General features: G+C 47.7%; 2 protein-coding genes across 4 annotated transcripts; both read left to right on the top strand.

Moving 5' to 3' along the window:
* Window positions 1-13,832: 13,832 nt before the first annotated feature.
* Window positions 13,833-44,682, top strand: Xpnpep2 (X-prolyl aminopeptidase 2). 2 transcript variants are annotated; one of them, XM_006994980.4, is made up of 22 exons: window positions 13,833-14,057; window positions 16,736-16,864; window positions 19,375-19,448; window positions 21,520-21,630; window positions 22,868-22,931; window positions 23,900-24,004; window positions 24,223-24,309; window positions 25,442-25,588; window positions 28,760-28,861; window positions 29,487-29,568; window positions 29,852-30,047; window positions 30,951-31,040; window positions 31,754-31,863; window positions 32,483-32,560; window positions 33,908-33,979; window positions 35,602-35,662; window positions 37,092-37,161; window positions 37,712-37,816; window positions 38,170-38,229; window positions 38,923-38,999; window positions 41,512-41,601; window positions 42,162-44,682. In XM_006994980.4, exons 2-22 carry the CDS (start codon window positions 16,816-16,818, stop codon window positions 42,354-42,356), a joined length of 2,025 nt encoding a protein of 674 aa, XP_006995042.1. In that variant the 5' UTR covers window positions 13,833-14,057; window positions 16,736-16,815; the 3' UTR covers window positions 42,357-44,682. The 2 variants fall into 2 exon arrangements, with proteins under 2 accessions (XP_006995042.1, XP_076418978.1); XM_076562863.1 differs by lacking the exon at window positions 16,736-16,864 and having other exon boundaries at window positions 13,834-14,057.
* Window positions 44,683-53,117: 8,435 nt separating this feature from the next.
* On the top strand, window positions 53,118-68,113 carry Sash3 (SAM and SH3 domain containing 3). Of its 2 annotated transcripts, none has more exons than XM_015988557.3 (8): window positions 53,118-53,385; window positions 60,757-60,852; window positions 61,206-61,352; window positions 64,061-64,202; window positions 65,355-65,503; window positions 65,647-65,856; window positions 66,011-66,161; window positions 66,658-68,113. In XM_015988557.3, exons 1-8 carry the CDS (start codon window positions 53,329-53,331, stop codon window positions 66,846-66,848), a joined length of 1,143 nt encoding a protein of 380 aa, XP_015844043.1. In that variant the 5' UTR covers window positions 53,118-53,328; the 3' UTR covers window positions 66,849-68,113. The 2 variants fall into 2 exon arrangements, with proteins under 2 accessions (XP_015844043.1, XP_006995041.1); XM_006994979.4 differs by having other exon boundaries at window positions 53,191-53,385; window positions 66,661-68,113.
* The last annotated feature ends 2,501 nt before the right edge of the window (window positions 68,114-70,614 follow it).

Genomic DNA, 70,614 nt, shown 5'->3' with positions numbered 1-70,614 from the left:
AAATCAATAAATTGTTATTGAATGCAGTCCAACTTCATTTACTCAAGCTAATTGGAGGTAGCCTTTCAAATTAGTGAGCCATCTGTACTATAGGTTTATTTATAAAGGAATGAAGCTTGGCCAGCAAAATGGCTCAGCAGGTAAAGGTGCTTGCTGCCAAGCCTGATGACCCGAGTTCAATACTGAGGACCCACAAAGCGGAAGACTAGAACTGACTTCTGTAAACTGACCTTTGTGCTCAATATGTGGGCCATGTCACATGCATATCACTCCTCATAAATAAATGTGTGCAATAAAAAAGGAAATGAAGCTTTACTGCTTCGAGTAATTCACAGGAACTCTAAGGCGGCTAACAAATTGTGGCCTATTCCAAGTCTTAAGAGATTTGCCTTAATGAAATGAAAAGAATCTCCAGCATCAATCACTTGAAGGAAAATGGTCATGCCCAAGCAATGACATTTGTTTCCTAGAAGTCTGGAGGCTCGAGGCTCACAGCTCATTTCTTCAATCCATTTAGTTGCTGAGAGCAGGCAGAGCAAGGCCTGGTAGCCCAGGCCATTCCCAGTTGGTAATCATGGAGTTCCTCTTAACGAGGTTTTACTGTAAAAGGAAACGACTGGAGGGTGGGCTGAGAGGTAACAGGTGCAATCCAGCCAGGAATGGAATAAAAGATGGTTTTGGAATACTGTCACTTCCTTTCATTTTTTTTCCCCGTGGGGATATGGGAGGGAAAAAGCTACTAACACAAGTCATGTACCTCAGTGCTTTGTCAAAACCCGGAACAAACATTAAGCAGAAAAAAATCTGAAGGTCGAGGAAAGGAAATAAACAAGAAACATAAGTAAAGCATGAATCATCCCTTACCACCTGATGGCTCCCGAAAAATACAAATTAAACCCGTGGAAGGAAACAGAGTCCACGCCACGGTTTGGCATTTTGATAGAGGACCCGACATAGACTCTGTGCCCTTTTCTTTAGCAGGAGGAACTGGCCTTTGGCTTCTGGTTTGTATTGCCTTTTCCTCAAGGCCTTTCGCTGCATGAAGTTGATGAGGCTCACCCAGCCTGGGCATCCACCTCCCTGCTGAGCACTGAGAGTGCAGACAGGAGAAGCATATTTTATTTGCCTAGGCTTAATAGTTCTTACCTTGTCTCCCTAAGATCTTTGAGGTGGTTTATACCAATGACAAAGTAGAAACAGGGATTCAGAACCAGGGTAAATAGCAATACATTAAAAAAAAATCAGCTGTTTAGCTAACAAGGAGGACCCTGAGGGGGACGAATGGATTGCCCTGAAAAAGGGAGATAGATGAGATTTCCATGAGTAGACTGGGATGAGAGGGGGGCAATGGAGGGTAGGGGATGGGGATGAGAACATAAGGGAACAGGATAGTCAAACTGGAACAGGGACGGAGTGGGAGAGCAATGAAAGAGATACCATGACAGAAGGAGACATCATGGGGATAGGGAGAAACCGGGTGCTAGAGCAGTTCCCAGGAATCCCCAAGGATGACCCCAGCTTAGACTACTAGCAATAGTGGAGAGGATGCCTGAGCTGGCTTACCCCAGTAATAAGATCGATTAATACCCTAAGTGTCATCATAGAGCCTTTCTCCAGTAACTGATGGAAGCAGATGCAGAGATCCACAGCCAAACATCAGACTGAACTCCAGGAGTCCAGTTGAAGAGAGGGAAGAGGGATTCTATGAGCAAGGGGCATGATGGGGAAACCTACAGAGAAATCAAACCAAACTAGTGGGAACTCATGAAATTTAGACCAACAGCTGTGGAGCCTCCACGGGCCTGGATTAGGCCCTCTGCATAAGCCGGACAGTTGTGTAACTTGGTCTGCTTAAGGCTCCCCTAGCAGCAGGATCGCGATCTATCCCTGGTGTATGAGCTGGCTATTTGGAGCCCACTACCTATGGTGGGACACCTTGCACAGCCTTGATGCAGGGGAGAGGACTTGGATCTACCTCAACTGAATGTACCAGATTCTGCTGACTCCCCATGGGAGGCCTTGCCTTTTCGGAGGAGGGATTGAGGGGTGGGTTGGGGGAGAACGCTGGGGGGCAGGAGGAGGGTAGAGAGGGGGATCTGTGGTTGGTATGTAAAATAAATAAAAAAAATTTCTTAATAAAAAAAGAAAAAAAAACAGCTGTTAAAGTGTTTAAAGAAGACCGTGTAGAGCAATACCTACATGGTCTTGGTTGCTGGAAAGAGGCAAAGCTGGTGTCATGGCCTACCTCTAGGATAAGGGACTAACCACCTCTCGAGAGAACACAAGTTTCCTAGGCAGGCCTCTCTGGAAGTTTGACCTTACGCCAAATACCCAACTTTCCCAAGAATTGAGAGCCTAATACAGAGAGATACACTTCAGAGAGCATTATGGTCATTTAGTGGCATGATGTCCTCTAACACATTGAGCCACGATCTCTGGTAGAGAAGACAGGCCTTTGAAAATGGCAGCCACAGGACAGAGGTGAAGGGAGACTCTCATTGTGCAATACAAAGCATTTGCCCAGGACAACTGATCCTTGCATCAGCTAGAGCTTGGACCTAAGATCATAGAGAAGGGAGAACAAAAGAGAGGGAAGTCCTGGTAGTACCCAAGCTGGAGCTTCGCGCCACCAGGGAAGATTTTGCGGGCTGGAACTAAAGGTGAGAAGAAGGAGGTATGGTGGCATGTGCTGTCATCCCAGAATGCAAGAAGACAGCAAGCTGGTGGCCAGCCTAGGCTATACAGCAAGTCCCCGTCAGACAGATGATTGATAGATAGAAGATAGATACATAGAGAGAGGAGGAAGGTTCTGGCAGCATATGACACCAAGTAGACCTGTGCTGGAGCAGAGGGACATGTAGAAAATAGGTATACAGCGGGCAGGGCAGAATCAGCTCATACAGCTCCTTGAATCTGGCCAGGAGGTGAAGGCATGTGGAGACAACTTGACAGGAAGTGGGGAGTCATGGAAGAATTTTGAGCAGGTTGAGTAGGGGAAGGATGTGACATGTTGAAAGGGATGTTTTCAAAGGCAGAGCCTGTCTGCTGCCTTCTGCTAAGTGCAGGCTGGCGTGGGGGTGGGGGGATGGGAGGAGGAAGCTGGCAGACCAGCTGCAGCTCTCCAAGGCAGAGGCAAACGAGGAGAGCTCGAGCTAAGGCAAAGGTGATGGAGAAGATGGGAGATTCCAAGTTCTACCCGAGGGGTAGTCATTTAAGGGGCAAAATTTCCTCAGGGCACAGACCATGCATGCCTGGTTTATTTCTGTACCCCTAGAACCTAGCACCATGTTTGGCACATGGCAGGCACTCTGTATTTTATAAATGGCTGACTGAATGCCTCCGTGAAGACTGACACTGAGCAGAGCACCTGTTTAATAAACAGGAAGCAGCAGTAAGTGAAAAACAACAGACTAGAGGCTTGGCTGTTCGATGACTTGGATTCCATTCACTCTCTTTCACTGTCCCCGAACCTACACTGACAAGGCGGTATAGGAAGGCAGCCCAGGAGAGGCAGGACTGGCTGGGAAAGAAGCCACCTGAAGTCGAACACATGTCAGCAGTAGTTCTCCACAGGAAGCATCCACTGGGCAGTTCATACATGTAGGAATGCCACACCGCAGGTAAGTTATGCATGGGAGAAGAAAAATTATAGCATCGACCTCACAAAAGGACCAACTGAAAATCCACTTCAAGTAGCAACTGTCTTTCTGTTTTATCTACTTAGAGGCCAGAATTTGAGTTCCTAAAAATTGAATTCCCTTCAAGACAATAGAGAAGAATGGGGAAAAAAAATCTTGAGAATCTAGACTCCTCACCTTGGCCTAAACTTCAGCTCTGTTTTGTTGTTTTCAATTTTCTTTAAACATTCATTTATTTGCGTGTGTGTGAGTGTGTGCCGCAGCATGCACGTGGACACCAGAGGACAACTTGTCCTTTGAACCATGTGGGTTCTGGATATCGAACTCAGGTTATCAGGTTTGTACAGCAAGCACCTTTAGCCATGGAGTCAGTCCATTGGCCCACGTTGTTCATCTTTTTTTTTTAATTTTATTTTATTTTATTTTACAATATAATTTAATTCTACATATCAGCCACGGATTCCCTTGTTCTCCCCCCTCCCACCCCCTCCCCTTACCCCCAGCCCATCCCCCATTCCCACCTCCTCCAGGGCAAAGCCTTCCCCGGAGGACTGAGATCAACCTGGTAGACTCAGTCCAGGCAGGTCCAGTCCCCTCCTCCCAGACTGAGCCAAGCGTCCCTGCATAAGCCCCAGGTTTCAAACAGCCACCTCATGCAATGAGCACAGGACCCGGTCCCACTGCCTGGATGCCTCCCAAACAGATCAAGCTAATCAACTGTCTCACCTATTCAGAGGGCCTGATCCAGTTGGGGGTCCCTCGGCCATTGGTTCATGGTTCATGTGTTTCCATTTGTTTGGCTATTTGTCCCTGTGCTTTATCCAACCTTGGTCTCAACAATTCTCACTCATAAAATCCCTCCTCTTTCTTAACAATTGGACTCCTGGAGCTCCACCTGGGGCCTGGCCGTGGATCTCTGCATCCAGTTCCCTCAGTCATTGGATGGGGTTTCTAGCATGACAATTAGGGTGTTTGGCCATCCTATCACCAGAGTAGGTCAGTTTGGGCTGCCTCTCGACCATTGCCAGCAGTCTATTGTGGGGGCATCTTTCTCCCCCAAGATCCAGCTATACCACTCTTGGGCATATACCCAAGGAATGCTCAATCATACCACAAGGGCACTTGCTCAGCTATGTTCATATCAGCATTGTTTCTAATAGCCAAAACCTGAAAACAACCTAGATGCCCTTCAACTGAAGAATGGATAAATAAAATGTGGTACATATACATAATAGAATACTACTCAGCAGAGAAAAACAATGACATCCTGAGGTTTGCAGGCAAATGGATGGATCTAGAAAAAAATCATCCTGAGTGAGGTAACCCAGACTCCGAAAGACAAACATGGTATGTACTCACTCATAGGAGGATACTAGATGTGGAACAAGAATGAATGGACTGCTATTCACATCACCAGAGAGGCTACCTAGAAAACAGGACCCCAAAAAAGACACGGGGATGTCCCATTGACAGAGAAATGGATGAGATCTACATGAACAGCCTGGACATGAGTGGGGGTAATGAAGGGTGAGGGTCGAGGGAAAGAGAGCTTGGGGGAGCGGGAGATCCCAGCTGAATCAAGAACAGAGAGGGAGAACAAGGAATAGGAGACCATGGTAAATGAAGATCGCATGAGAATAGGAAGAAGCAAAGGGCTAGAGAGGCCCACAGAAATCCACGTTGTTCATCTTTAACAAACGGTAAAAATGTAAGTACAGCTGGGCAGTGGTGGCACATGCCTTTAATCCCAGCACTCGGGAGGCAGAGCCAGGTGGATCTCTGTGAGTTCAAGGCCAGCCTGGTCTACAGAGCAAGATCCAGGACAGACAGGGCTACACAGAGAAACTCTGTCTCAAAAAAATCAAATGTGTATGTGTGTGTGTGTGTGTGTGTGTGTGTGTGTGTGTGTGTGTGTGTGTGTGTATACTGTTTAAAATAAATTTCTTTGTGATTTATTAACAGTAAATATTTGATGTATAAAATAATTTTTAAGATGGGGTCTTACTATGTTGAACTCTATGTAGATCAGGCTGGCCTTGAGCTCACAGAGATCTATCTGATTCCTGAGATTAAGGTATGTGCCACCATGCCCCAGCCTCTTTTTATATACCTCTATAGTCAGTCCGAGAAGATCATATAATTTTCTCAGGTGGAAAAGGCTCATGACCAGAAAACTTTGTCTAGACAAAGAACAGGATGGGGTGGTTAAGAGTTCAGGCCCAAGAATCAGGTTGTTTGGGGTTGATATCCTGGATGCAATACCAACTAACTGTGTGGCCCTGGCAAATGGCTTAGCATTTGGGTTTTGATTTCTTCATCTGTAAAATGTCCAGCATCTCGTTGCGCCTCACATGGTTACTGTGAGGTTATGTGTTTAGTGACAGCCACGTCTCAATTCAAGGCGCTGTTTACACTCAGTTCTAAATACACGCCCTTGGGCATGCCATCCCCCACCCTTCAGCTCTGCTTTCCTCCGGTCTTCTGTAAGCCATACCTTACAAACATCTCCCCACCTGTACTATATGTTCATCATCTCCCTCACACAGAGGTAGATGTCTACCCTTCGAGCTTCCCCTTGGCTAACTCTACACTTAGAAGGTCCATTCATACTTCCAGAAAACGAACACACAAATAGGGAACAGGATCGATGCATTTTAATTACGGTAGCTTGTAAACATTCCAATTCACTCAGCGTGCACCATTTAATTCCAGTCCCCTCCTCTAGTCTCCAAATGCTCTGCTTCCTTGTTTATCATCACCCCAGACCCTAAAGGAAAGTGATTCCAAAGGCACTGCTATCCTCGGACAGTTCTAGCCAAACTCCAATTTGGAATTAAGACTCCCCAAATTCTTTAGATTTCTCATCCCTCACCCTACTCCAACCCAGAGGTCTACAATCACATCAACCTCTGCTGCCCTCTGCTGTGTGGCTCCAGATGTGCTGGCTCCAGTTGGCCCAGTACAACCAGCCTCTGGGGAGTACCTGTCAGCTTCGCCAGCCCTTGCTGAACTCAGAACTCTCAAACATTGTACCTGTCTTCTGTAATATGCATGCTTTCCCCTAATGGTCATACATGCAACCTTTCTTATTTAGACCCAGCGTAGCCCTGGCACAGCTGATGAGGTCCATGAGAACAGAGTTGTCTTCAGGAAAGGTGAGCTACTACAGCCATCCATCCATATTCCCATATAAATCCAGTTTTAAATATTCCACTATCATTTATTGAGCATTTGCTGTGTGCCTGGTGCCATACTACATGCCGCATATATGTTATCTTAATGAATGCTGGCACCAACTTTGCAAATAGGTAAGATTATTGTCCCCATTTTACAGTTGAAGAAAATAAGGCTTGGAAAATTAAATGGACTGCCCAAAGCTAAAAAGGCAGAGATGAGACATAAATGCAGATCTATCTAGTTCCAAAGCTCTATTTTTTTAACCACCGACCATGGTGTAGAGAGTAGTTTGGAGGGGAAGAAAGCAAAGACAGACATGCTCATTAGGGTCCATGGCAACAGTCAATGGAAACACAGGGGACATGTTGAGTTTTATATGTCTTTTGGAGATGGACATGGTATGACATGGTGTTTGACTGAATGTGGAGATAGAGGAGAGGAAGGATCTGAAATTGCCCTCAGGATTTATGCCTCGGGCATCTGAGTAAACAGGAACATGTTGGTAGTTTGGGGACAACAAAGAATGCATTTTGGCTCTGCTGACTATGAGATACATCATTTGTTCCCTGAGTCCAGAGCTCATGAAAGAAGTCTGGGTTGGTGTCGGGTTACAGAGAGTGAGATTATCTAAAAGCAATGTGAGTCATCAGGAAAGAAGAGCCCTGAGGCTGGAACACTATCAGTAATGGAGAAAACGGTGTAGAAGGAGGACAGAGAAGAAGCAACTGTGAATATAGTCTGTTCGGGTTTGCTTTGAGACAGGGTGCTGCAATGCAGCCCAAGAAGGCCTTGAGTTCACATTCCTCCTGCCGCCCCGTCTCGAGTGTTAGGATTATGAATTTGTGTCACCACACCTGGCAAGAATCAGCCATGGACACAAGGAGAAAACTAGGAATAACTGTCAAGGAACTCAAGGGTGGGGGGGAGTTTTGAGGAGGGAATAGTTCTACTAGGTCATCTGCCACAGAGAAGTCAATACTCTAAAAGTGGTCCTTTAAGCTGGGCGGCGGTGGCGCACACCTTTAATCCCAGCACTCGGGAGACAGAGGCAGGCGGATCTCTGTGAGTTCAAGGCCAGCCTGGTCTACAAAGTAAGTTCCAGGACAGCTAGAACTGTTATGTAAAGAAACCCTGTCTCAAAAAACCAAAAACCAAAACCATTAAAAAAATGTGGTCGCTTGGCTATTGTAATTATATTGTAATATTGTAATTACCTTAATCATTGCATTACCCTGATATCTCTGTGTCTGTGGCTTGGGGGTCATCTAACTTGGGGTCTCTCGTATGGTCCAGAAAGTGGCCAGAGCACTGGGTGGTAGAGGATAGCTAATGCAGCCGGGTGCTAACTGAGCATCTCTGCCTCTTCTTCTGTGCTCTCACCATCTCTCCAAGCCACCGTTCTCAAAGGCTGCTTTGAGTTCCCTGGTAGCTTAGAAGTCCCGGGGTAGTTGGAGTACTTGCAAAGCCTCGTGAGGATTCATTCAGTGTGTGAAGGACTCAATGCTGTGTCCCTCAAAATTCACATGTGGAGACTTTAGTCTCCAGTAGTAGGGTGGGATTTAGAGAAGGAACCTTTAGGAAGCAATTCGATGACCCATGCCAGTACTAGTTACTTTCCTCAGTGCTGGGACAAAATAGCTGACAAAGGAAACTTAAGGAAGAACAAGTTTGTTCCGGCCCTCAGTTTGAGGGGACAGTCTGATGGCAGGGAAGGCCTGGTAACAGGAACGGGAGGCAGCTGAGCACATTGCATCTGCCACTGGGAAGCAGAGGCTGAATGCTGATGCTCGGCTTGCTTCCTCCTCTGTATTCAGTCCAGGACCGAATGGAACGGTACTGCCCATATTTAGAGTGTGCTTTCCCACAACAATTAACCCAATCTAAAAGTCTCTCCCAGCGTGAGGAAGATGGAGACTCCTTCACCATCTGCTAGTTTTCAAAGTAGTCATAAAAATCTGCCCCGTCACAAATTAAAGAGTACCATGGGAAGCCACTGGGAACTACAAGAGTACCTTTAGTGGGGTGACGAGGACTAAAAACAGAGGGTTAGGATGGGAAGCTTTACAAAGAAAATCACAAAATAGCCTAAAAAAATAGACATGTTCCCAGATTTTTTTAAGATTGTTTTATAAACATAGATATTCTCCTGAGATTAATCTAAACATCTAAAACCATCTTGAGTCCAATAATAATAGAGATTTTTATAGGACCTGATGAGCTGATTATGTAGAGACTAAAATATGCAACATGACAAAGAAGGATTTGAAAAACAGAGAGCAAGGCTTGTACTGCCAGCTATCAAAACACATCAACTACTGTCAACAAACCTGTGGGATACTAGCACAGGAACAGATCAATGGAACAAGGCAGAGTTCAGTGTGGTCCCACGAGTATGTTAAGTTATACTTCATGCTGAGTCAGGCATTGTAAGTCACAGAGCAAAAGACAAACTAGTCAATAAATAGTTTCGGGACAATTGTCAAAATTGAGGAAAAACCCAAAATATTGTTGGATCTGTACTTCTTATCAAATCTAAAGTCCACATGGATTAATGAGCTAAGCGTGCGCACTTACACACACACACACCTAAAACTCTGTAAGAAAATTTAGGATAGCATTTTTGAAGTAACAGACCATAGAAATTAAAAATGACTATTTTTTTTAAATACCTAAGGCACACATGCACACACATATACACACAAAAAAAAAGTAGATAAGAATTTAAAACATTGATTGATAAGATCCAGTATCGACAACTTTGTGGAAACAGCTATTTTCATACTCTGTTGGGAGAATGTGAACGGGCTCAGGTTTTTTTGGAGGACAATTTGGCAGAATCCATTAAAATGAAAATGTACTTTTTCTATTTCTAGATATGGATCCTAGATAAATCCTTCTGCATGCCCACAGATTTTCACTGTACCTGTTTGTAACCATGCAAAGTCCCAAGCAATCCAAATGGCCATTAGTCATGGAATGCAAGCAGACAAGCGCTTGAAGGATGGGGGTAAGTGTCAGGAATTGCTAACGAAGGCAACAGGAAATGGAGCTGACCCAGGATTAAGGAAAAAGGTTGCCAAGCAGCATGAAGAGGCCCGCCAATGTTGGGCACTGTGAATCTGAAGTGACCTCAATCTCAGAGCTAAAATGTATTCTCCCATGGAGAAGACAGATGGTTCAAATGCCCTGGGATTTACACACTCATTCAATTAATATTTATTATTTCACTGCCTACAAGTGACAGCAGTATTTTAGGCCTTTGGATACAGGATTGGACAAACAAACAAACAAACAAAATACATAATATAATGCCAACTAAATGCTCTGAAGAGTAATTAAAATAGAAGATAAATGATGACAGAAATACTATTGAAGCATGGAGATGAGAGAAGGCCTCTATGTAGAGGTGACATATGAATAGAGTCAGTAAGAAATGAAGGAGGGGTTTCTAGAAGAAGAGTATTCCTGGACAGGAGATAGCTCATTTGGTAAAATGTCTGATATACAAACATGAGGACCTGACTTCAGATCACCAGCACCCACGTAATAACCAGGCGTAGTGGCACACATACATAACCTTAGTCCAGGGAGAGGATGGAGGCAGGCAGATCCCTGGAGCTCATTGACCAGCCTGTCTAGCCAAATTGATGAGTCGAAGATTCAGGGGGAGACCCTGCCCCAAAAAATTAAATTGGGGAATTGGCAAGATGGCTCAGAGGATTAAAGTGTGGTGGCCTGAGTTTGAGCTCACATGGTGGAAGGAAAAAAACAATTCCTAAAAGTTGTCTTCTGACTCCTACCTGAGGACCATGGAACATACATGACTATACTCTTTCTTATACACACTACACAATATAATACTAATATTAAAGTGATGAGTGATCAAAGAGGACACCTGATGTCTACCTCTATCTTCCATATACATGTACACACAGATGTGCTTGCATGTGCATGCAGATGTGCATACACTCACACAAACACATACACACATATACACAAAAGAACATCTTATTTGTAGGAATGGCACATGCAAAGGTCTTGGGGTGGAAGATTGAGAGGATGAATGGACAAAGGAACAGAAGAGTTATATGTAGTGGGATTACATGGTGTCTTAGTTTGGGTTTCTATTGTTGTGAAGAGACACCATGACCACAGCAACTCTTATAAAGGAAAACATTTAATTGCCGGTGGCTTACAGCTTCAGAGATTTAGTCCCTTATCATCATGGAGGGACATGACAGCATGCAGGCAGACATGGTGCTGGAGAATGAGCTGAGAGCCCTACATCTTGATCAGGAGGCAACAGAAAGCAACTGTGTGTTACACTGAGCATAACTTGAGCAACGGAGACCTCAAAGCCCACCCCACAGTGACACACTTCTTCCAACAAGGCCACACCTACTCCAACAAAGCCAAAACTCCTAATAGTGCCACTCCCTTTGGGGGCCATTTTCTTTCTTTTAAACTACCACACATGGGTTGGACTGACAACAAAATGTACTTTGGACAAAATAAGGAAATTGAGACCAGAGGATGCTGATAAGTGGACAGGAAAATCATAGGTAAAACAGAGGAAGATTTGGCATGGTGGAGAGTCGGGTGTGGGAAGAATAAGGACTAAAGGTCTATAAAGGATAGTGAGAAGTGCTCAGAGAATAAAAGGCTGGAGTTCAGAAAGTCAGAGGACAACAAATCCAGCAATGCCTAGGCCTCATATGCTGCTATGGGTTAGGGGCTAAGGATGTGTGTGTGTGTGGAGAAGCAAGGACTGAGAACTGAAGAACTCCAAAGGGTCATTGACAGGAAACTTGGTATCGTCCAGGTGGACATGCTTTAGTAAGAGGCATCCCTAAGCTTGTCGCCATGCTCTTCCTCATGACTGGGGGAATATTGGGGGACAGATGACAGAGGCATAACAGGAAGGGCCGACCTGGCTTCCAGACCAAGCAGCACTTGAAGAGAGACTAGGAGGCCTTGACAAGGCCAAGCCAAGGAGAGAAGAACCTGAAGAAAGGACAAAGGTAGCCTGGCTGGGGTGGAGATGGTAGAAAGATGGCACAAGATGGCTGAGAGATAAAAATATCTGGCTACCAAAGAGGACAGATGGTCAGCAAAGCTCCGAAAGGCCACCAAAGGGAAGTCTGAGGGAAGCGACTAGAATCTTGCCAAGTCCCAGTGGTGTTCTCGCCAAGTATCCTTCCTTATGCAATGTGAGGTCCTTGAAGTAGCAGCACAGGTTTGTGACATGCCTGGCTAAGCACAGAACTCGGCCGGGGCTCGAGAGCTGACTTCCTGTATGCACAGAATGGAACCAAACTAACCGGTGGGCAGAGAACTGGTTCTTAGCCCATAACTACCAATAGTGCAGGAGGAGAGAAGGGAAGGAAGAGTGGAGGAAGAGAGAAGAGAGGAAGGAGGAGGAGCAGGAGGAGGGGAGGAGGAAGAGGAGGAGGAGGAGGAGACAGCTTTGGCAGGCAGCATGGAAGAGCCACGAGCAGTTAGGAGCTGCTAGAGAGGAGCTGCTCACTAAGTCTACCAGGGACGACGACGACGACGACGACGACGGGACAGCCAACATGCGCCCTGTCAGGAGAAGTGACCATCTCTGCTGCCCTACTGTCTGAGTGAACTCTGCCCCTCCCTTTGCCCATACCCTACACGTGCTCACCAGCACTGACATACACACTTAGGCACAAAGAAGCATTTTCTGAGCTTGTTTTTCCCCATACAGGGCTGAGGACATGCTGGGCAAGTATCCTACCACTGAGCTGTATCTCTCTCTCTCTCTCTCTCTCTCTCTCTCTCTCTCTCTCTCTCTCTCTCTCTCTCTCTCTCTCACACACACACACACACACACACACACACACACATTTTCTTAACCATTTTGACACAGAGTCTCACATGTAGCCTGAATCTCACACAATTCCTCTGCCTCAACCTCCGGAGCCCCTAAAATTAAAGACTTGCACCACCAAGTCCAATGCCAGGTAGCTTTTGGTTGCTGTGGGGCAGGTTCAAAAAAAGGAGCACACAACAGCATCCCAGAAACCTTCTGAGGCTAGAAAACCCACCCCATTCAAGACATTCTTTTTGGAAGAGGGATGGGGAGGCTGGCCTATGCATTGCTGGGGTCTAGTGTCAACAAATTCATGTTAATCCTACTCTGCTAGGCTCTGTCCTGAAGACAAAATTCTGTAACAGCAAGCTCCTGCCCTCAGGGATAGGTGATGTGGAAAGCGAAAACTAAGAAAGTAAAGGGTTAGGGCAAAGTTTTTCTTTTTTTAATGCTCAAATAAAATGAGTTTTTGTTTGTTTCTTTCTTGTTTGTTTGTTCTGAGACAGAAAGGACAGGTCCAGGTCAGAATTTGGGATGGTAAGGAAGAAAGCAAAGGAGGCCTGCTGAAGAAAGATCCTGAAAAGCAACTCCTCCAGTCTCCGGACTTGGCCTTTAGTGAGGTCTGAAGTCCAAAGATGCAACAGCAGAAGTGAACTGTCTGTGCAGGCCACGGGGGGACTGGAGTGTGTGACTCATGGGTTTCCAAACAACTTTGATAAAAAGGACCCTTGGCCATTCACCCTGCCCATCCTGAATTATTGCTTTCCACTTCAGGACTGGAGCCAACATTTTAGGTCAAGTCTTCAAAATGATGAAAGCAAAGGCCGTGGTTTCTGGATAAGGAGATAAGAGAGGTTGAGGATACAGTCAGGTGAGGTCATCGCCACCACCAAGGCCAAGGCAAGGTCCCAGGGGATGGAGGTGGAAGGGCTAAGTACTGAGTAGACACATCCCAGGGCAGAGTTCACAAGATGAGGACGGGATGCCTGGGCTGCTGGATTGCTTTTGAGACCTAGATCCCATTGAGTTTTGCTGTTGTAACAATGACTGCCACCTCAGCAATTCTGGTGCCAGGGACAGAGAGGTCTAGGTGTAGTTGAGACCTGCTTTGCTGCTGGTCATGCATGTCCATGAACAAACACAAAGCATTCAGGCTTTGCTCTGGCAGGCAAGCTACAGCCGCTTCCTAGAGACTAACTACCCTGCCCGCCTGCTCTGCTCCTTGTCGAGCCAGAAGACTTTCAGGTTTATGGTAACAGCATGTCACAGGCGAAGAACTGAGGGTTCAAATAGGTGATGTTACTGCCTGAGGCCACGCAGGTGACCACTGACAGGAACTGTCTCTGAAGGCTAGCTCTGCATGAGCCCGTGCTTGCCCTAGGAGGTGGCTGGTACAACCCGAGCAGGTGAGTGCCTTTGAGCAGACATTTCCACATCCTCCTGTTTCTGGGAACTACTACTTCACCAGTCCTGGAAAGGGTGGCAAGGAGGAGATGGGACTGGGGTGGAGGGGGAGACAAGAGCTTTGGCAGTCATGGAATGGCATGGAGTTCTCCTAGTTCTTGGCCCTCAGGTTGGGGACTTCTGCCCTTTGCTTTTCCCCCCTGAAGATAGAGGTCACAGAGCATCCTCACTTATTTTGACTCTGCCTTGTCAGGAAGTCCCAAAACGGAGTCCCTTTCCCTCTACAAAAGGGCCTACTTCATCATTTTTATTGTTTGGTAATTTCATACGTGCAGATAATGTGTTTTGATCAAATCCACCCCCATTATCTCTTCTCCAATTCCTCTACGATCCCACTCCACTGTAGCTTTTTCTTTTAGGCCACCAACCAGCTCCCAAGCCAGGACACCGAGACTTAGTTGTGACTGCTTGGCCTTGTTCAGGCTTGTTTCTTTTAACTTAAATTAACCTGTTTCTCTTTATCTACTCTTGCCCCGGGCCTTTTTACTTTTCTTTACTTCCCTACATCTTACTTTCACTGTTTCTTGTGTCTGGGGCTGGGGGCTGCCTGCTTTCTGGTCCCCAGAGTCTCCCTTGTTCTCTCCTCTTTCTTCTTCCTGTTCCTCCTTCTCTCTGTTCCTAGAGTTCTCCTATGTATTCTCTCTGCCTGCCAGCCCTGCCTATCCTCTCCTGCCTAGCTATTGGCCACTCAGCTTTATGTTAGACCAATCAGGTGCCTTAGGCAGGCAAGGTGGAACAAATGCAACACACCTTTACATCATTAAACACACATCCTTACATCACTAAACAAATGCAGCAGAAACAAAACACATCTTTGCCCAGTTAAATTAATATTCCACAACATCCCACCCCATCACTGTTCTCTCCCAACTTCTTGCACTTAAAAAAAAAATCCACTGAGTCCCGTTGGTGTTGCCTGTATGTGCATGGGTGTGGGACTATCTACTTAAGCGTGGGTAGCCTCTCAAGTGCTACATATCTGGAAAAAAAAAGACTCTCCCTCCCATATAGCAATCAATTACCAATAGCTCCTCAGATAAGGGTGGGACTTCATGAGCTGACTCCCCTCCCACATCCATGCTAGGAACACTTCATCATTCTTTTGTATGTTGTGTTGTGTTGTGTTGTTTGTTTGTTTTGAGACAGGGTTTTACTGGGTAGTCCTGGCTGTTCTGAAACTAGCTCTGTGGACCAGGCTGGCCTCGAACTCACAGAGATCTGCATGCCTCTGCCTCCCGAGTGCTGGGATTAAAGGTGTGCGCCACCGCCGGGCTACACTTCATTCTTAAATGGACTGTTGAAAGCCACCTTAAATTCATTGTGGCTACAAACAGGAGGTTAAATACATTAAAAAATAAAGTCAAAGTCGGACATGATGGCTGAAGCCTGTAAGCCTAGTAGTCAGGAGGCTGAGGCAGGAGGATTATAAATTCAAGGCTAGACTAGGCTAGACTTTTGATACAAAACCTTGTATCAAAACTAATAATAAATTGTCACTTGGAAGAATTTATTTATTTATTTACTTACTTACTTACTTACTTATTTTCAGAGCTGAGGACCGAACCCAGGGCCTTGCACTTGCTAGGCAAGCACTCTACCACTGCGCTAAATCCCCAACCCAAGGAAGAATTTCTATCTGGGCTCACAGGGCCCCAAAAGTTCTCAAAAGCCTTTCCTTGGAGCTGGCTTAGAATTGTTGGGGCATGAAGCTTTCCGATGAAACAGACGGGGTGGGGGGTGGGTCGGGGGGGTGGAGCCTGTCAGCATGTGTGCATATGATCTCTGCTTTTGGTGTGGCATGATAGCTCACGGATGAAACTGACTACTGCTTAATGAGCCACACTGCAGGGTGACCAGATCTCTGTTCTAGAAGCCGTGTCAAGGGGATTTCTTCCCAGAGCCCCCAAATTCCTCCTAGGTCTTCTTCCCACTTCCATGGCAGCCCCTGGTCCCTCCAAATCTTTAGGCCTTCAAAGGTATTCCTCCCAGATATCAAGGTCCCTCAGGACCTTAGCGTTTGCAAAGGCCAGAATATTCAGCTGACTGGGACTGTGGGAGCCCAAGGGAAGGTCCGCTGGTATCTTTTAGGGTGCACTAGTGGAGAGATTCACGCCAGTTGTAAGGAAGTCACCCCCCAGCTAGCCGCAATCGGCCTCCCTGAGGTGGGACCGCAGAGCTTGTGGGGAGAGAGAGAACTCACTGGCTTTTTCTTCCAGAGGAGGGCTCGGAGGAGGAGCAGAAGTAGGAACACATTATCCACCCCGAAGCAAAAGCAGGGCTGTACCCAGCGCCTGATGTGGAGGAGCTAATGGGAAACAGCTTGTTGGAGGGTGGGGAACAGAATTCAGGAACTGCTGGGGTAGCGCTGCTGCAGAGGGGGATGGGACAAACCGGCTAATTGAGACCAGCTGTTGCTCCTCAAGCTCAGAGATCTTTGGACTGTGCCCTGGGGTAGGCTCACACCCTCCTCCAAGCCACAAGAAACCAGCACAGGTTGCCCGGGCAGCCTGAGGCTCCTCTGCCCTCTGTGGCTTCCCAGAGTCCTCTGAAACAAAAGATTAGAGAAGGATCCTCATCCAGCAGCAGGACACAGCGGTCAACCTTGCCTGCTCCTGCCCAGGAAAGGCCGGGAGGAAGAGGCCATAAACTACCCAGTCCTCTCCTCCGTCCCTTCATCTACTCATCGCATCTGGAGACCCAATGGCCCAAGTCCACTGGCGCTGCTACCCCTGGCTTGTTCTCCTCTGTGGTATGTGCACCCCAACCTCTCCTGGCAGGCAGCTCTGGTCTTTCTCCCCAGGCTCAGAAAAGGTTGGAGTGAGGGCTAAGACTCAGGTTATCTCTTTTCTCTTTGTCACCCTGTTTTGAAGAAAAGGGCCCCCTGCAGGGCCTTTATGACTTGGATCAAGTCTAGTTTGGAACCTTCCCACCCCCGTGACAAAATTATTTCAGCACTCATTGGGTTGATGACTTTTTGAATGATGACTGCAGAAAGGGCGTTGCAGAAGGGAGACAGGTGGGGGACACAGCACAGACTGCAAGAGGTTTAGAACCAGTTAGGACTGGAGGACTTCTGCCCAGAAACTTCCGAAGAGGAATCCTTGAAGGTCCGAGGATGGAGAATTCCTGCTAAACTGACTTAACAGCATTCTTGCTGAAGGCAGGCTACGGTAATCAAGTATCAAGGGTAGAGAGATAAGGGATCTGATCCACTCAGATATTGAAGGGTGGAGGTTCTCTCTAAATTGACTTAGCAGAATTCTTACTAAGACAATAAAAGCCCGGGAGGACAGGGCAGGAACAAAAGGTCAGTGTTGAGGTCTCGTCAAGAAAAGAGACCAATGGGAGAATGCCAGATCACATCTATGGTGCTCTGTTTGTTTCCAACCAGGTACCCAGTTCAGCTCCCTACCCCTATCCCCTGTCCTGGGGAAATCTTCCTTTGCTTTCTGTCAGCAGTACCTGCTTATTAATTCAGCCTCCAGTGAATGAGTATCTCCTTGGTACCAGAGAACACAGAGAGAGTGATATATCCTGGCCTTCAGAGGAATGTGGATTGGCTAGGTCCCACTTCCTAGGTTGGCACCTTAGCACTGCCATTTTGCTAGAGAGCTGCTCCTACGGAATTGGGGGTTCATTTTCTTAGATTAATTTCTTAGATTTCCTTTGAGTTTATGAGGCCAAGTCATTCAAGTAGGGCATTCATGAAGCCACTTATAAGGTAGAAGTATAGCACCTCCCTGTACTCAATCCTCATGGTCTCCAGGGAAGTATGTGCCCTAAGTGTCAGGATGGCAAAGAGGTCGTTGGACTTTCAGGTCAGGAAGGATCTCTAATCCTGGCCTCCTTTACACAGTCCCAGAGCTAATGGGGCATAGCTCAGTGCCTGGCACACAGTAGGCACTTAAAAAACATCTGTTAAGTGAATCTCGAGGTGGTTTCTTAGGATCATACCAAATTTGGTACAGAGCCCAAACTGGAAACTAGATCTCAGTATACCGTGACCCTTGTGTGGCACCCCTCCACACACCCACACCCACACCCTTTCCAGGACCGCTTCCTATGCTTGACTAGTGAAAAGATGGAAAGGGAACTCCTATTTCTTTGGTGGTACTGAGAAATAAAACTGGGGACTTATTTTTGAAGTATGCAAACGCTTTACCACTGAGCCACACTGCCAGCGCCATTCTCTGCCCCCTCCTTAGATGGCCTGGCTTCAAATCTCCATCTAACCACTGATTCGCTGTGGCAAAACCTGAACAAATTATGAAACCTACCTGGACCTTGGCTTCTTCCATTATAGAAGATGAATAATCATACATTTCTCATAGGGTTGTCACAAATATCAGAGGAGAGACAGTGGTGGCCAATTGACAATGGGACTGCATTCTCAGAAATATACCATTAGGCATTTTTTTTGTTCCAATGACCACATGGAATATACTTTAAAAAACCCACATGGTTATAATATCATTAGACTGTATAATATGGGGTCATTGTTAAATATGTAGCCCTTGGTTGACCTCAATAGTGTCGTGTGGTACATGACTATGCAGCAGTCTTCTGTATTATCTTTTGAGACAGGTTCTCATGTAGCACAGGCTGCCTCCAAACTTGCAACATAGCCAAAGATAATCTTGAGTTCCTGCCTCTACCTCACCAGCATTGGTGATATGGGCATACAATGCTGTGCTCAGCTGTGGATTACTGAATTCCATATCTGGCACACAGTAGGAGTTTTTTTTTTTTTAAAATGTTTAGTCACCTTTCACCACCTAGTGTTGGACTAGGGTGGATTGCTGTCTTGGATTTAATGGAAGCCTGGAATAGTAAGCAGAGACTTGGACTGTGAGAAAGGGTGTAAGTGACCCTTGTATTTCAAGAAATCATACGCATACACACATGAAAGTGGAAGAGATTATCAAGGTCCTCTAGGGCATTTCAAAGAAAATTTGATTTAAAACTTTAATTTATTCAATTTTCCCACTTTACTAGACACTGAAAAGACACAATTAGATTAGAAGGGGGAAAATGATGTAATGAACACAAACCCATCCAAAAGTGGCAATCACTTGTCAGTGAGCATGACCCAGGGTGCCATCCAGTTCAGACTGATTTCCCAGGAAATGTGATTATTTTTAGTCTCCAGCATGGTGTGTTTCAAAGGATACGGGTCCTACAGGCTAAGGGAAGATGTCCCTTCACTCTGTGAGAGCTCTCTGCCCCCAAATAACCCTAGTTTTGTCTCCTGTTTCCTAGCATGTGCCTGGAGTTACCCGCAACCTGGGTACCATGGAAGAGAAGATGTGAGAAACTGTTCAACTAACCCTCCGGTGAGGCCTTGGCCCCATTCCCACATGCCCCTCCCACCCATCATTCTCTCCATCCCCTATTGGCCCAGTTGCTAGCGTCTCCTACAGGCTTGCTTCTGATTTCTGCACGCTGGGGCCCCTGCTTCTTATTAAAACCAATCAGCAATGGCTCAGGTATCTACCATACCCATTATGGGTCCTCCGCTCCTCAAACTCACTGATTTCCACAGCTTGTTGGCTTCTGCCCTGGCCTGGGGCTGGGAAGCTTCCCCAAGGAGGGAGGTAAAGAGGGGGGATAGTGAGAGAGACTGCTAGCTGGCCTCGAACTGAGACTAGGCAGAGGCAAGGAAGGAAATGGAAGGAATGAAAATAGAACTTCTAGAGTAGTGGTTCTCAAGCTGTGGGTCACAACCATTGGAAAACGTATTTCCGATAGCCTTAGGAACTGAGATACCACTCAGTAGCAAAATTACAGTTATGAAGTAGTGACGAAACTTTATGGTTAGGGGTTCCTGAGACCATTGGAAATATGTGTTTTCCAATGGTCATGACCCACAGGTTGAGAGCTCTGAAGAGGGAAGCGCAAAAGGATGGGGGGAAGAAGCCAGTGAGCTGTAAGATCTATCTGAAAGGCAAAAGGCGGCTGGCAAATGGGAGGCAAAGGGAAGAAGGTGGCCGGCTTCCCAGCTGGCCTCTAAAGTGATTGATCCCACAACTCCAGAGGGTAACGAACTCCAGGCAGGGTTGGGCTCCCAAGTGTGAGGACTTGGACAAGCTCCAGGAGTAGTCTGAGCCACAGGGTAAACACAGATCATTGCATGGGATAGCAGCTTTACAGGACCATGAGAGCCAGCAAGTGAATGAGCAAGCCACAGCATTTTTGTATTCAAACAAATCTAGATTTCTTGTTGAGGAGAAGGCAAGGAAAACAAACAAACAAGAAAAAAAAAACCATGGTTTTCATTTGAAAGATGAAAGGCCCTCTAAAGACATATCTGGCTTGAAGAGGCTCTTTCTGGGATATGTCACAAATACAGGGGTACTCATTCACTCTCTAGTATTATTTGGGGTCAATGGGTAACTACTGGAAAAGTAGGGTTGCTGGATGAGAAACAGGAAACTTGATTACATTTAAATTTCAGGTGATAATATTTTGGTATTAAAGTATGCCCCAAATAGTGCATGGAACATACTTATATTAAGATATGATCCCTTGGCACCGGGTAGTGGTGGCACAGGCCTTTAATCCCAGCACTTGGGAGGCAGAGCTAGGCGGATCTCTGTGAGTTCAAGGCTAGCCTGGTCTGCAGAGTGAGATCCAGGACAGGCATGGAAAAAAAAAAGATATGATCCCTTGCTTAACTGAAAGTCAAATTTAACCAGATAGGTGACCTGTACTTTTGTTCATTATATCTGGCAACTGTACTCTCAAGATATCCCCAAAGGGACTGCCCATAGCCTGGCCTGGGACCAGGGATGAAACCCCTGTCGTTTTCAACCACACATCCAGTGGACATTCAGGTCCCTTAATTGTCACAAAGGGTCTTTCTTCAAGCTCCATCCCTACTTAGCTTAGGTTTCTTAATTTAGACTAACAAATACCATCAGCAGCCAGCTTACTCAACCTTCCCCGTTTTTTAGAGAAAGGGTCTCACTATATAGTTTTGGCTGCCCTTGAACTCTCTATGTAGAGCAGGCTGTCCTTGAACCCACAGAGATCCACCTGCCTCTGCCTCAGCCACTATGCCTGGCTGACCTCATCATTCTCTTTTTGTTTGTTTGTTTTGTCATTGTTGTTGTTGTTTTTGTTTTTCAAGACAGAGTTTCTTTGTGTAGCCCTGGCTGTCTTGGCACTCACTCTGTAGACCAGACTGGCCTCGAACTCACAGAGATTTGGCTGCCTCGGCCTCCCAAGTTCTGGGATTAAAGGCATGTACCACCACTGCTTGGTAACCCCAAGACTCTTAAATATAGCCTAAATACCCCTAAACTCGCCCTCAGGAGAAGCTGGGGGCTCCCCTAGAGGCAAAGTCCTAGATGTCATTTTCTTTAAGCAATCCATATGTTTGGGTGTCTTCCTGTTATCTGTCAGCACCTGCCAGTTACTGCAGTCAATACAACAGTGCAGCTTGCAGCCCTCCGCCAGCAGATGCAGGCCTGGAATCTCACTGCCTACATCATTCCAGACACAGATGCACACATGGTAAGGACCAGCTCTGCTCTTTTTTGTCCTCTCCCTTCTCCCATACTTGGGCTTGTTGGTCTCTAAACAGAAGCCATAAACAAGAGGCTAGCAGGAGTTGGAAGCTGCAGACAGAGAAAGCATTTCACAGTGAAAAGGATGAAAATGGAAAGCTCACACATACTAGTTTAACTGAAAGAACATACCTCTTTACACTGGAGGAAAAACAGGGCCAAAGTTGCTTGACCACCCAGAGCGCTAGACTATACAAGTGTGGGGAGAAAACTGGGGGGGAAAAGCAGACAGAAATCAAGGTGACGATCTGGAGCAGACCTCCTTTCCCCCAAATAGTAGTGCTGCCTACCCAGCCTACCTTTTCCTACCAGTCACTCCGCCTCTACCTCATCTAGTTCCCCACACCAACCCAGTTAGAAGAAAAGGTATGTTCAAAGTCAATGTATCTGCTTCGCTTCATTTCTGACCTGCTGGGGATGCTTAAGAAGTTTGACCAAGCATCTGAGCTTCTTTCAGCAAAAATAACAATGATATATCCTCAAGGATGAGAAGCAACAAAGTCATCTCCCGGTATCTATAGTCTAAAAGAATAGTGTTTCAACTCCCTTATATAAAATGACATAGTGTTTGCATATAATCTATTTATAACCTCCCATATGCTTTAAATCATCTCTAAAAGGCTTATAATACCTAATATAATTCAAATGCTATATAAATGTTACCATACTGTTTTGCTTAGCGAATAATGACAATAAAAACATATACCAAATACTGTCCCAGTTTTTCCAATTTTTTTTTTAACCAAGACCAAGGTTAATAGAAGATGCACATACAGAATTCATGGATATGGATATCTATCTGGCCAATAGTGTATAAAGCCTGGTGCAGAAGTTATTTATGAAGTACCCAATATAGTGTGATAGACTCAGGAGGAAGACATGGTATTTGAAGGGGAATACCAAAAGGCATGGCCCAAGACCATACTGAATTTGCATTATGACCATGGTGGTGAATTTTGCAGAACAATCTGGTGTAACCAAATCCAGTGCTACACTGTGGGTTTGACAACCCAAGAGACAGTTTTTGAAAGGTGAAGAAGATAGTATGCTGAAGGAGTTACAGAGGCTTCTTGGAACAAATGCCAGGTGTGGCAAGACAGGAAAAATCTGAGATGTACCTGGGGCCTTCCACCTGGCATCTGACTCCATGAAGAAAGTTAATGATGGTGTTGTTGATTTCCTAGAGTGAGTATATTGGCAAACACGATGAGAGGCGAGCATGGATTTCCGGCTTCACAGGAACTGCAGGTAACAGCCATTACCCGCTCTGATTGCTTGTGTTGGTAGACCTGAACTGATCTGTAGAGGACCTGGTGTGGCCAGTTCCTCAGCACCCAGGACCAGAGGCTGGTGTTCATTCTTGTTCTCCCCACCCCTGTGAACCCAGCATGCTCCTCAGGTCAACTGTCTCATACCCCTGTGGCCATAGTTCTACACAGGAGCTGGCCCTCCTGGCTTCCTCCCCATGCTTGGCTGTTGCCTCTGCCACAGCCAGGCCCAGCACAGTGCTCCCTGGATCTGGTTTCTGAAGCAATTGCTACTTCCACATCTATTGACAAGAAACCTGCTCTTCCTTTTACATAATAGCTCATTTGGGGATAAAGTTTTACTTTAGGATCTTTTTACAGACAACATCACTCTATGGCCAAACAAGACATAAACATGGAGGCTCTCAATGCCGTCTTGTCTCGGTTTCTGAAGGGCCCTCCCATCTGGATCCTGTTCCCTTAAATAAAGGCAGCTTCCTTTGTTGACAGTTACACATTGCCTCAAGGTGCTCTGCCTCCCTCATTGTGAGCCCTTATTCAATCTCTCACAGTTGTTGTATTCGTCTTCCCCACCAATCCTCAGATGGGCACCTAGTTTGATGTCTTTATCAGCTCTCATCTTTTCCTGAGAACACCAACGAAGACGTGCAGCATTAGCTCCTTTGGACTTGCAGAAGCCAGGCCGATTCTTGGCCTACTCCAAGTCCTAAAGGCCCTCTATAGGGACCTACAACACAAAGCAGAGCTGGGGTGCCAGAGGAGAGCTCTCTGCAGGTTTCCCCTGAAGCGTGCCTTCAACATCTCCCACCTCTCTTCCTTCCAGTGGAGGAGAGGCGCTGATTCGAAAGGTCCCTGTGACAGAGCCAGTACTACATTACACACCCAACAAAGTCGCGCCCCTCACTTTCATCTTCGGCCTCACCCCTAGACTGCTGTGCTCTGCTGCAGGTACTGCCGTGGTGAGCATGGGGAAAGCGGCTGTCTGGACCGATAGTCGTTACTGGACTCAGGCTGAGAGGCAGATGGACTGCAACTGGGAACTCCATAAGGAAGGTAGAAGGCTTTGTCCCCCCAGCCCTGGACCCTAGACTAGCTTTGGGGAGATACAGGTGAGGGGCTGTCTGCACGGCCATGCTGGGCCTCGGTGGGGAAGTTCAGGAACTACAAGGGCATCTCTGATCTGTAAGGCAGGACTGTCGCAGACAGAAGTCTGGCTCTGGGGTCTGAGGCTGGTCTGCGAAGTGACTTTTGTGTTCCCTCCCATCTTTTAGTTAGCGTCTCTTCCATTGTCGCCTGGATCCTTGCCGAAGTCCCTGCTGGAGGGCATGTGGGCTTCGACCCCTTCCTCTTCTCTGTTGGTATGTTTGTCTCTCAGTCTATGGACTTGCGTGAGATGCCAAAGAGGGTGACTCAGCCTCCTGGGAGGTACACGAACATATTTGCTTAGAATGAGAGGCAATATGACCACAGGGTATCTTGAAGTTGTGGCTATAGAAATATTTTACAACAAAGAGATATTCGTGGATTGTATAATTAAAATATGCTAAAAGAATGAATACAAATTTTACAAAAAAAAAAAAGCAGTGAATGCAGAAAGCCATCCTAGAAGACTTGGAGTAATTAAAATCCAGTGGGTAAATAAGTCTGGATGTCCTTGACCCCAGAACCATCCCTGGGTCCTGGGACTCTACCAATTATGATACTTGGGATCTCTTAGAAAACATTTTCTGGAAGGTAGCTTAGAAGGATCAAAAGTGTAGAGAGGGCCTGTAAGCCAAAGACGGTCCCATAGAACACAGTTCTCCAAGTTCTGGGACCCCAGACAGCTGGACAGCCCATACCATCAAAATAGACTTCATGAATATGCATTGAAAGGCTTCTCCTTCCAAACAGACTTCTTTGTTGGCCTATCCAAAGCCCTGAACATCACCCTTCCTCTGAATGGTGACATTAATTCCTAATAAAAATGGTTTGTACCTCAGAGGGACCGTCCCCAATCACTGACACTTTAAAAAGACCAGAGTAGGGGGTTGGGGATTTAGCTCAGTGGTAGAGCGCTTGCCTAGCAAGTGCAAGGCCCTGGGTTCGGTCCTCAGCTCTGGGGGGGGAAAAAAAGACCAGATTAGGGTCAGGGGTATAGTGCAGTGGTCGAGTACTTGCCTGGCTTCGGCAAGGTCCTGGATTCAATCCCTAGTGCTGGGACTGGGGTTGGAGCAGTGAAGGGCAAGTTTAACTCGTTGACAGTGGCCAGCATCGAGGTGGGAGTAGAACTGTTAGGTTTGCAAAACAGAAGGAGACAGATGGAAGACACGCTGGGAAGAAGAAATATGCATTTCAGAGGGCCAGAGCCTAGGGAAGGCTTTGTGGGGCTGGAGCCATAGGAGCGAAGCAAAGTCAAGGCTGTAGGACGGACTTACTTTGCCTAGATCAGTTTTCCTTGAGTTGCAAATGGACCTGGAGCAAGGGGCTCCTTTCTGTCTGTCTCTGCAGATTCCTGGGATGACTATAATGTGGAATTCCATAACTCCAACAGACACCTGGTGTCCGTGACAACCAACCTTGTGGACCTGGTATGGGGGTCGGAGAGGCCCCCCATGCCAAGCCAGCCCATTTATGCCCTGCCAAAAGAATTTACAGGTGATTCCATCAGCCTATTGTCCCTCCCGCTTCCCGGTCTGCACAAACAAGGGTCCCTCCCAGCATGGGTCCCCAGTGCTGCTGCATGTTTTTTTCCCCTGAAAATGTCATTAACCAAGGCAACAAAGTAATGGTTGACAAACTACCTGAGATGCATGGTTAAAATGTAGACTGCTTTTGTCTTCCTCTCTCTCCCGAGTCCAAAGGTGCCCAGACTATATTTAGAAAACACTGGAATGAGCAGTGTTCGCATTTGCAGGAAGAGACAGCAGGGAGGGAGAAAACAGGAGGCTTGAGGAGAGTTCAACAACAGAACCCCCCTTTCCTTGAAAAAAAAATTGTTTCTGGTTTTGTTGTTTGGTTTTGTTTTTTTGCGACATCAGTTGTATTTTATTTTAACGTATGGATGTTTTGCCTGCACGTTGTCTGTGTATCACGTGCATCCAGTGCTCGTGGAGTCCAGAAAAGGGTGTCAGATCCCCTGGGACTGGAGTTACAGATGGTTGTGAGCTGCCATGTAGGTGCTGGGAATCGAACCCACATCCTCTGAAAGAGCAACCAGTACTCTTACTGTTGAGCCCTCTGCCCTCCCCCCCCCCCCCCAAAAAAAAAAGCTTTCTTAAGAGAGAAGTCCTGGGATCTTAGTTGTTTATCTGGAAGTGGAAACTGATTGGTCATTTGGCCCTTTGCTTCTGGTTCTACTCTGAGGAGGAATTTAGATTTAGGACATGAATGACTTGGACAGAGGGAGTAAGTGACTAAGTGTCAGTCTGTGGCATGGAAGAGGGTTCAGGTTTCGGCTGGACCACAAAAGAAGATTAATTAACCCAGAAAATTCTAGCATCTGTAACCCTGACCTCATTGGCACTATCGTAATCTGATATAAAAGATCAGTTTACATTATGGTTCTTGTAAGCAATCACTAAATCCCGACCAGGGTCTTGATCACTATTTTTACCCCCCTGGAAATTCTGAATGGACCAGTGGAGATGCATTTCTTGTCCCATTGAGCAATCTGCGGGCCCCCTTTCCACATACAATTCCACATATGATTTCTGATTTAGAAAGGAGTCATGAGAGCAGGAGGGGAATTTCAAAACTGTGCCTCTGAGGAAACAAGTAGAAACGGCGTCCAGTTTCTTTCTGCACTCCAGTGTGACTTGCAGAATCATCTCTGTGCACGGCCTGACTTAGTTTTTGAAGGGAATGGCTGTCTATGAGTATTTGATCATAAAAACCACTCACCTTTCTCAGCGATCAAAGGCCACCGTGGTGCTGGGGAAACGTGAGGATAAAAGGGTTCTAATAAAAAAAGGTTGCCGGGTATTGGGACAGAATTCACGTGGATTTTGTCACTTCCCATAAGCTAGGAGATGCTGCGGCATCTCTAGTCTTCAAGGAAAAGCCATTTGGAGTCAGAGCTCGGCCCAGAAGCCAAAGAACAGAGTTCAGCTTCAAGACGCCTAGACAAAAATGAATTTTCCTCTCCAGCCATGTTAAGTTTTTTTTTTTTTTTTCTTGTGTAGGTTTTAAAGGTGGAGTTGGGGGTGGAGCAAAGGCAAAGAGTGGCAAGTGAAAAGTTAGCCACTCCCACATCAGACCATTTGCGTGCGCTTTTGTTTTCTCAAAATGGATCCTAGTCACACATCTTTCCTTTTGTGAGTTACAAGTTGCTGGGGTCTCATTCTGTAGCCTAGGTTGACATTAAACTTACTATAATGCCTAAACAGGCCTCCAACTCACGATGTTCCTCCTGTTTCAGCCCCCCAAGTGCTTGGATTAGTCATGAGTCACCATACCAAGTAATACTCATGAATTTTAATCATAATTTTAAGTGAAAGGAGCCATATCTTGTATGATTCCATTTCTATGAAGCACTCAGCATTGGCAAACCCATAGACAGAAAATAGATTAGTGATTTCCTGGGGCTGGAAGGAGAAGAAATGGGGAGTGACTCCTTAATGGGTACAAGGTTTCCTTTGGGGATGTTGAAAATGTTTTAGAATTAGATACTGGCAATGGTTGCACAATACTATGATGTTTTTAAAGCCAGCTGAACTGTGTACTTTATCTAGGCTAAAATGATAAATTTTATATTATGTCTGCTTTATCAGAATAAAATAACCCTAAAAAGTATATCATACCCAAAAGCTTTGGTTCTAGTTAAGTAGTTTTACCCATTTGCATAAAGTTTTTTAATAGCATTGTTATCATTTCTGTATCTGGGCCCAAGCAGGAGTCTTGATGTTCATGACATTCTGCCAAGTTTTTTCCCTAGTGCTGTCTAGAGAGAGACTTTACATGCCTTGGAGGAGGCGGAAATAGGAGCTGAAAACTGAACTCCTGGAGCCTAGATACATGCATTCTAGAAAGGACAGTACTGGACAAAGTTTGAAGACTACTTAGTAGACTGAAAATGTTAAAAGGAGAGCTCAGTATCTGTACAGATGAGGACTGTGGGCCAGGCCCATCACACAGACATGAGTTCAAATCTCAGGTCCACCCCTTCAGCTATGAAACCTCTCTGAAGGCTCACTTTGCTTATCTGTAAAATGGTGCATGTAAGCATTCAAACAATGCCCAAGGAGTGCTTAGTCCGATATCTATGGCTTATTGAGTGCTGGAGGTACTGCAGGGAAAGTTAAACACCATCCCACTCCTTTCTCCCTTTGCCCATTTAAGCAGCTCTTCTGTTCCTTCTTTAGAGTTATTGACAGGTCAAAAAAAGCACAATGAGGCTTAGCGAATGCCTTTCTACAGCTTTATAAATGTCAATGCATTGGATCTTTGCAGCAAACCTATTGAGGTAGATACTGCTGTTACACCCACCCTCATCTAACAGATGTGCCAAATGAGAGACAGAGGTGTCAAGTAATTTGCCCAAGATCACACCCAGTTACTAATGGCGGGATGCTTATTGGAACACCATCTGGGTCCAAGGCCTACATCACTAATGACACAACTGTTTGAAGATAGAATTCTACTGTTTTTGGAAACATAGAAAGCTGGAGTGGTTCAGTCATCGAGCACTTGCCCAGTGTTCAAGGCCATTGGTTCCATCTCCTCCACCAGAAATAAAGGAAAACTCCTACCCTTAGGGAGTTTCGCAGGAGCCCTGTGCCAAAGACAAGGTGCGTCACTCATACTTTCTTTGGGTTCCTTTGCTTCTAGGGAGCACTTGGCAGGAGAAAGTAACCACCGTCCGAAGCTATATGCAGAACCATACCATGGCTCCAACTGGTCTCCTCCTATCAGCACTTGATGAGACAGCTTGTGAGTGGGAATTTATGAATGCAAATGGGTCCTGTAGTCCCAAGCCTCCTGGGCCTTGCAGCATACAGCTCTTCCTGAAATAACAACATATCCACCAGCTGCTGGGAGCTCCATGGTCATGGCCCACGGGAACTTGGCGGGGTTAGTTAAATAGCAGCTGCTTAGGGCTGCAGAAGAAGGAGGCCAGGGAGCTCCAAGCAAGAGGGGCTGGCCCACAGGCCACCCAAGAAACACAGTGATTCTGTCTCCTTAGCAGAAGAAGGCCTGCAAAGCTGCCAGCAGCCCTGGCTGTCATCTGGGCCACTCAATACCCAGAGTAACCCTACTCTGTCCCCACATAGCTGAGGGCTTTCTGCTCAGTTCCCATGGCTAGGCTTCAGACATTTGGAGGCTGAACCAATACTGTGTGCTGAATGTCACCTATCTACATTTTATGAGGGAGAAGACCATAGCTCTCTTCACCATCTCAAAGATCTCTAAGAAGATTGAGAAGGCAAATCAGAGGCAAATGCCACAAGCTGCTGTCGTAATCTTGAGGTCAAAGCAAGCCGTGGACCATAGGTGTCAGAAACGCCTGCCCCCATGCAGAATGGCCTCAAAAAGTCCCATCAATTCTTTTTTCCAGGGCTCTTCAACCTTCGCAGTAGTGACATCCCCTATAATCCCTTCTTCTATTCCTACACGCTGCTCACGGACTCTTCCATCAGGTACAGCGTCTCCTTGGCTTACTGTTGTGAATGTCTTCCAACTTGCACTCTATCCAGTTCCACTGCCCTCACAAGCTTCGGGTGCTCATGAGTTTGGGTGCCTGCCACAGCAGACTTCTCTAGGAGACCTCCCACTCGCTATTCTTAACCCTCTGACTTGGGGCTCTCTATGCTGGCTTCCAGTGACCTTTGGAATCAGAAGAGTGGAATATGCCCCCAGTCCCTTGTGTCGTTCATAGTAGGTAGGCATTCAGGGCCCTCCTGGTCTTCCCTTTCCACCTAGGTTGTTTGTCAACAAGAGCCGCTTTAGTCCTGAGACCCTGCAGTACCTGAATACAAACTGCACGACGCCCATGTGTGTGCAGCTTGAGGACTACAGTCAAATCCGTGAGAGTGTAAAGGCCTATGCCCTAGGCAACGTAACGATCTTGACTGGGCTCAGCTATACCACCTATGGGCTCTATGAAGTGATACCTAAGGTAGGTTTGCCAGTCACTGACTTGGAGTTGTCTGCTCCAGGCATGACAACTGTCCACTTAAAATGGGGTCCCTCTGCCATTGGGCCAGCTAGTGAGTCAGCAGATGTGCAGTGTGTACTCTTGTAGGCCTCAGTGACAGAAGACTGAGCAAGAGCAGGGGGAAGAGGAGGAGGAGGAGGCATCAGGGGTGTCTGTCCACAGAGTCCATATAGCTACAGAAGCTAGACAAAATACAGCCTGATCTAGAAGAAGCTTTCGAGTCAGCTGACCCTGGTACTGACCAGAGCTCTTTTCCTAAATGGCCATGCAGTGACTTTAGCTAAGTGGCTCATTTGGTCTAGATCTCCGTTTCTTTAAAGTAGCAATGAAGCCAGGTGGTGGTGGTGCACGCCTTCCTTTAATCCCAGCACTCGGGAGGCAGAGGCAGGCAGATCTCTGTGAGTTCGAGGCCAGCCTGGATTACAGAGTGAGTTCCAGGACAGGCACAAAGCCACACAGAGAAACCCTGTCTCAAAAAACAAAAACAAAAAATTAAAAATATAAATATAAATAAATAAATAAAGTAGCAATGAAGCTGAGCACTTCCAGGAGCTGCTGGATGAGTTCAAAGAGATAGTACTTGTGAAGTCCAGTGGTTAACACAGTACATGCTTGGGATCTGGTAACTGCTCTGCTACGTACAAGACACTTAATGCTGCTCGAATGGCCTGTAGCCTGCAGCATGCCAGGCCTGACTGCTGGTACCAGGGCAATGTTCATCAAGAGACCTGCATAACCAGAAAGTAGCCAAAGGAGAGACCATGGCCAGGAAAGAGATCAGCCAGTCTCAAGGACTCGCCCCAGCTGGGTCCTCTCTGTCCTTTGTTTACTGTTGATCCATCTTTGGGTCCCTGCTTCCAACAGGAGAAAGTCGTGACAAGCACCTACTCCCCAGTAATGCTAATGAAGGCTGTGAAGAACAGCAAGGAACAGGCCCTCCTGAAGGCCAGCCACGTAAGTCCCCACGGCACGGCCTTTTGGGAAGTCTGTCTGATGGGTTAACCTTCCAGAGAGAAGCCTGAAGAAGACTCTCAGTAAAAGCAAGGAACACACACACATCAAATATCTATATTCTTATCTGCATAGATATGTGACATTAGATGTGGTGATGTGCATTGCTTTGAACACTGCCGATGTTACGTAAGTGTTAGCTGTGGTGATTTCCTGCCTGGCAAGAGGATAGCTCGCTTTTTAGAATAGTCTTAACATTAGGATAAAAGACCTCATTTTGAAAGAATTTTTCTTAAGAAAAAATTTTAACATACACTACAGTAGAGAAAATAGCCCAAGATTCCCCATGTCCACATTACCCAGCTTCAACAATCATCAAGCCATGCCAATGCTGTTTTATCTGTAAACACCCCCCTCCCATGCATGACCCCCTCTCCCCCCCACTTGCTGCTGGATTATTTTAAGACAAATCCCACATATCCTATCATTTTGGCCATCAGCGCTTCAGTAAGTATTTTTAAAGATAAGAACGCTTTTAAAAACATGAGCACACTCTGATTAGATAGAAACATTAACGAGAATCCTTTGCTATCCAGTAGCTAGTAAAATTGTCATGTTTTTAAAGCACTCAATCCCAGGGCAGCTATCTGATCTTCCCCGAGTGAGGAAGCAGCCACTCTGGCCCGCTTTAGTCACTGGTGTGCTTCCTGCTTTAGGTGCGGGATGCTGTGGTTGTGATCCAGTACTTGGTCTGGTTGGAGAAGAACGTGCCCAAAGGCACGGTGGATGAGTTTTCTGGGGCAGAACACATTGATGAGTTACGACGGTACAGGACTTATTATCTTTTGGTGCGCGGCGGTGGGGAAGTGAGGAGTAATTAGTACCCTTAGGAGGAAGAAAGATCCTGCTTGTATTTGGAAGTGAGATTGACAGGTTCGTGGGTGGTCCGGGAGCTGTGCAGGGGGTGTTGGAAGACATTCCCCAGCCCGGCTGAAAGCGGGACAACCCAACAGCACCCCCTAGCGACTGCCTCAGATGCAGCCTGCTCTCCCTGAGAAAGGCTGGCTGGGGAGTGGGGGATGGGAGGGATGGGGGGACACTCTTGGGAGCTTCCAGTAGGGAGAAGGCTTCCCGAGGTAGCTTGTGGTACATCTAGGTTTGAGGTACAAGACATTAACACACGGATAGGATGTTTTTCAGATACAGGGAACTACCTTTCTTCTCTCCCATAAGTAAAATGGAGGCAGAGGGCCAAGAATTGGTCTCCATGATCTCTTCTCTGTACTCGAGTGCTCTCCCTACATGTGACAGGACAGAACTTAAAGAGGCAGATGAAGCCAGGCTTGGGTGAAGGCAGCCGGGCTTTCATTTGCTGTGTAAGATATCCCAGTCACAGCTTAGTCCGTGGACCATTCTCTGATTATTCCTTACATCGTCCTGCCTAGGAATGAAAACTTCTCCTCTGGACCCAGTTTTGAAACCATCTCTGCTAGTGGCCTGAATGCTGCCCTGGCCCATTACAGGTATTTCAGAACAAAGAATGTTTTAGAGTACTTGTGAACAGGGGTCATAGTTATGAGTACAGAGGGACTAGGGTGAGAAGGAAATACTCTGAGCTCTGGGTAACTTTTAGGGTTTGGGGCCTTCAGGATTGTGAGTGGTCAAGGAAGGAACTACTTTGCTGTTTGGAAGCTCATTAAAATTAGAAGGCTGGAGTGTGGCTTTTGTCCCTTTAAGGCTAGGACTCGGGGGGCGGAGGGTGCTTGGGTCCTCTGAGGTCTTTAAAGTTTAAGGAAAGCATAGAATCTATTAGAAGCTTTTTTTCTTGTTGTGAATTATTTCTGTTATTCCTTTGTCTGAGATAGTTTTATTGTTTTTTGTTTTGAGACAAGGTCTCATGTAGCCCAGGCTAGCCTCAAATTCACTATGTAGTTAAGATTGGGTTTTACCTCCTGATCTTTCTGCCTCTGCCTCTGCCTCTTAAATGCCGGGATTACAGGTGTGCACCGCCACACCTAGCTTGAGACAGGGTTTTGCTTTGTAGCTCAGGCTGACAAGGAACTTGTGACCCCCCTTTGTGACTACAGGTATGAATACCAAAAAAGACCCCATAACAAAAGGCCTGTCTACTTAACCTCCACCAACCATAGTGAAGCCAAAATGTTAGTCCACATAGTTGATCCCATAGAAAACAAACCATGGTAGGCCTGCCTGATAAAATTTGGAGGGCCAAGCCGACCAGATGCATCAGGTTAGCCTGGACATGACAGAAAATGTGTCAAATGCCCTCCAGAGAAAGACCTAGCACGTCTGAGAATTCCCTTCCCTGATGCCTCCGCCCAAGTCTTGCTCATGGGATCTAGAGAGTGGCAGAGTATACCTACCTCCGTTCTCTAAAAAATTGTTCTCCAACCCTACCCTTGAAGTCCCCTCTCTTCCTGTGCCCTTGCTCCTTGGAGTCCTCTTAGATACATCAAGGAGTTACCGAGAAAGAGCTCGCGCCCAGCACCTCTCTGCTTTGCCGTGGGCCTTTTGTAAGCTTTTTGCTTCTGTGGGCTTGTTCTTTTGTGAGCAGAGATGGCTGAACCAAGCAGCCTCTGAGACTCTTCGCTCCCCTCCCTGGGGACCAAGGTCTTGGCTTGGCCACATGCAGGATAAACAGAAGTGTGCTGAGGACAGCAGCTGCAGTTGGAGCCCAGTGCTTTCCTGGAGTCCTTTGGGAGACAGTTATTTCCCAGAGCAGAGAGCCTGAAGGCGAGCTCCCAAGTGGGGAAGGAGTCGTGTTCCTCCTCAGCCTGCATCCTCGTGTCCACCCCGTTTGCCCAGTGCAGGGTTCAGATTCTCCCCTCAGTATTCATTGTCTTTCCCAGCCCAACTAAGGAGCTGCACCGCAAGCTGTCCTCAGATGAGATGTACCTGGTGGACTCGGGAGGGCAGTACTGGTATGTACACCCCATCAGGCCTTGGCCTAGATCTCAGCTCAGACACCCCGGGCTGCCAGAGGCTGGCTAAAGCTGCCTGTCCTGGGTCATAGGTCTTTGTCTGATTAAAGCACGGACCTGCATTGAATAAAGCCCTGAGCAGCCTCCTCAGGTTCCCACCGGGGGTGCCTGCACAGTAGAAAATACACAGAGATCAGAATAATGGGGGCACTCATGCAACACCTGTGTGGGAATTAGGAAAAGATTCTACTTGCTTAAGTCATTTTTTTCAAGTCTGCAAATTATTTACATGGATCTGCCTGGCTGCACAAACACCACCACCCATTTTCTCAGCCACTCATGCAAGCCCTAGACTCAGCCCACATCAGAGCCGTCAGACCCGTCTCACTCCCTGTGGCAGGATGACTGACCACGTGCGGTTGGAGATGGAGGCAGACGAAAGAAGTAACCCTTTAGATGTGATTCTCTTGTGCTGTGTCAACCTAAACAGTCCGATGTGCCCATCATGCTGAATAAGCTAACTAGGCATTCCTTCAGAATGTGCGGGCAATCACTCCGTTTCATCCGGTTTCTATCCTGTGGAAAGGGCGAATGCACTAAGAACAGAGACTTCTTCATAGCATACCACTTGGGGAGCCAGCTCGCCATGTGCTCGGTTTAGCAGCCTGTGCTTACCGCTAGTTGGATGCTGTGTGAACTTGAGATGGCCGCAAAGAGGAAGTAAATTTGTGGGGGCGTGTTGGGTTGGTGCATGCTCAGAAGAGGGTAAGGTAGGGAAATAGTCACCTCACTTCCTCTTCTGGCCTGAGGAAGAAGTTCTCTACGCCCCATGACCTACTCTCAAGAAGCCCCAGAGCCCTGGGATGGGTATGTTTAGTGCCAGCCTGGGGGGACCCCTACAACTAGTGATTGTGAGTTGGACCTGCTAGCTCTGGCTTCACCTCAATCGAATTCCAAGCCATGTTCACAGCAAAGAGCATCTTAGGAGGAGTCAGCATTTTCTCCAGCCTGGCTTTACCAAATCTTAGGGAGAGAGATGGCCTCACAGCCTAATGACTTCAGTGGTCTCATCTTTAGTAAGGAGGCCTGCTCTGAGGTCCTCTGGGGAGCCGCAGAAGTGTCCCATGGATTGTGGGACTGTTGGGACAATGTCACTTTCCTGAACCTCAGTCTCCCCATCTGTAATTTATAAAAAAGAGAGATCGACCATGCCCTGAACGTAGCAACTTGTACCTTACGAACTCTGCTGAGTCTCTTTGGTATGTGGATGCTGAGGCATGATTCTGATGGTAGTACCGATCCTCCTTCCCTCCCCCACTCCCTCCTAGCCGGCCATCTTTCCTTCTTTCGAACATGCTCTCCCTGTGTAACCCAGGCTGGCTTTTCCATCCCAGTCTTCCTGTCTTCAACCTCCTGCTTGCTAGGATTGCAAGCGTGCACCCCACAATACCACCACCACCATGCCTGGCTCTCTGTCTTCCTTTTGCTTCCCACCGTGCCCTATTCCAGCCCGGTCACTCAAACCCCAGGAGAAACAAACAGAAAATACACAGGAATCACTGGTCCCGGCCCCTCCTCCCAAGTGCTCAGCAGAGTTGGATGTTAGTTCCCTTTCTCCACAGGGATGGGACCACAGATATCACCAGAACAGTGCATTGGGGCACCCCTACTGCCTTCCAAAAGGTAAGTACCGGGCCCCAATTTCCCTCTTCACTCCCCCCAAGTGATCACTTCATCAAGAGCTCTTTCAAACTGAGGGAGTAAGCTGGAGGCCCAGAGAGGTTGTGTAGTTCCTCCAAGGTCACACAATAAGTGCCAGGAAAGCCGGTGCAAAGTCGGGCCACCAGCAAGACCTCAGGCCATGCATCTCCTCTTGGCATGTCACTCCATGAGTGCACAGACATTGGTCATCTGTGTGTCCAGCCTGTGCTCTACAAAAGGGAGGGAAAGAGATCTCTAATGGAGGAAAAGGGCACAGGGCCTCTCAGAGGAGCTAGAGCTGGTCTGAAAATAGGGACGGCTGCTCAGCTAGAATGGGACCTGGGACACTGACTAGGGTGGGTGGGGAGCTGCTTGCATGCAGCCAGGAACAGAGCCGGGGGGGGTGGGGGTGGGGGGGGAGAGCCCTGTTGTGCAGGCCTCCAGCAACTCATCGTCTAGCACGTTGTGGAGTCTGCTTCCTCAGAACTCCAGATGGCAAGCCAGTGCGGGAGTGTGGGGAAAGGAAGTGACCACATGGCCACCAGTAGCGACCAGAGCAGGTCACCGTTGCCAGTCTCTCTCCCCCAACAGGAAGTCTACCCTGCCACATGATCAGGCCCAACCCACACTTCAGGCCTTAAGAAAACTAAAGGAAGTTGCTAAGGCATGGTAGTACATACTGGGGAGGTAGAGACAGGAAGATTGACTGTTCAAAGCCAACCTTGGCTACATAGAAAATTGAAGGCCTGCCTATGAGGGATACAGGAGTAACCAGGTTAACTTCGCTTGAACATTTGCTCATTGCCTTATACGCTTGTCAGTCTACTTCAGCCTACAACTTTAGGAACCAGGTACCATTCGCATCCTATTAAATATGAGGAAACCAAGGTATAAATAGGTGAGAGAGAGCTGGGTGTGGTGGCGCACGCCTTTAATCCCAGCACTCCAGAGGCAGACGCAGGCAGATTTCTGAGTTCGAGGCCAGCCTGGTCTACAGAGCGAGTACTAGGACAGTGAGGAGAGAGCTCAACAGAGAAGCCCTGTCTCAAAGGGAAAAAAAGAGAGAGGTGGGAGAGACTGTGAGTGGCCGAGCCAGGATTTGAGACTTGAGATGAAAAAGACCTGCCTGCCGCCCACTCCGTCACTACCCTCTACAAGCATATTTTCAGCACATGACAGTGAGCCCTGTACGTCAGCCTAAGAGAAACACATGGAGTTGGCCCCAGCTTTGGGAACACCTTCCTTCCCCACCCTCCTTTGGTCATCTTCCAAAACCTGAATGACTACACATGAGAATGTGTCTCCTGTTCCTGGGCCTCCGTTCCTATCTGTTCCTGGAGCAAGCATCACGGAGCTCCTTGGCTCTTCCTCCTGTCCGCTCCATCACCACTTCCTCCTCTCTCCTTACCAGGAAGCATATACACGTGTGCTGATGGGCAACATCGATCTGTCCAGACTCATCTTTCCTGCTGCAACATCAGGTGGATTTCAAATACCAGACTAGATCCAGTCATCCCCACCCCCCAGGCTCGGATCTTATTGGACTCAGATTGCGATCCTGGGAGGCTATGGAACATCCTATCCCTCTCACATAAATGACAAGATCCAGCCAAGACAGAGGACTTGCCCAGGGTCCTACATAGGGTTAGTGGGAGGATTGGTCCTAGCCACTCAGGTCTCCTGCCTCTTAATCCAGTGCTGTCACTCAGAGGTCCGGGAGGTCAGTGTGCGCTTCAGAAGTCATATACAACTTTTGAAGGAAGTCATTGTCAAAGTCCTAAGGCCTAACTCATGAAGAGACATTTCAGTCAATTTATCAGTCCAATGTATAGAGTACCGGAGACAGTGAGGGGTCAGGCTGGGCTGTGCAGGAGACACTAGCTTCATCCATCAGCCCTTCTCCATCCCACCCCTGTGTCCTCTCAAGAGCTCTTTTTCTGAGGTACCACCCTAGAAGTTGAGTAGGAAAGGCCAAGGTGGACAGTCTAGGGTCCAACCAATGGACCAGGAGCAATCTCTTTTCCCTTTCAGGGAGAAATGTGGATGCTTTTGCTCGAAGAGCCTTGTGGGAAATTGGGCTCAATTATGGTCATGGGACAGGCCATGGCATTGGCAACTTCCTCTGTGTACATGAGTGTAAGTATCTTCTCAGCTACACTTGTTTAACCTCCTATGAGATAGAGCCTTCCACTGCATGTAAATTACCAACCCACAGAGATGCATGACCCATCCAAGATGACTAGATGGTGGAAATGATGCTCCAAGGGCTAAATGAAGAATATTGGCCCTGGGCATTCCAGAGGGAGAGCGAGGGCCTGCTGACTATATAGTATATACCCCAGGGAAATAAGGGCAAAGCCTATCTGGTGAATGCTAGTTCCAGATATGACAAGGGCTTCTAGACCTAGCTAAGGATCCTCCCTCAGAACCTGCTCACTTCAAGCTGGTGACACATGGAGCTGAAACCATGCTTATATCTTCCTTCCCAGGGCCAGTGGGATTCCAGTCTAACAACATTGCCATGGCCAAGGGCATGTTCACTTCCATTGGTACGGTTCTTGAGTCCTTCCACTCTGCTACCCCATCCCAGAAAGAAGCTCTCTGGGGGATGCAGGCATCCGTACCCATCTTTGGGGATCGTGCTGAGCATAGGCTTAGCCCAGCTCTATCACTGCTTTCTTTCCTAAATCTAGACACAAATGGTTATCACACTCTCACTCCAAGCTCCCTCTGCCCATACCCTGTTTTTCTGTTTTGTTTTAGACCATCTCATGTAGCACAAGCTGTCCTTGAACTCATTATACAGCCGAAGCTGGCTTTAAGTTCCTGAACTCCTACTTCCACTTCTCTAGTATTGGGATTACAAGCATACGCCAGCACTCCCGGATTTTCATAACTCTCTTTTTCTCCTTGGAAAATGGTCTCCAGGTGTACACCCAAACTATGGAGTTGTCCATCAAATGCGGGGGTAATAGGACAGTGGTACACATGGAGATTGGAACCCTAAGTGGGATCTTCAGTCTTTCCTGCTAGACTACAAGGGAAAGGAGAGTGAAGCCAAGTTATACCTGAGAGGACCTGAGGCCTGGCATCTAACAAGTTGTGGGGCTGACAGAGCCAAAGCCACAGGCAGCTGGGCTGCCAGGCCCTGCAGTTACTTGAAGACTGGTGCAGGCAAGCTGGGCATGGATCCCTCTTACCCATTGCTTAATATCATTCGCATCTCTGTGTGTATCTCTTAGAACCTGGCTACTACCAGGATGGGGAGTTTGGAATCCGTCTTGAAGATGTGGCCCTTGTGGTCGAAGCAAAGACTAAGGTAACACTCTGGGCTAGAAACATGGACCACATGGCTCTGCTTTGGGTGAATGGGAGTAAGGAAGGCCAAAGGAGAAGGGCATTTGATGTACAAGCATGAATTTATCGGAAGTCTTTCTTGGCTCCTTAAGAATTCTATAAATCTGTTTCTCAGGCTGCACACTGAAATCATCTGGGAATCTGGGTTTTTTCTTTTTAAATATCAGTGCCAGGCCCCACTCCAGACCAAGTGAATCAGTATCCCTGCCCTAAATCACTGGTTCTCAGCGCACATAATAATCACCAGGGGAGCTTGTTAGAAATAAGGATTTGATATTATAGCAACCAACAAGATGAAATACCTGAATATAAACTTGAAAAGACTCACACAGAGCAACTCTGCTAAGGGACATAAAAAAGATTTAAGTAAATGGTGCTCTCTGGGAAGAAGCCTTACTATTGTGAACATGTCATTCTCCCTAAATTAATCTATAAATTCAAGACAACCTCAATTTCAATGTTAAGTGGATAGTTTTGTGACTTCACCAATGAAAGTAAAGTTTATTTGTGAAAATAAACATGCAAAATATCTAGGTAGCTAGGGGAAAAAAAATGAAAGCTTGAGGAGCAATGAGGCAAACTAGTCCTATCCAATCCTACCATCAACTATCCCAACAAAAAAAAGTTGGAACTGGAGATGAAACAGACAGCAGGAATAATGAAAGCAAACAGCCAGTCCAGAAATAAACCTCCAATTCACATAAACATGGGGAGTTAGCTGCTGCTTCACCACAGGAGGGAAGAGAGAAATCACTCCACAAATAGGCAAAGGAATGAATGATTAATCATTGTGGGGAGTAAACAAAATGACATCACTGTTACAGCAAATGAAATCCCAGATGGACCAAAGAGATTCTGTTATTATCTATTCATTGCATGAAATCGGGGGTATCATGTACCTTAATCATAGCCATATTCCCCTTCCCCACTCTCGGCTCCCTCCTCCTGCTTGCTGCCAGATGAACTGAAGTTTCATGGTGAACAATAGAACCACTGAGGCCTAGAGGAAAACCTATGTGAATTCATTTACCATCCTGAATGGAAAAGGACCTTTCTTGAAAAGACCCAGAAGTGATGGGGAGGAAAGGCTCATAACTAAGTTAAATAGAAAATGTCTGTATGAAAATCATAGCATAACCAAAATCAAAAGTTCTGTTTCAAGTATAATATATGCAACAAAGAAAGGATAAATATCCTTAATTTTACTGTGAACTACAAGATCAAAACTGGGGGACAGTGGCAAAGGACAAGAAGAGACAGTTCACTAAAATGAACAGTAACTCAATGCATATGAAAAGATGTTCAACTGCATCCTTAAATGTGGATAAATCAAAACAGCAGTTGACTAGCAAATTGCTCCCCTGTGTTTACTACCAAGTAAAAGGGGAGGAAGGTATAGAGAAGTATGTATGGTAGGATCCACTTTGTATGACTTTTTAAAACTTGCACATGTAGTTATATACAGTCACCAGATTAGTAAAAAATCAGAGACTTTGATAATACCCAGTGCCGGTGAGTATGTGGTATGACGAGCACCCTCATTTCCTGTTGAGAGAAGTATACATTGGTGCAAACTTTGTGGAGGATAGTGTAACAATGTCTATCAAAATACCCATTAAAATTTCTGGGCCTCTCTCTCAGCTGTCCCTCCACCAGATATGTAACATCTGGATATACAGCCAAAAGGTCACCAAGATATTTACATGGTGTTAGCAACTTGTAGCATTGATAGTAATAGTAAAAAAAATAATGCAAACAGCTCCCAAACCCATAACTGTAGAGTGCCCAAGTTCAGTTCCCAGCATCCACATGGAAGCTCATAATCTCTAGTTCCTCTAGTTTAGTTCCTCGGGATCTTATGCCATCTTCTGGCATCTGTGGGCACTGGGATGTGACTCGGTTATAGCCCTGGGTTTAATCCTCCAATGAACCTACCAAATGAACTGGTCATCCTACTACTCAGGAGTTTAGAGGCAGGAGGATCAAAAGGTAAAGGTCAGATTCTGCTACATAGTAAGTCTAAAGACAGCCTAGGCAATAGAAGATCCTAGAGAGAGAGAGAGAGACAGAGAGAGAGAGACAGAGAGAGAGAGAGAGACAGAGACAGAGAGAGACAGAGAGAGACAGAGACAGAGACAGAGACAGAGAGAGAGAGCAAATAACATTTATAGATTATTTAAACACAGGTTCCAAGGCCCTGCCTAGAGATTCTACCTGCAGTGGGTCTTGGAAGTAGTCCTTGCAGTTTGAGACTCAGACATGAGTCTTAATCTAAATGTCAGGAATCAGGAAGCTGCAAAGTAGCATGCTGAGGAGTAGGCAAGATGACTGGCCAAGAGAAGGGCCTCTGGAAGGCTCAAACCTAGCTACAGTGTCCAGAGCTGGCAAGGATCAGTTCCCCACACTCCGGGCTTCAGCAAATTCTTCAGTCCCCCTCTTTTTTCTTACTTTCTACCTTCTCTATGGACTTTCAGTACCCAGGCACCTATCTGACTTTTGAAGTGGTGTCCTTTGTGCCCTATGACCGAAACCTCATCGATGTCAGCCTGCTGTCCCCGGAGCAGGTAAGCATCTTTAGTATTGCCCGCTCTTCAGGCAGCTGACTTCCAACTTTCTTGTCTCTATTGTCCCTACTCCAAGGACTTCTGCCCTTCACCAGGAAGATCCACATCGTGGCACCTTAGGTACTCATTGGGGCATATCTTCCCAGCTTGTCAGAGACTCCAAAGCTTCTAGGACTTTCTAGTTGGACCAGCATCCCCAAACTCAGTAAACCCCTAGGGACTCTGAGACTGGACTACTTAGCTCTGCCACCAAAAGGCATAGAATGATATGCAGTCCCTTCACCACTCTGGGCCCCAGTCTCCTCTTTTATAAGATGGAGATAACTACTCTCCTTCCTTTTTATTCCTCTGCCAGACATCAACCTCCTCTCCATGAGCATCACCATATTACTAAGCCATCACCACGGGGCACTGCCTCTGGAAAGCTCCAGAAAATAGCAGAGGTCTGACAGTGGCTGGGACCCGAGTCCACAGTGAAGCTAGAGTACCATGGCAGGGGATCAGATGGTACCAGGAGCTCATCTCTTGGCAGCCTTGCTCAAACCCACTTCCCTTTGCAGCTCCGGTACCTGAATCGTTACTACCAGACCATTCGTGAGACTGTTGGCCCAGAACTGCAGCGTCGGCAGCTGCTGGAGGAGTTTGCATGGCTGGAGCGACACACAAAACCCCTGTCAGCCTTGGCCCCTCATTTCACCTCTTTGACCTCCGTGTGGGTAGCCTCTGCTCTTGCCATCCTCAGCTGGAGTAGCTAGACACCCCCCCCCATGCCCCCCATTCTCCTGCGGACTGTTTGTTTGGGTTTGGGATTCATTTTCTCTTGCTTAGCTAGCCTCCCTCTGTGCCATACATGTCCCAAGAGCCCCTGCTGGCCCATCACCTTGAAGTCACGCTCTGAAGCTTCCTCCAGAGCCAGACCCCAGGCAGCACATTCTACCTTCTCCCGGATGTGCATGCCTCATCATGGACTCCCACCCCTGGGCCCTGGGGGAGCAGAGCCACTGTAGCCTGCTACAGTGAGTCCCTGTCTCCCAAAGTAAAAGAGCCTATAGGCTAATGCCCCTATTCACAGGGCTCCATAGCCCAGAGGGCCCCATCCTATCCTACTTGCTGAAGAGGACAAGAGCTGTCCCACCCACGATGACTCCAGACTTTTAGGGCTGCCTCTGGCCACCCTTATTCACCCCCAGGCCTACAGTGGCCTCCTGGCTCTAGACTGTAGAGTTGAGGGACTATGGGTGACTCAAGCCTGCCTGCCCTGCCCGTAGAAGGAGGTGGCTGGGTGAACTGGTTGCAGACTGCCACTCTAGCACTGGGGAGAACAGATGAGCGGGAGTCAGCTGTGGCCTGGAACTGGAGACCTGTCAGGAACAGGCATCAGTCCTCTCCCCATATGTGAACCCACAGCTCCTAAAGCACCAGTGTGCTCCTTGACAAGTGATCCCATAGGGACTTAAGGCAGAGGACTTTGCCTGTGAAGAGAGAATGGCAAAGGTACTCTGGAATGTGGGCATCAGCCTGGGCAGGAGAGCCACACTCTCCCGGACTCCTCTGGCACTCAGGGAACATTTTAATCTTCTAAGGTGTAGCCACCATGACAATGCTATTAAAGCCTCCCATGTCTCTGAAAACCTCTTAACCTTCTGTGGGCAGCCTCTGATTCCCCCATGTTCTAGACAGGAAAACGGACTTTCAGACAGGAGGTGTGGCCTGCCTGAAGAGACCCAGCACTTGGTTAGGAGATGGGGCTAGGGGGTGGGGGGCCAGATGGGCTGGCGCTCCAGCTCCTTTGCCCATCAGCACTGTGGCAAGTCTCTTCAGCTACATGTCAGCCACCGCCTCATTCACCGAACCCGCTGTCATCAGTGTTTTCTCTGGTCTGGCCCTGACTAGTCGTTAGCCACCTGGCCTCACATCCTGCTAGATGCTTCAAACCACTTTGCAAAGAATGCAAAGATGCCTGCCTCTGGTTTTGCATTGTGTCTGCTGTTGCTGTATTGGAGGAGGCTGCTGGTACCTGTGGCTTTTGTGGTGGGGGAGGAAGAGAAGAGGCTCAGGTGGGGGCAGGGATGTGAGGCTCCCAGAATCTCAGTAGGGAAACACGTGGCCTTGAGAATGTGCTCATGCTCATGCGCATGCGCGTTAGTGTGTGGGTGCGCGTACTTATGCTCATGGGCACGTGCTCCACGCACAGCCAGCTACCTCCAGCCTGTCTGAAGGTTGTTGAAACATTATGAAGGGGGCAGACATGGGTTCGTCACTCTTGGGAACTTATTAAGTGTGGTCCATAAAAGGTGGAGCCAGCTCTTTTGACTCAAGAAGGCACATTGAAGGTGAGAATCAAGGTTCTAGAGGCCCAGTGTTCAACAAAGGCAACAGGCTGAGAGTTTGCCTGGCCTGGTCCAACAAGGCCTAATTCTCCAAGTGTGAAAATGATGTATGGAGGCTGGGGAAATAAATGTCTTGGTGGTTTAAAGCATTGCTACACAAGTGTGAGAACCAGAGTTCCTAACCCCAGAAACTCCTATAAATGCTAGATGGGTGTGAAGGCCTGCCTGTAATTCTAGTCTCCCAAGGTGGAGACAGGGCCTCCCCAGAGCAAGCTGGCTAGCAAGACTAGCCATATTGGCAAGCTTTTGGTTTATCAAGAAATCCTACCTCAATGAATAAGAAGAGCCATAGATGATTTCCAATATAAACCTCCTGCTTCAACATGGGCATGCACACACAAGCAAAAACATGTACATACAATCCACACACATGAAAAAAATTATATATGACCATCAAATTTGCTTCCAAAGGCCTCAGAGCTGTCCTGTCGTCACTGAGAAGTCTGGCACGGGTGAGGCTGTTTGAGGTGTCACTTGCTCTCTGAGAACTCCTACTTATAAAAAGTAAAGTCGTCACCATCACCACCGCGTTCTGTACCACTGTGTGGAAAACTTTTCGTACATTGTCTCATTTTATCTTCCCAAGCTCTGAGAAGGTATTGCTATCATTCTTATTTTCAAAGTGAGGCTAGTGAGTGAGGCCTTTAGAGACTGGAGAGAAAGCAACATGCTCAAGGTGGTTCTTATACTAAGTTGGTGAATAAAACAGAATTCAAACCCATCAGATGGCTCAAGGACCGGCTCTCTGAAAAGAACAAGAGGGTTATGACTCCTCCCACTTTCCAAATGAGAAAACAGGCTCCCTGTTTCCCAGAGCCTGCCTGCCCAGGCCTGGCCTGTGTGCCCCGAACTTGCACTGCCGGTCACAGGCACTAACCAAGCCCCATCAGCAGGCCATTCAAGCCAAATCCTAGAACTCCACCTGATCACCTTACAATGTCGCTCCCCTGCACTCCCATCGATGGCCTTGAGATGAAGTCCAGCCTCAGATGCAGGGTCTCCAGCTAGCCCAGCTCCTCCCTTCCTTGGGACCTGGAGGGCTGGCCATAAGCGTTCCTGTTTAACAGCCTTACCACGTTTCTCCTGACCTTATGGCTGCTAGGGAGCAGGCCAGGTGGAAAGGCTCCTCTCTGTTCCTAGGAGGTAGGTTTCTAGGATTCCAGCCTCATTTGGAGCAGCTGCATGGCCTTGGGCAAGTCACGTGTCTCTCTAGTCTTTGGTTATCAGTTTTGTAAACTACCCCTGCAGGCTTCCTGGAGAGGCTGTAGAGTACAGCCCCAAAGACCCGGATGTGGCATTATTCTGTAAATCAGGAAGCTACACAGACAAAAGATAATAATGCTGTTATTCACCTAGCACAAGCTACCTTCAGAGGTAGATGGGGAAACAATTTATTTTGGGCCCAGATTACCTTCCCCCCTCCCTCCCTCCTTCTCTCCTTCCCACCCACCCAGCCACTCTCTGAAAAGGCTGTTGGGGCTAGCTTCTAATTTGGCGTCTTCTAACTATGCTCCCTAGAGCCCGAGTTTCCTTAGAAACGCTGCAGGGCCTGTCACCAAATGCAGAGACCCGGCAGCAAGCGGCCCTCCTGGGCTTTCCACACAACTGTGCTTGAAGAAGCTGAAGGGTCCAATTTGTGGGTGTGTGGCCTGGGCATTTCTTCAGGGACTTGTGCTCAGAGGGGCCTCAAGCTGGTTTGAAAGGTCTCTTCCCAGCTGCCTGTCTTACCGTTCTTTTCTTCCTTGCTTGCTTTTTTGTCTTTGTCTATCTGTTCATTTGTTTTTATTTCTGTTTTGTGAGACAGTCTCTTGTAATCCAAGATGGCCTCAAGCTCACTATGTAGTGGAAGCTGGCCTTGCTTGTTTCTCCACCTTGTTTCATGATTCTTAATACTTTTTAAAAAGAGCCCTGCATTTCCGTTTTGCATCCAAGCCTGCAAGTTCCATATTCAGCCCTGAACAGTACCTTCATGAACAGAGAAAGAAAAGGACACACCCATGATCATAGAGTCTGCCAGGAGCAAGTATTAAATCCCAGACATTCTGCTTCAGCTCTGTGGTGACTCCTCTCCCTCTTTTTCTCTTTCTTTCTTTCTTTGTATAAAAGAAAGCATTTAATTGAGGGCCTGCTTACAGTTTCAGGGGCTTAGTCCATTATCATCACGGCAGGGAGCATGGCAGCAGGCAGGTGTGGTGCTGGAGAAGCAGCTGAGAGCTGCAGCCTGATCTGCAAGCAGGGTGGGGTGGGGTGGGGTGGGGGACAGAAACAGCCTGGGCCTGGCGTGGGTGGGTGGGCTTTTATCCCCTCCCACTTCCACTGTGTGCTTCTATCACTCCCATGTAGTCTCAAATGAACCAAATGAGACCCAAGGAGACCTGTTTGAGGTCATGTCACTGCAATGGAAGTGGTAAGGTACTGACATTTTTTGAGACTGAGGTTTCCTATGTACCCCAGGTTAGCCTCAGACTATCCTTCTGCCCTTCTCTCCCAAGTACTGAGACAACAGACCACTACCAAGCTCTGCTCTAAGCCACATTTTTGTTTGTTGTTGCTGAGGGTCTTACTATATAATCCAGACAGCCTATAATTCCCTATGTACCCCAGGTTGGCCTTGAATTCATGGCAGTCCCCCTGCCTCACTCAGCCTCCAAGTATTGCTGTTACAGGCAGTCACTACTTAACTTTCTTTGTGCTTTAAATCCTTTTCAGACTAGGAAAGGATGTGGGCAAAATGGCAGATACATACACAAACACCCTCACGGGGAGTTTAAATTGTTCATCTCTAGGTGACACCAAAGTCGGTTCTTACTCCTTTGCAGCCAGCTGGCTCCAGCTGGTCATGAGCTGGGCCCTCAGAATGGACTGGGCTATCTAACAGTTAACCCACGTCAGCAGTGAATTTTACCAACTCACTGGGCACTTCCTCAAATAAATAGTTGGGCATTCTTGGTCTCGGAGAAACAGAAAAATGAAGATTTAGTAGCTACTGTTTCCTCTCTGTCCATCCCTGCCCCCACCCCCAAGGTTTGTCACAGCTGGGAGTGGGGGGTGCTCCCCAAACCCTCGCCCAGGCAGCCCTTGCTCTGAGGCTGGCCCGTCTCTTCACTTCTGGGTTTCTCTATGAAACAGGAACTTAGCAAGCAGCTTCGCTTTGGTAGGATGGATGGTTGAGAAAACCCCAGTGGGCTGTGGCAAGGCCCCGAAGCTGAAAAACTGGTTTCCCTCCTAGCGAAACCCAAGCAGCTTTAGGCCTTTTTACTTGTCAACACCACGTAGGTTCATTGGGGCAGAGGGACCTTGACTTGGTAAGGTGGAAAGACATAAGCTATAGAGACACACTAGACGCAGGTCAATGGGATCCTGGGGAGAAGTTTAAAGTAGGCGCAAGAAACAAGGAGGTGCCGAGGTGATGTGGGGAGGAGGCAGACTCCAAAATAGTCATCACCAAGGTTATCTTTGCTTTGATAAAGTTTAAAAAAGTCTCCCAGAGGAAACCTAGAGGGAACTGATGTAGGGTCATCCACCAGGGATCAAGCGTGTTCCATGAGTTCTCCCTCTGTGTAGGTAATCTGTAATAAGCCTAGTCTGCCTCTCTCTCTCTCTCTCTCTCTCTCTCTCTCTCTCTCTCTCTCTCTCTCTCTCTCTCTCTCTCTCTCTCTCTCACACACACACACACACACACACACACACACACACACACTATCAGTTCGTCTTCACTAAGGCACAAATCCTGTTACTTGCCCAAGGTTTCCCATCCAATAAGAACATTCTGAACTCAGTCCGACCTGCCCTCCTTTTCTGGGATGTGTTCTCCTTGTCCTTAGAACCCTCGAAAATTGTCCCCACGGCCCTACAGAGCTCACAGATGTTTGTCCTGGTAACCTTGGCACTGAGTTCTAGGCAGAGCCACCCAGCCACACCTAGTCCTCCATAGTCAGGCCCTCCAATGAGTCATTAGCATGTTTTGTTCTGAGCACCAAAGCCCCGCCTCCTCTCGAGAGGGCAACTGCCACAGCTGCCTGCAGGTGCCTTTTGTTTTTAAACCAAGACCTTATCATGAGTTCAGAACTCCAGATATGATTGTCTTTCTGGTAGGAGCTCCCCAGTGTTCCCGAGCTGAAAGCCCTGTGCGCATCTTGCACATGGTGTGTGTTAGGCTCCCTAGCCCTTGTCTCCTGGCCCCTCTGCCCCCGCTTGCAGTTCCTCTCCCTGCACTCACTCTGCCTAAGATCGGGAGCCAGGCTGCCAACGTGGTAGGCTTCACCTGGAAATCCCCAGGTATTTTTCAAGGGACTACATAATCCTTGCTTAGGTATTTCTAGAAACAAAACTACTACTTAACCGGCACTGAATTAGCATCAGCTGACTATCCAAAATTCCTTCCTTTAAATGAATCCAAAGAATCCATTTTCCTATTCCTCATCATTCCTAGCCACATAGATGTGTTCACCTATATGACAGGTGCTGGGAATCGGCATGCCTCGAATCCCTCCCCCAACTCTCTAGGCGAAATATGACAGATGTTTGCTCCTCGACATGATGACAAGGGCCTCCCTATCCGTCATCCCACTTAACCAGCCCTGGTTACTGCAGCTGTAGCGTACATGATGTGACTGCAGATGCCTTCTTCATCCTGTTCATGCCCCTGTGGGCCTGCTTTGAGGTGGCCCTGTGGCATCTAGTCCTGTACCCAGCCCAGCATAGTCCCAGCACGGAGAAAAAGCATACCCAAACGGCTCCACAATGCTTTCGTCTCCCCTTTTAAAAATTCTGTATTAGAGGCGCCACAAACACTTAATAGTGTGGCCCTGAAGCAAGACATGCCACCTGTTTAGAACTCTGACATCAGTACTAGCTGTACAGTCTTGAGCAAGTCACTTAACCCCACTGTGCCTTGACTTCCTGGAAAATGGGGCTGACCACAGTGCCTGGGTTGGGGGGTTGTCGTAAAGCCAACAAGTTTTCACCTGGAGTGTAGGGAGGGCTGAGGGTAGGAAGTGAGATAAGAATCTTTGGGGGAAATGTAAGTATTCCTTCAGTATGCAAACTCTTAGTGTCTCAAAGCAGGGATGCACCCATTCACGGACATGCGGAATGCAACTCCACAGGTCTGGATCCCACCTGCCTTATGTGTCCCACCCATGATCTCTATCTACCGAAAGAGAATCTCCACTGGGTATGCTGGTGGGGGCCTGCTCTGTGTGGACGCAGTCGACAAGGGCCTGGTGTCTTTGGCACCCCTACATCCACCACCTGAGGGTGCATAATCATCTTGCTGTCCATAAGATAACCCCAAACAGCGCACACGCGCGTGTACACACACACACACACACACACACACACACACACACACACACACACGCACAATTGTGTGCTAAATCAAGGTTCCCTTACCCAATTATTTATACTTCCTTCTAGGCCACACCTCCGCAAAAATTGATTCCAGCCTAAGCTACCTCCCTTGTTTCTCTGGAGGGTTGTAGCAGGACTGAAGAATATTTGTGAAGGTTCTAATGAAGTACTCAGCAAGGAACAAGCACAGGGCAAATGGGTGCCTGCCACTCCACCTAGGATGGCAGCGCTCAGGGGCAAGGGACTTTGACATCTGTTTATCTTGCACCTCCACCAAGTGCCTAGCACAAGGCTGTGGCCACAGCAAGCTCCTGGGTCCTGCCTGTCAGCCCATTATCAAGTTTAAGGTGGCCTAGTTCATTGAACTATTTTGCCCTGGGTCACTACTTTAGCTGAGGACTCTGTGTACCCGGAATGGAACCTATAAAATGCAAATATGGTACAGAAGCCTATTAAACAAGTATTTAGGACCCATTAGCTTCCTGGAGCTTGACCCACTGGGACTCTAGCCAGGGTCATTTGCTGAAAGAACGGCTGGAGGAAAACAAGTCTGCATGAGGGAAGACCCTGAACCCCCCAGACCACGGGCTGCGGACTGGGTCTTGTGCAAATCTGAAAGAAGAGAAGGGGAGGTGCTGAGAACACTTGCTCCGCCTGTTCAGGGGTCTGCCACCTCTCTGTATTCAGTCCTGAATGACCTCGCCTCCCACTTTACCCCCACCCCTTTCCCAGGCTTCAGCAGCCCATCGCCCACCCGCCCACCGGGTTTGCTGGCAGCCTTTGAAGGTTCTGCGGTTAGTGTGTGAGCTCTGCTCGTTGCTGGGGCTGGGCAAACAGGAAGTGGGCACATCCTGAGCGCCGGTCAGGGACGCTGCACAGGCCCGGAAGGTTCTGTGAGTTGTTCCCACCTTCGAGGCGCCTGGCCTTGTAAGCTTCAGGTCTCCCTAGCCCAGACCTGGACAGAACGACTTGGATCACACTGAACCCCCACAAGCTGGATGTGTCTGTCCCCTTCCTAGCTTTCAGGGTCCTAAACACACTGCAAAGCCTTAACCAGTTAACACTTGGTGCCCCTAGCCAGGGAAAGACTTTCAGACTGAAAAAAAGCAAGCCGATAAAAAAGGAATGGGGAACGCAGAATCTTTTCATGAGTCAGCCTGACAGTTTGGCTGGACTAGCGCCAGAGGAAATACAGTTTTATCTGGAGAGAGATGGACTTTGTCCTTCTTTCCTTAGCTCACAGATGAATGATCTGAAGGCCTGAGGGCCCAGGGAGGAAGTCACGAGAACATCTTGGGAGCTGGGGCAGGCCAGCTCAGGATTTCACAAGTTCCATAGAATCGAAAGCCTTTCAAAGGTGTATCATTAGAATTCTTTATGACGTTCCAGGAGGCTAGGGAATAAAAATCGAAGGTAGCGCATGAACCAGGTAAGAAAGACTCCTCATTGAAGATGAATATTTAGTGTCACATCACTTCGAGAGTTTACTTCTTCCTTGTTCTCTTCTACCTTCCTTGAAGAATTATTTTAGTCTAAGAATAAAGCTGTCTTTGAATTAAAAACAAAGTGCACATCTCTCACCACAGCAATTCCGAACTTTCTGGACATTTAACTTAATAATAAACTAATAGATGTGACTGAGTAAATTTTACCTTAAGGACTTTCAGTATTTGTGTGTTTTTTAAAAACCAACCAAGACAAGATTAATTATTGTGGATTCACGAAACCAAATGCTAAGCAGCCATTTTAAAAAATCATGTAATTCAGGCTGGGGGGTGGCTCTTTGAGGAAATTCCTTGTTGTACTTGAGTTCAGATCCCCAGCACCCACATAAAAGCTGGGTACAGTGACATACATCTGTAACTCCAGCACTGGAATGGGGAAAGCAGAGACCTGTGGATCCCCGAAGTTCACTAGCTAGCCAGTCTAGGTGAAAGCCATGAGCTCCAGGTTCAATGAGAGACCCTTCCTCAAAAAAAAAGGTAGAGAGCAATAGAAGAAGACATCCAGCATTGACGTCTAGCCTCCACATGTGAATGCACAGGTAAGCATGCACCCTGACTATGCACATGTGCACACTCATGCACACATCTAATCACATAGTTCCAGACTATTTCAGCCAGTCATGGTGGTGCACATCTATAATCCCAGCACCCAGGAAGCTGAAACATGAGGATCACAAGTTACAAGCCAGCCTGGGATACAAAGCAAGACCCTGTGCATGAGAAAATATAAATATATTCCACATGAAAAGCAAATATGAACAGTTTGTGAAATGTGTTTTTTTTTTCATTGAAAATTTAAAAATAGCTTTACTGAGGTATACTTGAACTTCAGCAAAACAAAGTTTGAAAAGTTTTAACATACATTCATAAGACTTTCACTACAATCAAAATAGCACACATATTCATCACCTCCAAAAAGTTCTATGTGCCCTTCATGATCTGTCTCTCCCATCTCTGCAAATCTCCCCAAACCAATGCTCTGCCTCCTGTACAGTATGATTTTTGTAAGAAGTAAACTTAGTTTAAACAGAGGTGCTAGATGCTGAAAAGGGTAAAGGCCATTTCTCTAAACAGTGTGGAAGCCTATTTGGAGACTTTTTGAAGTTTTTTGTTTGTTTGTTTTTGTTTGTTTGGTTTTTTTTTCCGTTTTTTTGAGACAGGGTTTCTCTATGTAGTTTTGGAGCCTGTCCTGGATCTTGCTCTGAAGACTAGGCTGGCCTCGAACTCCCAGAGATCCGCCTGGCTCTGCCTTCCGAGTGCTGGCATTAAAGATGTGAGTCACCACTTCTGGGCCTGAAGTTTCTTTTTATTGTTCATCTGTATTTTCTAAAGTATATATGATGTATAACAGTTGCTTTGTAGTAAACAGGAGTCATTGAAAGTATTTACACATCTGTCACAAATGCATATGTAAGTCATGGGTTAGACCCTTAAGCACTGCAAATCATTACCACGATTGTCCTCCTCCTCATCTGCCGCACTAATTCTAAGATGGGTGTGGTGAATAGACATTTGATAAATGCCTTTTGAATGGGGCACCTATTGTTGACATGGCATTGCCTGCAAATGTTTCTCAGTTGTTCTTGTAATTAGAGTTTGTGTGACAGCTGAGGGGTGGTGAGTGTAGACACACCTCCTCTAGAATGAGAGCCGTATGTGTGCTGATGGAAATGTGGATTGTGGCTGGGATGGCAGCTGTAGGAGTTGTGGATACAGGGTTCTTGAAGGTTGTGGTGCCAAGAGCATCATGAATGCAATGTTTGTGAGGGTGACAACTATACGGATGATAAAAGCAGTGGAAATATCTGACAAGATGACTGCTTTATCGATCATGGCTAAGGTGTGCTGATCGCAGTGGGGATGGTGGGAAGGATGATGGTTGTAGAGGTCATGGTTGTAAGAGTGAGTAGTGACGATCTGGTAATGGGAGCAGAAGTGATGGCCACAGAGATAGTGGTCATAGGGGTGACCATCAGGGTAATTATGATAGCAGTAATGACTTTGAATTTGCCACTTGACTGAGGGCATTCATTCACTCAAGAGGCAGAGAGATTGTTCACGGTCTGATTTCTCAAGTTTAATTAGTGATGCTAGAGCCTGAATAAGCCAGAGAGGAAAGAACTGCTGGTGAATGGCGTGAGACAACCGGATTGGGGCTTTTCTCTGATTGTTCAACTCAAGATCTGTCTGCATCAGAATCTCTGGAGACCGAAGCTGGGACTTCCTTCCTCCCTAGAGGCCAGCAGGGGCCATGATTGCTGTAAGAGTAGGTCACGTGGCAAGGTTTCCTGTATGCTGCTGCTACTGCTGCTGGGTGTCCATGGCCCTCACCCCCAAGCTGCCACTGCAGCAGTAACAGTGGCAGCCGGAGGCTCAGTCTATGTCGTGCTCCCTGATTGCTGCTGGTGAGGCTGAGCAAGAGGTCTTTGCATCTCAGCATCTTGGAGAACAGAGCAGGAGTGTCGTCACAGTAGAGGACCATGTTGCGTCGCAAACCCTCCAACGCCAGTGACAAGGAGCCCACTCAGAAGAAAAAGGTGAGGAGCATTTTTGAGCGCTCACTCCTTCCTGTCCTCCTCCACACTCTCCACCAATCCCCTCCTGGACTCTTGGTAGGGGGAAGTTGAACCAAGACTGTATGTTGAGCTTGTAGGTGAGGGCCATTCTCCCCGAAAGAAAACGGCACGGGCTCATCGGTCACCAGAGTAGGAAACGTACGGAAGACACTTTTGAAACTCTGGCGTATAGAGCTATGAGTGGAACTTTTAGAAGTGCAACCCTACAACGGTGAGACTAAAGAATTTAAGGGCTAGAACCACAGACTTCAGTTTGAGAACGACAAAATACCGAGCTCAAGCTGAATCCCAAGAGCGGACTTACTTCTGTCTCTCCTAGCCTGGGTCTCTATCACTTCTGTTCAAATGTGTCCTCTTGGGAACCATCTCATTCAGAGGGCCCCGCTGGCCTACCCAACCAAGGTGGGTGGCTAAGCCCCTGCCCACTTGTCTACTACAGCTCCCCAGGCCACTGGAGATGAGGCAATAGGTGCTTTTCCGACTCGGGAGAAGGGCCCACCAAAACACAGTGGAATTCGGGAGGGTTATATGAGTTCTTTCTGGGCAGGGAGAGAACGTATGAGAAATGAGAAATGAAGCTGATGACATGGTGAGTAGGTGTGAGAGCTGAGGAGGAAAATTTTGTCGGGGGAGGGAGATTTCAAAGGCCAGGAAGGTAGCTGTCATGGATGGCTGAGGTGTTCATCTTCCTGAGACAGCAGCTAGATGGAAAGAGGCTTGAGGCCGCTGCTATAGCCAGATCTCTCTGATTGTACGTACAGAGTTCATTTTATGGTAGGATTCTCCCAGGCAATCAGCCTGTCTGGCCTGTATCTCTAGTGAGAGCACAGGAACATCCCAACAGGCCTGACTAGATCCAAGCGCCCAAGCCATAGTCAGGGCCCCCAGGACTCACTGTGCCCTACAAGTTTCCCCTGGAATTCAACTCAGGTACACTGTGGGGGAGCCCCCTTGCCAGTTCCCAGACAGAGGGTGGCAGCTGAGAAACAGGCTCGGAGCACTGGGGTGTGCATCCTGTCTCATCTCTGAGGAGCTGGGGGGTTGCCACTTTTGCGTGCACTCTCCCCACCTCAGCGGCTTCTCAAAGGCTGCAGAGCTGGGAGGGGGAGGAGGGGGAGGTTTGTGAATCTTTACCCAGGGCCCTATCCCCCCTCCGCCCCCCCTCCCCGCCTAAACTAGGCCCCAAAAGCCTGCCATTGGCTGCCCCTCCTCAGAGCCAAGCTACTTCCCCTTGCTCTCTCACTCATGAGAGAAACAGAGACTACTGTGTAGACACGGGTAGGCCCCAAACCACAGGAGAATCAAGCTGGAGGAAAGTCTGAGAAAAGGTTCACACTGCGACACTAGGACCCTATGTTACCTCAGGCAGAGGTGTTCTGAGGCCCACAGAACGAGAAATCCCTTTCCTCTCTCTTGGCTCCGATTACCCAGATTCTATGTTTGGCAGATGGGCCTCTGGGAATTCCTCCAGGCCTCTTCTAGAAAAGTCTTCAGTCCACATCCCTTAGGGAAGAGTAGTCCGTGCAAACTGCACCATACCCCTGTCAGAGCCTATACCAGCCTCCAGGAGCCAAGATGAGCTTGCCTCTACACACCCAAGCCCCATACTATAAAAATGCCCTTAGCACAACTAAACTCCAGAAGACGTGGCATCTTCCCAGGGCCGACAGCCAGCCAACTCCATCTGTGATCGTCAGATGACTGAAGTCAAGTCCCTTCCCTTTGGAAACTGAGGTGATATGGTAGAAGGGAATGAACAAAGACAAAGAAAGCTTCTCTCACTTGTCCCATCTCCTCCTTCTGCCCGTGAGAATGTGCTGTGGGGGGGGGGGCAAGGAAGTGGGGTTGGAATCCTGCTGTGTTCTGCCTTAGGACCCTGGACAGTTCATTGACTTCTAGTGGGCTTCAGTTTCTTCACCTCTGAAAGGAAAGGTGAAGTCTGATCTAGAGGTAGGGATGACTGGAATAACAGTTGTGAAAGCACTCTGTCGCGTGTGCGCTCCTGCCTACAAGGAGGCGCTTGCTTTGGCATGAGCCAAGACAGGGAATACATTGCAAAGAATAAACCATGGTTCCATCCTTGAAGTACAGGAAACAAGACCTATGGAGAGCCACCACTGAGGGAAGGCCCATCAGAGGCCATGTGCTGTGCTCTGCACTTGGGTCATGACTTAGCTTGCTGACTTCAACCTCCAAGAGCAGGGGCAGGTGTTGCTTTTCTACTGATTTCACACTAGAGGCCCAGACTGGTGAAATTTGCTGGAACTCTCGCAGCTAGTAAGTTGCAGGGATCCAAGCCAAGATGCTTAATTTCAGACTCTTACCTCCTCTCTGCACTCCCTTGTCCCCGTACTGATCTCAGAAGCACTAGGGGAGAGTAACAAGCACAAGATTCAGTGTACCAGTAGGGCCAAGGTCTAGGATATGGAGAGGGATTTGTTCTCTAACGAAGCCTAGCCTCCCTCCAGGGGAAATGGAAAGGAACGGAGCGAGGCTCATGTTCAAGTGCGGGGCTGTTGCCTCCTTCCAGTCTTTCTTCTCATCTCTTCCCCAATACCAGAGCATTGTCCCCCATGTCACACTTCTAGAATGGCACCCCAGCAACACACGCTGTGTTGTTTCACTACAGGTTGAGCATCCTTATTACGAAAGTCTGAAATGCTCCAAAACCTGAAGGATTTTGAAAGTCAACATGATGCTACAAGCAGAAAATTCCACACCTGATCTTATGTGACAGGTCACAGTCAAAACACAGGCACATCAAAAGCGTTATATAAAATTACCTGGCGGTTGGGGATTTAGCTCAGTGGTGGAGTGCTTACCTAGCAAGCACAAGGCCCTGGGTTCAGTCCTCAGCTCCGGGAAAAAAATTACCTTCAAATCATATATATATATTACATGAAATTCATGTCTACATGTCTCATTGACAAAATATCTCATTATATATGCAAATATTAAATTTTTTATATTGGAAGGGTCAATGATGTAGCTCAGTCACTAGAGTGCTTATCTAGTATTCATAAAGCTCTCAGCTCAGTCCTCAGCACCACAGAAACTGAATATGGTAGCCACAGATGTAATCTTAATGAATATTGGTCATCCTCTGCTACATAGCAAATTAGAGGCCAGCCTGGGCTACACAAGGTACTCACTCTCTCAAAAACCAAAATCTGAAACGTGGAACACTTTTGGTCCTAAGCATTTCAGATAAATGATATTCAACTTGTGGCTCCCCATCGTCCCCAGGGACATGGCCAGCAAGGATCTTCCACGGCTTTTTCTGCTTTGCCTCCCAGAACAGCTATGAACATGCCCAGCACTACATCACCCCTCATTTCTCACTCTCGTTCAAATGCTTCCTAGCTCAGTGTGGAGGACTCTCCCATCTCTTGCCCGAGTCCATTTAAATGTGCATCCCCCCCAAAGCCTGAGCCATTCCTCCACCACTGCTACCCCCTGCTCTCCCGGTGGCTCCAGGCGAACAGTACCCGTAGTCAGCCCTGTACTAGTCCATCTCCATCTTGGTGTGAGAGTGACTGCGCTAGCTGGGAGGCGGGACCAGCACAGTAACGCACATGGCCTTCCAGTGTCAAGTCCCAGACCTGGGTTTAGGAGTGCCCTGCTCTTGTGTCTCCACGATAAGTCATGGGACTCTGCCTAGAACACTTCACTTCTTTCCATCTCCGTTTCCTTCACTGAGAGGTGGGGATGTAATATGGAGTTGGTGATGCTGGAGTAGGCTGTCACATGTGAAGAACCTGGAAGGCTATTGGGCATATGGGCAGTTTCTTGGATGGTTTCACATACAGACAGAGGCTAGGGCCTAGATCACTGAAGTAGCTTAGAGGGCAATTCAGGGGATATGTAGGGAAGGTGAGCCACCTGTGGTAGGGTGAAGCTATGAGGGGTGATCAGAGAAAAATTTCTGTAGGGGTGCTGTCTTAGACACTTGAGTAGAAACCACTTTTTTCTGTCTGAGTATGATATCCATATGGTGAGTTTCCATAAAGTGGATATCCTCAGGGAGGTAGCACTCAGCTCAAGAAATAAATCATTTCTGAAATTCCAGAAGTTTCTCTTACAACCCTATCTGTCACCACATAATCCCTTCCCCAAGAGTAACTTTCCTGACTTCCAACAGCATTTGAGTTCCTCCACTCTTTGAATTTTGTGTAGGAAGAATTATGTGTCATACTTTTTGGGGAAGCTGACCAGTTTTCATCAACTGTGTGTGGGTGATATTTATTCAAATTTTTGGAATAAATATTGCTGAGATAGTTGCATTGTTGGTTACTGTCCTCTTGTATGATTCTGACACAATTAATCCACTCTGCAGTTGATGGACATTTGTATTGTGTCCAAGTAAATTAAAATCTAAAGGATATTTCTTTCTGGCAGTTGCTAAAAGTATAGAGTGTTTAAGGTGGGGAAATGTCCAGGTTAAGAGTTTGCAGGTAAGGCCTGGTGTTGTGGCACACACCTTTGATTCCAGAACTCAGGAGGTAGAGACAGGTGGATCTCTGTGAGTTCAAGGCCAGCCTGGTCTACAAGTAGAGTTCCAGGACAGCCAGGGCTACACAGAGAAATCCTGTCTCATAAAAACAAACAAAGTATTGCCACTCTTCCCAGAGTCCTCTGGGGTAAGAACACCTGAGTCATCTTCTGGAATCTGTGACAACAAAAGAAGAGGTTGAGGGACCATGCTAACGCTGGCTTGGATCAGTTTGCTGATGGGTCATACAAAAAGCTAAACATAAAGCAGCATCCCAGAAGGGCCAGATGTGCCCGGTGATGTTCCCAGTGCTGGACGGGTACTCGGTTCATCTCGACAACAGTCCAGTGCAGTAGAGGGTTTTGTCTTCTTTTTACTAATGAGGAAAAAAACAGCACAGAGAAAATAGTAACTTACACAGCTGGTCAGTGGCAGAAAAGAAGAAACTGAGGTTTGAAAGGTTAAGTAAGTCATCTGAGGCCACACATACCAGAGTCATACCAGAGCTGAACTTAGCAACGCCCAATGCCCAAAGTGTAGCTGTTTCTAAGAGGCCCACATGCTCTCCTTAGACTTGAAAAAGAGGCCACCAGTACATGAGACTTCCTCCTTGCCTGCGCAGCTCCCAGCCAGGCTTCACCCCAAAGGGAAGACAGATAATAAAAAAACAAGCTCATGGATTTCAACTCACCTTTGGGCTAGGTTATCCCAGGGTAAGCAAAAGTCAGCCAGGATATTTGCAGCTGCCCCGGAGGATGGAGGAAGGCCTAGTAAAAGACCACCTTAGCTGACTCTTGCTGCTGATCACCTGAAGAACATGTGCCTGTCCTGTTTATTTATCTGGACTAAGGAGTAGCCAGTTGGGTGGGCCCAAGCCCCAGAATTATCTTCATGGCCCTTTTGGGTTATCTCCTGCTTTGGGCTTAAGTTAAGACAGAGGGGCCATCGCAGGGGCCTGGGAGTCAAAAGCCTCTCCTCCAAGTTTCCCAGCCTGCAAATTAATGACCGGAAAAGGTCTGGAGAAAGAACAGCCAGCAATGAGCTTACTCTTCCCTAACAAAGCCTACTTTTCCCACCTCACATCTGCCCTCTGGCTTGCTTTCCAGCCTCACCAGTCCCTGGGGCTTCAGGGGCGACTCTCAGCCTCCTGCTCTGGAGGCTAGGCTAAGCAGTTATGGAGGGAAGGCCACAATAGGCCGCATCGGCCTATAAATAGCAACCCGGCCTGCTCTCCTTGGGCCCAAGCCAGCCTGGTGCCCACCCTCTCCCTGTCCCCTCTTTTCCATGCAATAAGAGGGGGAAGTTATCCAGGCAGCTGCATCCTACCATACAAGAAAAGGAAATAGATGCAAAGTAGAGGAGGGAGGGAACGAAGGAAAGAAGGAAGAAGGAAAGAAAGAAAGAGAGAGAGAGAGAGAGAAAGAAAGAAAAGAATAGTGGAAGGTGGAGCTAAGGATGGAGGATGGAGGAGATGTATGGGAATCATGGAAATCACCCCATGGTCAGATATTCCTCTCTGTATACCCACTCACAGCCCCCCCTTTCCAGGTCTTTAAGGTATCACAAAGGAAACCTACCACCTGAGGCTCCAGGCACCCACCTACCTATGTGGCCCCGGATGAAGCTGGTTTCTGCTTGGCCTGACTGCTGACCTAGTTTCTGGTCAACTACCTTTAGGAATACATGACCCTGAAAAGTAGTTGCTGATTCATCTTTGGTCAAGACCCAGAAAATGTACCAGACAGCTACAGTGCAGTCTCTAGGAGTTAGGACAGATTCACTTGAGGGGGGGCAAGTGCTCTTGCCCCTGCTGGGGGGGGGTGTCACTAGACACACCCCCACTTAGTAGGAAGAAGGATGTGAAACCTTCAGCTTTAGTGGGGGTTTGGAGCTCTGGTTCCTCAAGCTCTTATCTTGGGTGTCTGAAGTCTATCCCCACTCTATCTGTCTGGCCATCTGTGAACCCTGGTTCCTGTGTGTGTCTTCTGGTCTTGTCTGTTTATCGCGACACAGGCTTAGTCTCAACTCTGCGTCTATAGCTACCCCATTACCTGCCTTGTCCTGTTATCAGGCTGATATCTCAGCGTGTACACGTGTAGAGAGTTAAAGATCACCTCCTGAAGACAGTCTCATCAACACAAACAATAGGCCATGCCTGAAAGTCCAAACACTGGCGAAAGTCAGCAGTTGCCAGCTTCTCACATCAGTGGCCGAGGTTAAACTCGGAGATGAATCAAGAGAAAATCGTGGCTTTCTTGAACTGAATTGGCTCCAATCGTTTATGAGCCAAATCTATAGGCACCTTCTATATGTAAGCCTCTGCTGTGCTTTTCCTAGAAAGTGTCATGCCAGGCATCTGGTGGGACTGTCTTTTCTGTTCCCAGGACATGAGTTCTCCATCAGGCTATAGGCCTGGATATTTGTCCCTGTCTCTGTGATAGCAACCTGACTCAGTGCCCACCAGAGTGTGGAGGCCAGGGAAATGCTTCTGTGAGGGATTGCCTCCCAGTTCACTCCCGACATTTTCATATGTGCTGAAGTGTGCACTGACTCTGATCCATTGACTCTGTTATGCCAGAGTTCTGAGACCAAACTTTGGGTGCTGGTGGGAACTGGAGTTTAGCCTGGAGCTGCACTGAGGTATGAGGCACCTGAGGCCAGAAGTCCTTTGGTCTGTGGCCAGGGATAGAATGAAGAACAATTCATCCTGTCCCTTCACCTCAGGGTTTCCGTTGTTCTGCCCAGCCCTGATGTGGGCATATGTGCCCACAAGGGGAAAGAGATCCACCCTTGGGCAGCCATTTTAGCACCACTGATTACATCATTTCTGCTTCTTCCAGCTTTCACTTCAGCGCTCCAGCAGCTTCAAGGATTTCGCCAAATCCAAGCCCAGCTCCCCTGTGGTGAGCGAGAAGGAATTTAACCTGGATGATAATGTGAGTTTCAGAGATTCTTGGGGTATACTGAGTAGGGGAAGTGGTGAGTAGGGGGTGGAATGGTGCCGGGAAACAGGAGGTATTAGTGTCTCTGGGACAAAGCTTCCTTCCTGCTTCTCCTAGGCAAACATTCTACTTGTATTAATTACACATTAAAAAGCAAATGAATTCATCACAAATTAATAAGTCTGAGAACAGGATTGGGCCTGATGAAAAAGGGAATTGGAGGGCGGGTTGCTCTCAATCCTACCACCGCCACCCACTTCCGGATCCTGAAGACTTCTTTGTATACCAAGACCTGGACCCAAGCCAGCGTTAGCATGGTCCCTCAACCTCTTCTTTTGTTGTCACAGATTCCAGAAGATGACTCAGGTGTTCTTACCCCAGAGGACTCTGGGAAGAGTGGCAAAAAGTTGGGCAAGAAGTGGAGGGCAGTCATTTCCCGAACCATGAACAGGAAGATGGGCAAGATGATGGTGAAGGCCCTGTCAGAGGAGATGGTGAGGCCTGGAATCCAAGGGTGGGGTGAGGCCCAAGAGGGCCAAGGAGGCCATTCTGGCAGGGGAGTGAGCATGATCACCTGGATAGTTGCGACTTAAGATGTGCATGTGCTGCTCAGTGCAAACAGGAGGTTCACGTGGAGGTGGTCGGGAGGAGGGGGCAAGGATTTACCACCAGCCACGGGCAGCAGGGGGCTGGCTAGGAAAGGATTGAGGCTGAGGAAAGATGAAAGTCTGGGCAACAGAAGCTCTCTGCAAAGACAGGCATAGAGTGAGGGCAGTTGAAAGGAAGATGAACTCTCCTGAGCTGTATGTATCCAGCCCAAAGCTCTGACTGGAAGAAGCCCCTGAGACAGATTTTTTAAAAGGCCTGATTCCAGGAAAATAGAGAGAAAACTACAGATGCACCTCTATTTACCATGTGGTTACATCCTGATAAGCCCCAAGTTCAAAATGCCACGAGTCAAGAATGCACACCCAGCCTACTGAACACTACTGAGCTTAGCAACATAGCACTGTGTAGAGTGTCCCGTGCTCCCTTCCCCTCACAGCTTTGTTGCTGATGGAGAGCTATGACTTGCTGTTGCTATCCAGCATCACCAGAGAGGATCACACTACATAGTGCCAGCCTGGGCAAAGATCCAAACTCAAGATTGAAAGTGTGCTTCCCCCTGATGGTGTCACGTTTGTAACCATCAGAAAGTCAAATAGACTGTGGGGCTAACAAGATGGCTCAGTGGTTAAGAGTGTATACTGCTCTTCCAGGGAACAAAAGGCTGGTTCCCAGCAGCCATGTTGGGTGACTTAAAACCACCCGTAATTCCAGCTTCAAAGTATCTAATGCCCTCTTCTGGATTCTGAAGGCACTTGCATTGGCATGCATATATCGTCCCCCATGTCATCCTATCCATACATATACACATAATTTAAAAAGTAAAATAGATCTGTAAAAAAGAAAGAGATAGATTGGTTGAACCTGTATTTTTTTGGTGCCTGTCCTGGATCTCACCCTGTAGACCAGGCTGGCCTCGAACTCACAGAGATCCGCCTGGCTCTGCTTCCTGAGTGCTGGGATTAAAGGCGTGCGCCACCACTGTCCGGCTGGTTGAACCTTCATTAACTCAAAGACTGTAGAGAAAATGGAGGTTGCTAGCTTCAGCCCCAGGAGGAGGGGGTACAGAGAGCTATGGGGCAGGCATAGCTTAGAGCACTCAGTGGGCTGCTTGTGCGTGTGGCTCTTACAGGAGGCATCTTGAATACTGGAGCCAGCTCAACTAGCTTGTATGGGCAGTTGGTTAACTGTCATGAATTCCGTAAGCCAGTTGTTAAATAGAACTCTTATTAGAAATCAACTTCTATAGACTTACAGAAATCAGTGGTAAAGTACTTGCGTAGCATGTGCAAAGCCCTGGGTTTTATCACCAACACTACCACACTACCAAACACACACACACACACACACACACACACACACACACACACACACACACTCATGAGAGAGAGAACTTTAAATCAAATATGTCCTATTAAAAGCAAAGGTTGTCCTAATTAGGGTTCCTATTGCTGTAATGAAACACCATGACCAAAGCAAGCTGAGGAGGAAAGGGTTTATTTGTCTTATACTTCTACACTGTAGTCTATCATTCAAGGAAGTCAGGACCGAAATTCAAACAGGGCAGGAACCTGGAGGCAAGAGCTGATGCAGAGGCCATGGACCGGCACTGCTTACTGGCTTGCTTTGCCTGCTTTCTTAAAGAACCCAGGACCACCAGCTTGGGAATAGCACCACCCACGATGGGTCCTCCCCGATAAATCACTGATTAAGAAAATACCCTACAGTCCAATTTTATTGGAGGCATTTTCACAATTGAGGCTCCCTCTCTCATGATTTTAGCTTGTGTCAAGTTGACATAACACTAGCCAGGACAAAGGTGATGCTAAAAAAAATCTTCAAAATTCATCATCTCCTATTGCCAACACAACCTGTTATTCTTACACATGTTGCTGATGTATGTGTGTGTATAGTATCTACATAATGGAAATAACCTAGATATCTCTTCTGACAACTCATCCAGGGACATGCAGTGGTACCCAGATGTTGACCATTGATGGGGAACATTCACAAAATAGGAGTTGGCAAATCATCCAGTCCTTTATTCACAGAGAACCAGTTGCTAAACAACACTATGCTCAGATGCACTGAGCTGAGGTGGAAGGAGCTCTGGAACCAGGCAACTCGGTTGTCGTTTCTCTCAGGCCTTGGCAAAGTTATCTATTTTAAAACTCAGGCCAGGCATACCACTTAACTTCAAGTGTTACTGTGAGGATGAAATGAAATGGCAGGCCAGCCTGGCACACAAGAATGTGGACAATTGTTCTCAGACAAATTTGTCTGCCTGACTGGGTCATGGCAACAGCCCCAAGTCCAAGTTTAGTCACTCTGGCCTCTTCTTCATACCCATCAACACCGGAAGCTGACAAAATATGTCCATTCTATGCCCTGGGGGTCTCTTTCTGTGACATAAGAGAACTGGGCCTGCCATCCTCACTTTTACAAAAGAGGAAACTCAGGTTCAGAATGTGGTCACTGAGCCTGTAGGTAACAAAACTGCGATCTGAACGAAGCTCATGCCCAGTTTCACTACAGTGGGGACTGGCCTGTATTACCACAGCAAGGCTTCTCAGCGCTTCCAACGCTCTTCCTATAGGGAGACACACTGGAGGAGGGCTCAGCCTCCCCAACATCTCCAGACTGCAGCCTGGACAGCCCCGGTCCTGAGAAGATGGCCCTAGCCTTTTCTGAGCAGGAGGAGCGTGAACTGCCAGCACTCAGCTGCCAGACATCGACAGGTGAGGGAGGTGAGGGGACATGTGCCAAATCTGGAGAGAAGACCTAGACTAGGGCAGTGCCAGGGGCTTTTCTGGGAAAGGCTGAAAGAGAAATGAGTATTTGTCTTCTCCTTACTGGAATCTCCTCGGCCCACTTCACATTAAATCTTCGTCACAACCTGATAGGACCTGTACTGTTATCCCCACTTTATTGATGTGGAAACTGAGGCTTACGGAAGTGACTTGCCAAGTGACCCAGTATTGAACTCAGATCTGCTTTGTAGGGGCTTCCACTTGCTGTTTCAGGCCTGGAAAGGCCCACAGGCAGAGGAAGAACCTCATTGTCCTCAAAGACCAGCCCGTCCTTAGCTGTCCAAGGGGACCTACAGGCTATAGCCCTTGAGTATCTCAAACATCCCACCTTGAAGTCCAGAGGTAGTTTCCAGTTCTAAAGAGTCAGCCTCTTGGACCTCAGATCTTTGTTTATTGAACTTATGGCACCATTGAGCATCTTTTAGAAGTTCAGGGGCTAGACAAGAGGTACCTTGCCCTCAGGCTCACCCCACTTTGGTCACCCTCTCTCTGCCTCCCACTGGAATCCACTTAAAATGCCCATCACCCTGCCCCTCTCAGGTAGAAAGAGTGCACTTGCATTTTCGTAAGGCTTTGTTACTCAACGTCAAGTCTTATAAAATAGAGAGAGTTAAAGGATCCTGCAAGATATGACTTCCTGTGTGGAAGGAACACATAGTGGGAATAAGGACCTGTAAGGAGCCCTGGAGTGTGGTAGACCCAGTGGCACCAAGTACATGTGAGAAGTCTTGTGTGTGTGTGTGTGGGGGGGTCATTTGGCCTACCTGGCCTCTGATTCCTCACCTGTTCAGTAAGGTGTTGGCCCTACTGAGCCCCAGAGGTGGTCCGGATTTGCCCATTTAGTCTCTATGAGGCAGCTCTCCAGCCACCAACTCTTCATTATCTGAAGCCCTGGAGGTAAAAAGCTGTGCTTCACCAGAGTGGCTAAGGGGATGAACCACTTCCACACTTCCTGTGAGAGCGCAGCTTTCTGTCACCGGGGTGTTTACTTGGGAGCTTCCTGTAGTGGCCCTCCTAGGCACTGCTTACCCCAGCTGCCTCGGGACAAAGACATGCTTCCTCTCTACCCATCCCCTGCAGGCAGTGAACTCTGTAGCCCTGGCCCAGGCTCTGGAAGCTTCATGGAGGACTCACCTGCTCCCCAGTACACAGGGCCGTTCTGTGGGCGTGCTCGAGTCCACACTGACTTCACTCCCAGCCCTTATGACCACGACTCCCTGAAACTGCAGGTAAAGTGGGCATCTGGGTCCCTCCAGAGCCTGGCAGGCTTCAGCCACAAAGAAAGAAAACAAAACAGAGCCAATGTATGACAAGTATCAGCAGAAGCCAAGTGTTCCCTCCCCCTGCTCTCTTCTGCTCTCCCCCCACCCAGAAAGGAGATGTGATCCAGATCATAGAAAAGCCACCTGTGGGCACATGGCTGGGCCTTCTCAATGGCAAGCTGGGCTCTTTCAAATTCATCTATGTGGACGTGCTGCCTGAGGAGGCTGTGGGGCCTGTGCGCCCCAGCCGCCGACAGAGCAAAGGCAAGAGGCCCAAGCCCAAGACTCTGCACGAACTGCTGGAACGCATTGGCCTGGAGGTTTGAGTTTGGACTTGCATTAGTGTCTGGGAGTCAAGGAGGCATGCTTGCCACTGGGATGGGGGCGAAGGGGACAGCTGCTATGTGGAAGGGAAAGGTTCCAGACAAGGGTGACTCATAAAGGAGACTGCTGATGGCCTGTCTCTGCCCCCAGGAGCACACATCCACCCTGCTGCTCAATGGCTACCAGACACTGGAAGACTTCAAAGAGCTGAGGGAAACACACCTCAATGAGCTGAACATCATGGACCCACAGCACCGGGCCAAGCTGCTCACGGCTGCAGAGCTGCTGCTGGACTATGACAGTGAGTCGCATTGGCGGGGGTGGGCAGAGGTCCTCGCTGGCATTGGAGACCCTGTGCTCTGACCATGCTCTGACCCAGAACCCCCCTTTGCAGCAGGAAGGCACTTTCCCACACTTGAATTGGGGTTTCCAGGAAAATTTGTTGGGGGTGGGACTGGGGGGCAAGTTATAAGGGTAATCAGGCCCAACCCCCTTTGAATCAGAGGGGAGATTAAGGCCAGAGAAGGCATGGGATTTACCCCAGAGTCCAAGTCCAGATTGCCTGGCTCCAGCTCAGTGCTGGGGATGTGTGAGCTCTTGGGCCTGGGAACAGCTCCCACTTTCTGTGCTGGAACTGGGGAGAAGAAAAGCAGAGCTGACTGCCTACAGGAGACTGCCCAGGGGTCCCAGCCCATGACCAGGCCCCAAAGGCTTCTCAAAACACCCTGCTGTCCCTCTCCTACCTCCACCCCAAACCAGCTGAGGACCCAGTCCCTCCATTTTGTCTTCATTCCCAGCAGCTGGCAGTGAAGAGGCCGAAGAGGGTGCCGAGAGCAGCCAGGAGCCTATGCACACAGTGTCAGAACCCAAGGTGGACATCCCCCGTGACTCTGGCTGCTTCGAGGGCTCAGAGAGTGGGCGTGATGAATCGGAGCTGGCAGGCACAGAGGAGCAGCTGCAGGGTCTCTCCCTGGCGGGGGCACCTTGAAATGAAGATGGCAAAGGCCAAGGCTGAGCCCTAGCTGCAGAGACTGCAGGGATGGGTGTGGCCTCCTCCCACAATGGCTCAGGATCAGAGGACTGGTACAGAATCTGGCCCTGCCTGCTTCACCAGGGAGGCTTATGGCTGAAGGCCCTGCCAGGGTGCTACAGGCTCAAATAGAGTGGATAAGGGACTGCCCAAAGGCATATCTCACCTTCTGGACCCTCTTCCTCCACCAGTGACTGACAGTATGGGCCCTTCGGGCACCTCCCATTCTCCCGTTATGGACATGCAAGTGGGGCATCAAGGGACCTAGCCATGCCCCACGACCAAGATACCCCAAACCTTCTTATTCTCACACCACTGCCACACTGCTAGAAGAACACCAAACCACTGTTTCAAACCAGTCTCATAGCCCTGGGGAAGCTGTCTGTTTCAAAGGACCTCAGTTGGATATAGGTGAACCTAGAATTCCTTAAATGAGGTTTGAAGGAAGCTACACATACTATTCCTGCTAGCCTTCTCAACATTTTAGAGGTCTGACCACTAAGTCACCAGGAGACTTGAACTAGCCTGGTCAAGATTCAAATGGGCAGTTTTGAGGACCCATCGCTGACCTTCTGCACCTTTAAATATGTACTCTGCAGTTGCCTACCATCCAAGACACCAGTGGGCTTCTTGAGGAGGCTGGAGGGGCCCCAGGCTTTCCAATGAACTAGCTCCTTCTTCTCATCCACGGCACACCTTCCCATGTGACTCAAACTGAGTGGCACCTTCTTCTAGCTTAAAACAATGCCCATATCTCATATAAGTGTTCACACCGGTTCCTTGGCCCCTTCAAGTGAGATTTCCCACAGGCTAGTTGAAGATGGCTACACCTGGCTTCCAATGACACAACTGCCTCTTTGGGGCCCAGATTTGGTCATTTATGTGGCTCTTCACAAAAAAAGGCTTCTTTTGCTTGACATTGGAGGCTCCACTATTCCCAACATTGCTCTGCTAAAGGTTTTTTAGTACCCTCGCTCCAAAGGGTGGGGAGACCATCACATCTGTTATTGGCCCTCCTTGACTTCAGCAGCAAGAGCAGCTCTTCCTGATGCAGGTTCAACTGTGCCCATCACAGGTGGGACTACCTGCTTAGTAAGTGGGCATGCTTCTGATCTACCACCAGGAACTTTTGTAAAGTCTAGTTTCGATGAAGCGGTTGAATTATTGTAAATAGGGGTTATCGGGGAAAGAAATTAGTAGCAATAAATAGAAACAGAACTTAATTAGAGTCTCCTGTTTTCTTTCCTGTGGAGAGAGGGTTGGGGGAAGGACAGAAAGGTCTTTAAAGCTGATCTCGGCAAAATATCCATGTGTTGTCCTTTCAGAGTCATCTTTCCCCTTCCCGAGGATGCAAGAATCCTTGACTCAGCTAACCTAACTCTCCATCTCAAGCTCCAGCTGGTTCCACCCTTCCTTCCAAACATCCCTACTGAGAACAGGGCTCAGGTGCCCATATCGACAGGCCTTGCTGGGGTCTGTGAGCTAGTCAAGGAAGAACTATTTCCCTCTTCCTATAATCCCTTAAACAAGAGCCTTTTAAAGCTCTACATTGGGGAGCTTTGCAGGGTACAAAAGTAGGACAACTGGAATTTGCAGGGCTTTTCTTCTGAAGCCCTCCTCCTGGACCTCATCCTGGACACACTAAAGTGTCATGATCTTCTGGGAAGTGACATGGTGATGGAGACCCCTGAGCTTCCTTGGTGTACCATTACCTGAACTAGAGAGGGCCAATTAGAGTGAGATATGCTACCAGACTAAGCATGGGGGCTTCCAGGCTGTTCTACCATACTGCTCCTAGTGACTCTGGGTATCAGAAAGCTATGAGCATTATCTTCACCCAAGAAATAAGCACCCTGAGAAAGACTGATTAATTGCTATTATCACCGAGCATTTTATGTATTTAGGTAGGTATCATCATCATGATCATCATCGAATTTATAGAAGAAACAAGCTGAGAGGTCAGAGAGTGATTAGAAAGTCACAGAGTTGCTGGGCAGTGGTGGCACACACTTTTAATCCCAGCACTCGGGAAGCAGAGCCAGGTGGATCTCTGTGAGTCTGAGGCCAGCCTAGTCTACTGAGCAAGATCCAGGACAGGCACCAAAGCTACACAGAGGAAACCCTGTCTCAAAAAAAAGAAAGAAAAGAATGTCAGAAGGCAAGCCCATATTTATGTGTATTAGTGTTTTACCTGCATATATAAATATATAAATATGCACCATATATGTGCCTGGTGCCCAGGGAGATCAGAAGAGGCTGCCAGATCCTCTGGAACTAGAGCTACAGATGCTTCTAAATCATCATGTTGGTGCTGAGAACCAAATCCAGGTCCTCTGCAAAAGCAACAAGTGCTTTTTAACTGCTGAGCCATCTCTCCATCCCCCAAGGCCAAGTACTTAAGTCTTATCTTACATTTCTCTCTATCCAACAAGCAATAGCTGGGGGCACTTCAGAAGAAATCTGACCCTTTGACACAACCTTTCCTCTTCTACAATTTGTCCTACATACAGAATAAAAACGGGAAAGATCAGCCCTAAAGGTGATGAGGGATGTTCTTGTGATCAAGGAGGACTCGAGTTTGAGGTCGTCCAAGACTAATACAGAAAGTTCCAGGCCAGCCTGGGCTATATAACAAGAACCTGTCTCAAAAAAAACCCATATATATATATATATAACTATATATCTATATCTATCTATATCTATATATCTATATCTATCTATATCTATATATCTATATCTATATATATAATTAGATTTAATCAAAGTAATACTGCCTAACTTCTGGCTTCTAATACTGTAAAAGTTTCTGGAAAGATGAAAGATGGAGATTGTGGGTAACTAATGCCCAAGGTGCTTTAAAAGAAATCATTTGCCCCAGAGGTCCCTATCGGAGGAAATCCCTAAACTGGACTGGAGTATAGCTCAGCAGTAGGACTCATCTCACCTAGTATGCACAAGGACTTGGGCTCCATCCCCAACACCACAAAACAAAACCCCGTAAACAATATAACCTTGGGTAATGGTTTTATAATAGCGCTAAGCTGAAGGGAAACATCAGAAAAAGAACACATGAGAAAACGATGTTTTGATACCCTCTCTTGACCTGGGGAAGGGTGTGGGGAGTAGAAGGACAGCTCAAAGATATGGGACTCATTTTGGCCAGTATGTCAATTACAGACTTAAAGGAGGTAGTCACACAACGGCCCCAATGATCACAGGAGGAACAGATGAGGGGCATCAAGGTAATGCAGACAACAGGCCACAGGGTATGCAGGACAAGAAAAACAGTGCCAAGCCAGGCTACAGGTCAGCCCGAAGATCCTTCTCCATGAAGGGTTGCCAAGCCCTCTTGTCCAACTACCTGAACTGTTGGAAGATGATGTATAGTAGTACCCTTACCCTGAGCTCAGCAAACTGAAGTCTGGGGTCCAAAAGGCTGATATCTCAAGGTGGAGACGGTACACTCTCACTTCAGCCTGGTTGTTGGAGGCCTAAGACTGTAACCAGTGTCTCCCCTAAGAAGGATGGGGACAGACTAGTCCAAGAAGGAAGATCTTTGTCCATGAGCCCAACCAGAGCCAAAGGACAGCAACTGGGATGTCCTCTAGAAAAGGTGAGGCCTAGCCTTTAGGAACTTGGGCCAACCTAATTAAATTCAAGGGCTAGATGCCTCTCACTAGCTGTGTTACTTTAAACAAGTCACATGACTTCCTTAAGCCTCAAT

Source organism: Peromyscus maniculatus, chromosome X (genome assembly GCF_049852395.1).
Source record: "Peromyscus maniculatus bairdii isolate BWxNUB_F1_BW_parent chromosome X, HU_Pman_BW_mat_3.1, whole genome shotgun sequence".
Classification (NCBI taxonomy): domain Eukaryota; kingdom Metazoa; phylum Chordata; class Mammalia; order Rodentia; family Cricetidae; genus Peromyscus; species Peromyscus maniculatus.
Note: the sequence above shows the minus strand (reverse complement) of the source record. Positions and strands in the feature narration are given on the sequence as shown.

Excerpts from the sequence above, each read along its gene's own strand:
- Xpnpep2 (XM_006994980.4), top strand. The coding sequence starts at position 16,816 with ATGGCCCAAGTCCACTGGCGCTGCTACCCCTGGCTTGTTCTCCTCTGT. Across the intron at positions 30,048-30,950 it reads TCTATGAAGTGATACCTAAG|GAGAAAGTCGTGACAAGCAC; the intron begins GTAGGTTTGCCA and ends TGCTTCCAACAG. Across the intron at positions 33,980-35,601 it reads GACTCGGGAGGGCAGTACTG|GGATGGGACCACAGATATCA; the intron begins GTATGTACACCC and ends CTTTCTCCACAG.
- Sash3 (XM_015988557.3), top strand. The coding sequence starts at position 53,329 with ATGTTGCGTCGCAAACCCTCCAACGCCAGTGACAAGGAGCCCACTCAG. Across the intron at positions 61,353-64,060 it reads AGGCCCTGTCAGAGGAGATG|GGAGACACACTGGAGGAGGG; the intron begins GTGAGGCCTGGA and ends CTCTTCCTATAG. Across the intron at positions 65,504-65,646 it reads ACGACTCCCTGAAACTGCAG|AAAGGAGATGTGATCCAGAT; the intron begins GTAAAGTGGGCA and ends CCCCCCACCCAG.